Here is a 72089-nt window from a genome sequence, read left to right on the forward strand (position 1 = left end):
TTTTAGGATCCTCCAGGATCAATTAGCGTGCTTCGATGTTTGATGAATGGTTTGATATGGTAAAGCAAAATGCCAACAAATGCATTCATGGTGCTCTGATATTCAAGCGTCACATATTCCCCAAAGTAATGATAAAATATATTTTAAAAGTCTCACATACAGTACCTGTGCCGTCTTTTTTTTTTTTTGGCACCTTCACAATACCATCAGAATGTATGGTGGCGTATTGGCGCCACAAAGAAAAAAAAATAAGGACATTATTAAAATGTCTATTTTGTAAATAAAGTGGAAATTTCAGCTTTAAACTTGAAATGTCCTCTTTAGTCCCGTAGGTTACATTGTCATTAAAGTATACTGTCGTAAACGTCATCTTAAAACCGACCCAGTTTTTAAATCGCTACGCACTTCTGGGGCTTCCTCCTGACCCGACAGCAGCAGCAAGCACCATCACCACACAGAACACATTAAATTTATAATATTCCAGCTCTCTGCACATTTATAGAATTCTTAGATTTATACTTGATATCACTTTCATGATGAAATGCATTAAAATATGTACGTTACATTTTACAGATAAATCATTAACTTTGTTTAAATAATGAATACTGCTAATAGTTACACATATGAGGTGGCATAGTGGCAGAGCGGTAGCGCTGCTGTCTCGCAGGGAGTCACGTCCCTTGTGATCCCTGCCTGAAGTTTGTATGTTTTCCTGGTGGGGTTCCACAGTGTGCTCAGTTTTCTATCCAAAGACATGAAGGTTTGGGAATTTGGTGAAGCTACAATGATGCCAGTGTATGTGTGTGCTTGTGTTAACCTTGCGATAAGCTGATGCCCCGTCCAGAGATTTTGTTTCTGTCCTGCCCGATGCTGCTGGAATGGGCACATCTCTGAGTTGATGGAGGTAATCATTAAACATCCTTTTCAGAGATATTGTGGCAAGGTTTTGGGCACACGCATCGCATCACGTGAAGTATAAACCTGGCCTTAGGTGCCTTACTTTTCAGATGACGATCTTGACTAGGGCTTATTTTTGGGGTAGGGCTTATATTACAGAACAGCCTGAAAATCATGCTAGGGCTTATTTTCTGGGAAACACGGTATACATGCAGGTGCCTATGCCATCCATACATCAGTAAAGAGTGGCTGTGTTATCTCTGAGTATGAGCACCACATGTAGTAATGTTCTGAACTATGTGTAATCAAAGGAAAGTGCTCATGTGCAGAAAACAAAATAAACACATTTCATTAAAAGAATGAATAGTTACTAAGCTTTTTTCTGTCATTTACTTTGAGTTCTTGTTGCGCATTTGGTATTGTCATTTTGATATCTCTCTTTTAAAGTCATATGGACACTCACTGGAGTAAATAATTTGTTTAACCATGTGTTTTTCATTAAGGCCTTAAAACAACAGAACATGAAAATTACAGTTGTGTCAAATATGTTCCAGCTCATAAGAAATATCATAAAATATACATCAGCACAATACTCTCCATCCAGAAATAGTGCAAGCTTTTAAGATTTTATTAATTTTATAAAGCCATCCATCCCTTATCATAAACTTATCACTTCCATTCAGAGTCTTAGTGAGCTGAAGCCTGTCCCAGCAGTATTATTTTGAGCCTGGAAAAAAGTGGCATGCCACATGGGCAGGATTGGGAGATAAGAAGAGCTGTCAGCCATAGGCCAAGTCAAAAATCAGTGATATCAAAGAAAGTGTGTGTTTAAGCCAAAACAAAATCCAACATTGTAGCTGAACAGTAATGGGCTACCAAGATTTTTAACACAAGACTTTTAGGACTTTATCTAGAAACTTGGACAATCCAGAGGTTTCATATACTACTCTTTGTACTGATGATCCTAAACATCACAGTTAATACATGGATGTCATCCTTAGGTACCTCCTGACAATAAGGATTAATAAAAATAGTACATGCGAATAAGAATTATGTAGAAGGAGAAAAAAGTGCATTAGTAGCAATACTACTATATATTAGTAATAACAAAGTATTAAAATTTTACTTAGACCTGAAAGTGTATTATTAATTTTGAAAATCACATAATATTAGAAGTATTTACTTAACACTTGCAAGCTTTAGCAGTGAATTAATTTCTGATGCAAACCCTACCTTACTGGATTCTATTCCAGTCTGAAGATAGCAGTGTTATTGTTTTCTTGGTTTCTTCAGGTGTCTTAAATGTGTAGGTTTAGTCATTGTTTTAGAACTCTCAGTTTGGCAGGGTAAAGCAGGCGGTATCTAACGGCTACTTCTTCCAGCTTCTGTTTAATCTTGTGTCTTTGAGGCGTTCTTTTCAGAAACTGCTGCAAAAAAGCTTAGATTTATATACATCTGATTGTTCTCAGAAAGGATTTCTTTTTTTCTGTTTTGCATGGAATGAAAGCTTGTGGCACCAGCTTCCTCGGCAAGCGGTAAGCGTACTCATTTTTCCAGACTATCATTAATAGATTTTTAATAAAAAGTCAGAAGTAAATTTACTTTAAAATTAACAAATACCTTCTCTGAGTCATTTTTTTTTCTTTTTGATGTGTCTTCTGATTTCCACTCTTTTATTTTGAAAGGAGTCACATTCATAGGGCCAACATCCTATTACCCATTGAATCCATTATATGTCCAAGTTGTTCCAGACACTACTCCTAAAGTTAACTACACAAAATGATGTCCATGGAAAAACAGCAAAATGCAAAATATTCTTAGGCCTTTTAAATGACTGAATACATATGAATTAATTCCGAAATTAGTTTTAAGACCTCAAAAAACCCCAACAGTTAGTATCAACTAAAAAAACAATAGGAAAATGATCTTAAAAAAATAATAACAAATACAAATCACAACATATTAATTATAAGGCTGTATAAGATGACAGTCCAGTGTAAGGAAATCTTACATGTCTGAATGACAAATGGATAATACCATCCTATACAGATGGCAGGGCGCGACTCAGTGATTATTATGAAATACCCAATCAGTCAGCAAGTTCATGTTGAAAAGCTCCTTTGGCTACAAACCCGAGAGTGGACAGAACTTGCAAAGGAGCAGGCAGAGCACAATTACTCAAAGTCTGCCTTTGTAAAGCTGCCGCCAGTTCAGCACACTGCTCCAAGAGTATAGCTCTTGGAAATCTAAATCAACGTTGAAGCCAGCCATCATCATTTAGAATGGAAAAAAGAAAAGAAAATCTGAACACATTTCTCCAGTTTTGATGTCACTACACTGGTTACCTGTGTCATTCAGAATTGACTTTAAAATTCTGCTTATGGTTTATAAAGCCTTAAATAATCTCGCCCCATCTTATATATCGGAATGTCTGACACCTTATATTCCAAATCGTAACCTCAGATCCTCAAATGAGTGTCTCCTTAGAATTCCAAGAACAAAACTTAAAAGAAGTGGTGAAGCGGCCTTCTGCTGCTATGCACCTAAAATCTGGAATAGCCTGCCAATAGGAATTCGCCAGGCTGATACAGTAGAGCACTTTAAAACACTGCTGAAAACACATTACTTTAACATGGCCTTTTTATAACTTCATTTTAATCTTAATTTAACTTAATCCTGATACTCTATATGTTCAATTTCCTCAAAATAACTATTCATGGTGGCTCTAAAATCGGTACTGACCCCTACTCTCTTTTCTGTTTCTTTTTCCGGTTTCTTTGTGGTGGTGGCCTGCGCCACCTCCACCTACTCAAAGCTTCATGATGCACCAACAATGATGGACGGATTAAAAGGCAGAAGTCTATGTGACCATCATCATCATCATCAAGCCCTTCCGTGAGAATCCAAAATCCAAAGAGGACTGTTTCATTTATATTAGGTAGAATGCCCAGAGGGGACTGGGCGGTCTGATGGTCTGGAATCCCTACAGATTTTATTTTTTCTCCAGCCGTCTGGAGTTTTTTTGTTTTTCTGTCCCCTGGCCATTGAACCTTACTCTTATTCAATGTTAATTAATGTTGATTTATTTTGTTTTATAATTGTGTCTTTCATTTTTCTATTCTTTAATATGTAAAGCACTTTGAGCTACTGTTTGTATGAAAATGTGCTATATAAATAAATGTTGTTGTTGTTGTTGATGTCTTATAACAATGCAAAAGTAGCCATAGTAGTTGGAATAGTTTGCCCATTCCATGCACCATTATACTGTTACAGAATGATTACAATCAAGTGAATTAAATATGTAAAAGATATGCAATTAATTTCGGTAAATTTGATAAAACCCACATCATAAATGTTTAAAATAGAATCTAAAAAAGAAAAACAGACCACAGAAACAGTAGCACTGCTTTAATGCTGGGTGCCGCCAGTTTGCAAAACCAAGCAGAAGTGTGTGTATGCTAATTGGGGATGCTGCCATGAAAATGTGTGTGGCTTTATGCCCTGTTTAGTTTTTATAAATCTCGAAGTGAGCGTCAAAATGGGCAAACAAAACATTTTTTTGCATACACACAATATATACATGAGGCCCCAGCTCTGTCAGGCAACATGTTATTGGCTGGCATAAAAAGGGACAAGGGTGACTGTGCTGACATGTGACATACCCAGTAAATTGACATGGTTTGGCAATGAGATCAGCCACTTCAGTCTGTGAGTCTGACATAATCCAAGACTGGAAGTTACGTAATGTGACATTGTCTTAACTTGCATATCTATAGTATGTCGGAGGAAGCAAGTAGAAGCTGAAGAAAATTTCAAGCAGATAATGGGAGAATGTGCCAACTTAGATAGACAGTAAAGGGGCCTAAATCTGAATGCAGTTTCCCAGAGATAATGAGATAGTTATCTCCTAAACATTGTTTGGGGCAAAGCACAGACACATTCTGACTGTGAAAAAATAAGATTATGTACGTATCTGATAGCTCTGGCAATGCAGTTTTCTTTTAAAGCAACACCATTATTCTTCTTTCTAAAGCTTCAAGTCAGTCTCTGCATTGGTTAACTCTAGAAAATGCTTAATTCTTTGAGAAAAATCTGTATCAGTCTCAGTACCCACGTGTGCACCATTCCTAACAATTCCCCACTTGACGTCAGCTTTTCTCTTCTGGGTGGGCAGGAGAGTGAAACAGGAATATCATCAGCCCAAATGTCTAATAACTACATGGATTAAAAAATAAATATATGAAAAGGAATATTCACTATTCAAGGTAAACAATAAAACGGCAGTTAAAATTTATGACCTGCAACCCCCATAAACCAAAAACCAGCAGTCGCATAAAAGGGTGTCATGAAATTCTAGTGGGCTTTCTAGTGGAAACTTTCTGAGAATACATTTTCCGTTTCACAAAGCATATTTGTTATTATTTTTTGCAGGAAAAAATGTGAACCACCTGTAGAAGAAGCCCTGTGGGATTAAAATAACAAGCATGCAGTGCAGATGAATATCCTGGACTCCCCCAGCCATTTTTTGCCTGGTATTCAAAGTCTCTTCTACTAATTATTTGGAATTTGCGTATAATAAATGCCTTATGTTTCCAGCACTCGACCACAGATAGCTTTTGTATTCCATTTTGTGTGGCCTAATTTCCACAACAATAAAACTTTCAATCAAGCAAGGTAAACTTTTCAGTATTTTGTCTTTAGATTTTAAATATGTTATTCTTGCATAGCCAGGTTTAAAGTGTACATTTTCATCTCAGATGAAACACTTGTTTGACACTAAACTTTTTAAGCTGTGCAATGTGGCCATGCAGACCAAGTGAACTAGTTAAAAAAATAAGAATCTGTATAGGAGACGCATAACATGCTTTATGGAAGAGCTGCACTGACAAAGGTTCAGTGCCACTGAGGCTGTAATTCTCTGGTTTAGCATTATAACACACCAATATTGTAGCCTTCTCAAAAAAAGACAGATTTAAGCCAATCAGTGCTGTTTTACAACATCTGAAGATTACCTACATAAATGGCTCAAGTTACTAAGTTACTATAATACGTAAGTCCAGTTAAGTGAGCCTCACAGGTCACACAGAGAGATTGTATGAGGAATTGGGACATCTATATTTGTACTTTAAAGTTCCATTTGATGAGCTTCTAGTCACCACCACATATGGCAACATATTTATTGGTAAGACAGCAATATTAAAATAATTAGAGCTTATCTCAGAGTGAAGAAGGGTTTGCATTACACTGATCTATAGCTAGAGAAAACAATATTTGACTGGTGAAAATGAGCGTTTTAATTAACTGCCTGAATCATCAGGTAGAAGTGCAGTAGATATTACTTTAGCTTCTCAGTTATGCTCAAAATGATATTACAACAATACTGACCAAAGTTGAGGACTTGCACTAAACTAGCTGGAATAGCATATGTTATTCATTTAGCTTGCTCTATCGAAACCAGACCTTTCTAAATAAAGCAAGGGAATTATTATAATATAAGCAAGTATGGTAGCCTCTAGGCCTGGAAAGATGAATTTATTGATAATATTAATGCTTGAAGTAAACAAATGAATTCCAGTTTTATTGAGCAAATTTAAATATATTGAGTATTGTTCACTAAGGTGGGAATAATAGAGTGTGATATTATATACACTGTCATATGTCGCACACTTACTGCAGTGAAGCCACAATTAAAACTATTCTTGACCTCTAACCACATCAGCTCAGGTCAAAGATACTGTAGTGGTTTAACTGTTTTGTAAATGTTACTCCAATGCAGTAACTCATCAACCTTGAACTTAACAGTTTGTTTTGTTTACTTCAAAATAAAATATAGTGACATGTGAATGGGAGGGGCAGAGAAGGGCAATAAAAATGGGTGGGACTAGAAAATATATGAATAGTCATACCTTGACATGCAAAAGCCATACTAAGAGGTGTATTGAGAAGAGAAAGGCTGTGTCAGTTTGGAAATAAGGTTTCAGGCAAGTAGAAACAGCATGTGAGAGAGGTTGAGCAGATCAAGGGCAGACAGGGCCTAGTCACATTTATCTATTGATGTATTATTTCCTCAGCCTGGTAAATATATATAAAATCAATTAAATGGCTGCAAAAATAATGACTTACCAGCAGGATATTCCATTTGCTAAAAGAGACTACTAATCTCCGTTCATCCATTTATCCATAGTCTCATTATTTAGCAAAAAGAGTCACTTCTTGAAAAAAATATGCCATGTAAGCCCCTGCAAAGGTTTCTCACCCCCTTGTGGCAGCTATTAATTACATTGTTTTGGTTAGCATCATCATTAAACAAAATATGTCTTTCTTCCCCTGATCCAATAGATGAAAGAATCCCAGACTTTACCAAATGACCCTCAATGGTCATGTGAAGAGACAATTTCCCCTAGGGGATTAATAAAGTATAACAGAAAATATGTATTTTTTACTGTAACACATAAAAAGGTCACACATATAAGCAATTGTCAAATTTAATTCAACAAGATAGAAAAAAATATTTAATTAAACTCGTTAATATAGCTTCATAGAAGTAAATAAAGCACATTCATTGTGAATGACTGGAGTAAAATAAACCAGTGGAAAGAAACTACAACTAGAGTCAAGATTCTTTATTTGTCACATGCATAGTTATACAGGACAACACACAGTGTTGCTTATCAGATACTGTGCAAAGTTAGAAGAATATCAGTTAGATTAACAAAAAGTCATAGATTGAAAGATAACAGTATAATAGAACATAATAAATAAGTAAAATTAAGTGAATAAAGTAGAATTAAGTGTTATGGTGCAATAGTGCAATGATTATTGTGCAAAACCAAAGTTAGACAGGTGCATAGTGAAAAGACAGACCAATTCCAAAACAAGGTAAGGGTAGACGGCATAGTATAACTTACAGTCCAGTCTAAGTATGTGGAGGGTCATGGATGAGATGGCATGTACTGATTTAACAGACTTATGGCTTGAGGATAGAAGTTCCTTTTGAGTCTCTCTGTCCTGGCCAGGATGCTACAAAACCTTTTGCCTGATTTTAACAGATGAAACAGGCTATTGCTAGGATGAGAGGAGTCTTTGATAATCCTGAGAGCTCTGGTCCTGCATCTTCTGGTGTACAGTAAATGTCCTGCATAGATGGTAGAGCTGACCTGCAGCAGCGTTCCACTGCATTGATCACTCTCTGTAGGGCTTTACGGTCCTGAACACAGCAGTTTCTAAACCAGGATGGAATGTTCTGTGTCAGGATACTTTCCACAGCGCCAGAGTAGAAAGTCTTTAGAATCCCTGAAGAGACCCCAAACTTCCTAAGGTGTCTGAGATGGCAGAGTCTCCGCTTTGCCCTTTTGGTCTGAACTTGGATGTGTTCGGACCATGTCAGGTTCTCTGAGATGTGAACCCCCAGGTATTTAAAACTGTTCACCCTTTCCACTGGAGTCCCGTTAATGATGAGGGGCTTATAATCCTGGTACTGTCGCCTTCTGAAGTCTACCACCAGCTCCTTGGTTTTGCTGACGTTGAGCTGGAGGCAGTTTAAAAAAGTTAAAAAAAAGAATAAAAAGGAAGAAAATACCAAAAAATCAACTGAATTTGAACCAATCAGTCTAGCCACCCATTTTCAGATCTCATTTTATTTAGTACTGGTTGGCAGGGAACCACAGTGTTCTTTACTACTGGAAGGCCAACTTTCTGGCTTCACTCTGTCTTTGGTCAGAGGGTCAGACTGTCCCATCAGCTGTTGTGTCACCTGCTCTAGGGGAACATTGGATAATCATACCAAAGAAGAAGCAGGTGCTCAGAAAATCTGAAGCAATAGGAAAGGTAAGGTATGGAAGGAGTTTAAGTGAGCTAAAAGATTCATGATCAGTGCACTAGCACCAGAGCCACCAAAACCAAGACATTAAACCTAAATTATAGTTTAAAGAAAACACAGAAAGTCTTAACATTCACTAGGACAATTGCCCCTAACTCACACTAGTATTTGTCATTTGTTCTTTTGTTTTCAATCCAATATTTAGATAACAAAACTGCTTGATGTTACCATTTTAAATAGGAGATGACCAATGACATAATGTGAGATGTTACATCTGTGACTGGGACAATTTTTGAGTGTAAGGAAACCTTCTGCCATTGTTTGTGTTGGTACTATAAAAGACAAAGTGTCACAATGGCATGCCAGAGCTAGACAGAAATGCTTCATGGCTAGAGAGTCAACTGTATCCTTTCTTTCATTTCACTAAAAGCATTAAGTCTCTTTATTTTCAAAAAGAGTATGTCTGTGTCTAACTGTCTAGTTTTGTCCAGTAAGGAAACTTGAGCGTGTGGCAGTTGATGCTCATGCGGGTATACTGTATTTATATGGCTGGTTACTGTACATCAGCTATTAAATCTGTAAATTTTATTTTAGAAGGCAGATTTATAGTATTGTAACTGCATCATGTTTTTTGATAACTGTACAAGCCCAGAAAAATAATCGAGTCTGTATCCTAAATACAATCCGAATGTATGAATCAGCATATAGTAAGCCTGCCATACCAGGTAATATAATGAATGACGTATTTAAAAATTTATAGTACCCAGGACTGTGAAAATCTAAATAGTAATTTCAGTCCCCTTACTGTTAACGGACTCAAGCAAAAAAAAAAGCTGTAAAAAGCAGATTTCAACTATGCCCAGCTGGACTCAGTAAGAGAATGTAAAATTACTATGTTACAGACTAAAGCCAAAACTCACACCAATTTATAATAAAAACTCCAGAGATTGATACCAAACCAAAAACAATGAATAATACTTATAAAATCCTTTTTATTTGTAAAGTCCACACATAAAGTTGTAGCTCTAGTGGTTATAGTCCCATTTTAGTAATAATAAATTTAAAATCTAAAGTTAAAAAAATCACACTAGCTGCTAATTACTAACAGACATGAAAAGCAATCTGAGCGCAAGTATCAAAGATTACATTAGTTCAGCTTGGCCATAAGAACGAAGATTTTGGCTTCAAAGAACTTTTAACCACAAGTATGCAAGTGTTTTTGTAGCTGATTATACTTGTCATTAATTAAATTAATACATTTCAAGAGAAAAAAAACAGCAATACATTCAGTGTTAAATATCCGTTGCTTCTTATATTGCCTTATTAGATCGAACATGTATTTTTTCTCTAAATGAAAAACAAAAAAGTTACTCGTCCTGTATATTCACATTCTAGGCCATGTCAAAGCAGTCTCGATAAACAAGATGATTTATTTTTGTGGGCCGAGGCAGAAAGTGCTGTACCCAAATTGCTCTGGAAATAGCTTTTCTTTTTATTTCACCCGCCATTATTAAGTATTAATCCAATAATACCATATTAAGTAAGAAAACTGTTCAGTATCAACTACCACAATAAACATCTTCTATTGGAAATATGCAATAAGCAACATCCTGTTGAGCCAAATAGTACAGTTGTGGGCATGACATTCTGCTAATCTTCAACTGCTTCAGCCCTGCATCTCCTTCTTACTGCATGCACCATTCTCGATGTTTGAGGCTGTCAGAGTGAGGGCAACTACAATCATAATACAGAAATGTGATTGCATGTGTTGTGTGTCGTTCTTATTATTAACCTCCTTTATCAAATATGAGGATAAACCATATTTAATATTAAACCCTAATTTAACTTCACCAGAAACTTTCAGGCTAGGCTATGTTACCTTTTGTTTATTTGTTTGTTGACCATATAACTGTTTCAGTTAATCAAGAAAGTACTGGTGCTGAAGTGATTCCACATCAAGAGTCCCAATAATTTTGAAGGTGACTGTATCGCAAACTGTCTGTAAGCATAATCCAAGGCCTCCAAGATCCAGGAGGTTTGCTTTGAAATCCAGGAAATTCTCTGCTTTTTGCCTCATATTAGAACAAATTAAACAAGAAGAGGCCATTCAGCCTAACAAAGATCGCCAGTCCTATCCAGAGTACTAGGGTGTTGTACCATGTTAGCTATTATGGATGTAGTGAGAAGTCAAGCAAAATGACACCTGAGTCGCCTCAGAAGCTTGTATATTGTAATCTTTTTAGTTAGGCTATAAAATGGGTCATTTTGCTTGACTTCTCACTACCATCCTATCCACTTAATTCTTCTAAAATAATATCAAGTCGAGTTCTGAAGGTCCCTAAAGTCCTACTGTCTACCACGCTACTTGGTAGATTATTCTGTGCATCTGTGGTTCTCTGTGTATTGAAAAACATTGTAATATTTGTACGAAATTTACCCTTAACAAGTTTCCAGCTGTGTCCCCGTGTTCTTGATATGTATTGTTAACTCAACCTGCAGTCTAAGTGTATAGGTTTTACTTAAGAAATCCAAAATTTACCAGACACTTCACTTCTGTTTAAACTGATTCTTTTATTGTGTCTAAAATGAAGATTTTCCTTCTTTCAGACCCCAGCCCTGGAGGCCAGTATGTTTAGGGATAGCTGTGGTGAGGGTTCGTTGATGGTCAAAAATAGACCAGGGTAGAAAGTGAGAGAAATCAAAAAATAAGTAGGGATTAATTTTATATATATAATCTCAGTTCACAGGGCTTCTTGGCACAGTGATTGTTTAGATGTAAATGTTTTATAAAATACACGTAGATGTTATGGCACCAACATTTTCAGAGTGAGTTAATGGCTAAACATATCTCTTGTTTTATCATGTTAAATTTACAGTTCTGTTAAGAGAATTATTTAATATGGCCAGCCTGATTATTCACAGATTGTAATGGTAATATTGGGTAATAATTATTCCATACTTAATTTTATGTTGTTTGATAGACCTAAATGTGTCTGTAGCTTATTATTTCAGTAATGAGGTTTGCAACTTTACATATATGCTAAATTATTATGTCAATTTTCTCTAAATTTACATACACAATGTGAATGATGTGGTTTACATATTCTTGATAGAAAAATGGTTAAACTTGATCTGGTATGTGTGTCTGGTTTCTCATATTCACTGGAGGATATTCCCAATATTAAAAAAAAAAAAATTAAAAAGCGTTCTCCCAGTTATGCCATACTGTTTGTACTGTTTGTTTTTCTTATACAGTATGTTGAATTGGATATTATTTAAGATGTAGAAGATACCTTCTCTCTATATATAAAATCTTAAGCCTAAAAGTGCAATGATTTTATGTGATGTTTTTATGTCAAGTTTTTTGTCACGCTTTAAATCGGGTTAATTTTAAAACCTACATATATGTATATGTTTGGTATCAATCTTTTCAGAATTTATCGAACTTTAATGTGATGTTGCTATATGTTCAGATTCTTATTCTGTTTTTAAATTCAAAACTAAAAAATATCAAAAACTCATGTTCCACAAGACAAGAACTTATGCCAAGAGATTTAACCACGCCCAGGGATGGAAATAAAAGACAAAGTGTAGGACAGCTGCTGTACAGGGTTTTAAATGTTTGAAGTGCTGTGCGAAATGCAGATCATGTGGCACAGCAGCAGCAGCAAGCCAGCAGCTGATCCAGCAAAGAGGAGGTTAAAAAAAAACTATATTTGTTTCTCATTGTATCATTGTTTAAGAGGGGGTTTCAAAGGAGCAACCGCCTCTCCTTGGGATGCATTCAGCCCCCCTCTTCACAATGCTAGTGGTAGAGACTCGAAGTGACTATTGCACAGCGCAGGCCAGGGCGGTTGGCGAGCAAAGCAAGCAGGGCGCAAACCCCCTAATTTGCTATAATGTCCCAGGAAAGAACTTTTTATGTGAAAGCACATATCAAAATTTTGGTGGGTTAAAATCAAAATTATAATTTATAATTAATAAATTAATTATTTATAAATATAAATCTAAATTATAGTGAATTAAAGCACCTACAATCAAGGGAAAAAGTTTGGTTGTAACTGCTAGTTCCATAATACTGGGGACATGCTCTAAAATGACAATAGTTTCATAGTAACACAACCATGTTAATGAGAGCCTGCTATTGTTAATAAATAAAAGGTTAATTAATGCACTGGAGGGAACAATTCTGTAGTACTGTCTGAATCGTGGAGGAAGAAATGTATCTGTGGTGGATGTTTTATGAATTTGTAGTAATTTTTGGTCAAGGATCAATCAAGAATTTTATGGATACATGGGTGGATGGATAAAATGAAATAAGTGATAGTGCAAAATATATTACACTGAGGGAATTTTGCAAGATACAAGGTGAAAGAAATCTATAATCTACCCGGTACTTGGGGAAAATATATCTATTGCAGTCCCATAATGCTCTAGGAAAAGCGAAGAAACTCCAGATATTCTAGGCAACCACACTCAACACTTTCTTTCGTACTTTACTGTTTCATACAGTGCCAGCCAGTTTCTATAATGCTAGCAGAATTCATGGGTTTTGCGTTATATTCTGTAAAGAATAAACTTTCACTTAGCTCCATAAACTATATAGTAATTAAGTGAAGTATATAGCATTGCCTGAGATAACATTAGAAAGGTTGTGACAAACCGGGGTGCTCATTAGCAAACACCAAGCCCAGTATATGACTAGTACAGTTTATACTTCCAACAACAAAAGGTTTATTAGGGAAATTAAGGTACATAGCGGAATATAAAACAGAAGGGTGGCTCAGTGATACATAGAATAAAATGCATATCAAGAAAAATATTTTGACCTTCTGGGGTCTACCTAGGTACATTAACACCCTTACAGTTAACTTTATTATTGTTTGCCACTAACAGCAAATCTTTTTGTACCATGTTTCCTATTTTCTCGAAGCATCTGCAGTATCTCTGGCCTCAATGCCCGGCAAGCTCTTGTCTTCATCTTCCTACTGACTCCAAGCTAGCAGAGGATTTAAAAACCCTTTTAAGGTCCAACCCGGGAATATTTTCATTGTCGGGCTGGTATGTTTGCAAAGCACTTCCAGGGCAACTTGGCACCTACAAAATACGTACGGCTTCCACGCTGGAGCTCTCTCCAGTGGCCTTTATTTTTCCTTGTGCCTTTGATTGCTTTTTAAACTACAATACCCTGGCAATGTTGCGGGAGTTTGAAGGGCAGCAGCATTACTCAGCCGTTGTTATGTATCTTCCTGGAGGGCTGGAAACTTCCATAAACAAGTCCAATAGGTCTTGGTTTATTTTGGTGTTTTGTCCAGGAAGTGTCTGAAACCACATGAATGTCAAAGTCTTTGTACTGTTTCCTGCCAATTGGCTACCTTTTACGCAAAGCATGAAGCTAAGTTTTAGAAGAAATGGTAAATAGTTCCACAAAAACAATTGTACAGTATTTCCAAGAATTTAGATGAATATATCATAGTGGGTCATTAAAGAAGTTAAAGAAATATATTCTTGTAATAAAGATCATCAGTAAATTTCATAGCAGTAAGGTCATGATGTTTTATATTCTGGTACCTTCTGTTGAATTTCAGTGTTGTTTAGAATATAAAAGTAGTGTGTAACTGAAAATAAAGTTGAACATTGCAAAATTATTTATTTAAGTATAACTGAAAATTCACTGCATTGAGAGGAGTCAGATGAGGTGGCTCGGGCTTCAGGATGCCTCCTGGACATCTCCTTGGCGAGGTGTTCCGGGCATGTCCAACCGGGAGGAGGCCCCGGGGAAGACCCAGGACATGCTGGAGGGACTATGTCTCCTGGCTGGCCTGGGAACGCCACGGGATTCCCCTGGAAGAGCTAGAAGGTGTGGCTGGGAGAGGGAAGTCTGGGCATCTCTGCTCAAGCTGCTGCCCCAACGACCCAACCTCGGATAAGCAGAAGAGGATGGATAACTGAAAGTTAATGTTATGTTAAAAGGACTCTACATCATTAACTGAAGTTTACTAAATATGATGATCCTCCTATCCTTCGAGTTGTTACTTAAAAATACTTAAGTTATTTACTAAGACTTATTTCTTCTCTTTTCATTGGTATACCAAGGTATGCACATACAGTATGTGTGCCTGTTTTATGGATCACATTCTTCTTCTTCATATTCACGGTCACACAATGGCAAGATCTGGTCCCTACAGATGCCATTCTTATCAATTCAATGCCTTAGTATTAAGTGAATTGATCATATTACTATCAGTTAAATATTATGGGCCAGAACCTGTTAATTCACAAACAGAGACCCCTGAGCTAAAATGGCAAATATTGGAATAAAAAAGTTAAAGTGTGTATTTATTGACTGAGACTGTTTACTGCTTGAAAAACACAGATGTGCACATGGGTTTTAATGGACTTTGGTTTCCTTTCATGCTCTAAGCAGGCTGAGAGTTTATTTCAAAATCTTTCAGTCTTTAAGAAAGTAGTAGTTTTCATTGTGACCACGATAAAAATGAGTTTGTGATCTATTTTAGTAAGAAAAACCTGTGTTGGTTCCTGCCATGTGCCTGACATTTTTAGGATGAGCCATATGACCCAGGACTGGGTTAAGCTGGTTTAGAAAATAGATAGATGGATGTTTATTGGTGGATGGAATCATTTACAGTGTTTAAGTGCTACAGCATCACATGTGGATTATTATTATCTTGGCCTGGTCTTTGTGTGTGTGTACTTTAAATGTTCTCCCAATATCTTCTTGATTTTTTTTCTCAGTTTTTCCTCCCATATTTCGAAGATGTGCAGGTTACATTAACTGGTGGTCCGACATTAGCCATTTAAGATGTGCCATGCAAGAGAATTAAGTCCAATCCAGGACTGTTTCTGGCCTTTAGCAAAGTGTTAATAGGATGCACTCTGATATCCTGTTACTGAAAAATTGGATTTAGCAGATTCAGAGGATAAATTGTGATGTTGGTTTTGTTATTTTCTTGTCCAAGAGCTGACTTGATTCCTCAACGAACCACTGGTGGCAGGTTCAATCCAAGAGGAATTGAACAGTAAAATACACATTTAATGGCTTTTAATATTGGATTATAATGACAAGTTAACCCAAATATTGTAATTTGGATTAATTCATGAATCCAATGAAGTTGGTTTACAATTACCTCTTTTCCAGTTCAACAGATTTTTCTAATTGATTTTTTAATTATTTATGTAATCTTTGTGCTTTGTGGTTTATTATTTTACTTTTGTTTTGCTAATACTTTATATATTTCATATGTAACATTTTATTGTTTATCATTTACTATTCAGCTGGAATGCCATCTTTATTTTGAGAAGCATCCTACCATTATCAGCTTTGGTTGTCAGGATATGACAGTGGGCTGCTAAGGGTGCATACAGGTAAGGAAGTAAGTATGATGTCTGTGCAACAGTAATTAAGCCAGTTCATCAGCCTGATTAACCAAGTTCTTGAAAAAAGAGGTAGCAAAAGAATTGCCATGTCATATTGAAATACAGACAACAAATATTGCATGATTTTCAGTGCAATTTTTTGGGTGACGCTTTGGTTATAGTGCTTATATTCTTTGATCTTTTCTGAGGGTCCTCTGACCTTGTTTCTGTTTTGTGTTCTTTTTTCAGTTCTGTCACTGCTTCTCACCATCTGTCTTAGCAGTCCATACAGGTAATACAGTAGGTTTGGCTCTGTGATTGTACTGAATGCCCCAAAAAGCTTATAGACAGGGTTACCTAGAAAGAAGACAGCGATGTGTATACTCCTTTGAATATAATGTTCCTATAAATTGGGTCTCTGCTGAAAAATTCACTCAGAATGTTATCCCCTCCATTGTGAGAGGGCACTGCTATGATGCAAACTCTGGACCTTGTCATTAAATAGAAAGTTTATTGGTCAATTGGGAGAAAAGACACTCATGTCAGCCAGCTGCCAATATGGCCACTAGATGCAGAGGGGGCAACTTGCACAATAGTGAATTCTCTCTCAGCCTGGTAGTGTGCACACTTCCAATTACAGGAAGGTAAAGGATTAAAAAACCAAGAAGTGTTGGGATGTATAAGCTTCTTTCTTGAGAGAACTTAAGGATGTGAAGGGTAGGGAAAAAGTTAGAGCCCTTCTGGGTGATATAGGGCAGGTAAGGAACTTTAGCAGCAATCTGAGAGGACACTTTTTAGGGAACTAAAGGCTTGAGGATTAGGGTTCAAATGATATAAGACCTAATACTAATACTAAGCACAGTTAAGCAAATAGGTGCTTGCAAAGGTTTTCTTTAATACTCAATCTCTACAAACTGGCATATTCAGGGATTCTCAAATTGAAGTGTGATTTTCCCTGGTTGAACCCATTTCTCTCCTATACCCCTTTAGAGCAATTTTTCATTGTACTGGAAATATTAACTGTTCAGGTAAGGGCCATTTGACTTCTTAGTCTGAAGTCTTGTCAATGAAAAGAACTGCAGTGTATGCTGAGGAAGTTGGGACAATAAGCACGTCTATAATTTTATGTTTTTGCTGACTACCTGAAAATCTTAGAAAATTGACCCTGAGCCTTTTGATGATACCAATGTAAGAAGCATTTTCATGTCCTTTGAGACAGGTTAATGTAAAGGTTAATGTCAACATGCGCTACATCTTAAAAGTATATGCCATTGTCTAATTATTATAACCAGCAAACCGAGGGCTGTATTGTCCATACCTTGTCCTGTGGTCCCCTAAGGACTCAAGGGAATTTGAAAATCCCTCTATTGGTAATAAATGGGGATTGAAGCAAAGGTTTGGAAATAAAAAACAGTCCCAGTCAGCAATCATCAAAAATATCATTTAAAAAAGAAAAAGAGACAATTCTTTGATTTTTAACTTAAAAGGGCAAAATTAAAAACGCAAAAAAATTACTTTTTCCTTTTTTTCTTTCGCACATCAGAAAAGATAAATGCCCTTTATTTCGCAGTAAGTAACAACAATAACATTCATAAAACAACTGCTATATCAATGAAGCAAAGTTTGCAAAGCTTGTATTTTTACCTGAAAAATGAGTCTCAGTTTTTCTGCAGTCATGTCCGGTCCTTGTCCCAAAGTGTCACTGTTTTACTGTTCCGATAAACACTGTAATGGTCCATCCTCTGCTGATGCCAGTGTAACAAATGCATCTGTTTTGTTGTTTTTGAGCTATTACACTTTCAATATTTGAATCACAAATAAATCCAGAAAAATATGTGTAATTTAAAGTTTATGACTGCTATTTGTTACCATAGAATTAAAAAATACCTTATTTTCCCTCACTTTATTCTTTAATTAAAAATCAAAGTCTGAAAATTCCTTTCATTTTCGTTTTTTCGTTTTTGCTTCTAAAATGAAATTTCAAATACCAGAAAGTACACAGACCTAATTATTTAAAGTTTTCTGTCCAAAATTGAACTTTTACAAGCCATACAGTAAGAGTATTTACTTTGTTTTTGTGAAATGATTTTTTTCTTGGAGTAATTAAATACTGTTTGGTTTCTATAGAAGACTGTTAAAATTGTGTAATTGGAAAAGGCACACATCTTCTCTGAGAAAGTCTCTGTGCATCCCAAGAACAGTGCAGCAGGGGACTTCTGTCCAGAGGTGCAGAAAAAGGTGTCAACATAGGGCATTGCAAGCTGCATACTATTAATCACGCATCTACAGCAAAACATAAGCTAAATAGTTAAACAAAACACTTCAAAGTAGTCTTTATTTGGTAAGTGAACATAAAAATAATAAAACAGCTTAAACTCTGTGCTTTTATAATAATCCATCCACAAACCACTTCATTCCATTTGAGGTCACAAGGGAGCCAGTTAGTTTGTTATAAAATTTTATCTGTTTTAACAAAGCTTTAATTAAAACAGCAAGGGAGTTTTAAATATATATATATATATATATATATATATATATATATATATATATATATATATATATATATATATATATATATATATATATATATATATATATATATATATATATATATATATATATATATATATATATATATATATATATATATATATAAAAGAAGTACATGTTTAAAAAATAAAAAACACCAGTAAAGCAGTGACAGTGTCACAAAACAAAAGCAGTGTTACAAATTTAATTAAAAAGAGTGTTGTTCGAGACTGGAGACTGCAGTCTCCTGGGGAAGCAACTTGAGATTAAAAGATATCCAATGCCTGAACAGACTTATCAGAAAAGCCTGCTCCATCACAGAGCTAATGTAGAACACACTGGAAGCAGTTTTGGAAAACAGAATGCTAGCAAAATTGGATGCCATCACGTAAAATCCCTTCCATGGCCTCCAGGAGGCGCTCCCTTGGAGCACTTTAGCCATGGGCTAATTCTACCATGGTGTGCTAAGAAGTGCCTTTGGGAGACTTTTCTGCCCATTGCTTTCAAGCAATTCAGTGCTTCCAACCAAAATACTTTGTAAGTTTATTTTGAGATATCTGCACAATATTTATTTATTTATAGATTGATTGATTGACTGTAATATTAGTTCTGTAAGTATGTATCCTTGTTTTTCAGGTATACGCATCTGAATTTCATCATGGGAATAAAAAAGTTTCATCTATTCTAAATGTTTGCAGGGTCTACTGTACACAATCAAACAACAGTCACAATCAACAATTACATTCACAAGTTCTTCAATTTTGTAATGTTTCAAGGAGCTTTAAATTACATTCATATACCCTGCAGGCTTCTTTTATTCTAGCAAAATACCCACGCTTCGCAGCGGCGAAGTACTGCCTTAAAATTTTTAATAAGAAGAAAAGTAAACCTTTTTAAACTGAGGGAAAATATACCGATAATTATTTGTTAAGGATCTCTTTACATACCACATTGTCAGTTCGGCCCTCCGGTTGTAATTTGACCAAGCTGTGCGCTGAGCTTACTCTTGAGCATGCAACGTACAGTTGGCCATGTGAAAATCAATCTTGCCTCAAATCAATGCCAACCTTTTGTAGGGTCTGTCCCTGAAACTTATTAATTGTCATTGTGAAGCACAGCCTAACTGGAAATTGAAGGCGTTTGAAGTGAAATGGGAGATCAGAGGGTATAACGGAGATGCAAGGAATAAAAACTCTCTCCCCTGAGCCACTGCCAGTATAAATAGTTGCCTCAATTAGGTTCTTTTGCAGACACGTGATCTGAAGTCTCATGCCATTACAAAGTTTCGGTGGCTGTAAGTTTCACAGTAACATTATTGGTGCCCCAACCATCAAAATTAGATTATGCTCAGGAGTGCCTGGAGGATTCCGAGTGTGGAGAAACTCTACCGGATAGTGCACCGCGTCTTCCACTTCTACAACTGAATCCACAGACTGATATGTTTTCGATTGTGAAGGTAGTTCTTGAAGTAAAATATGGTTTATAGTCGTAGTCATGTCATTTCTTGCTGTCAGGATAGAAATGACACGTCGTTTTCGTGAATATTTTGCAGATTGGGGTAAACATTTTGAAGAAGGCTTTGTAAGGTATTCACGAGGAGACAGAGATTTGTAGGAATATTTATTTTACAATTTTCTTGAATGAAGGTGCCATCACCTATATTCATGAGAAGAGCAGAAAACTCCCTGGCTTTTTTGTCGCCTTTCAAATGAACCCTCATGTTCATGTGTTATTTTTAAGGTAGCAACATTGATTTATGGCCATAGGTATGAAGACTTCAGACATGCTTTAACTTCATCAGCGCAATGTTCCTCTGGGCACAACTCGTAGGGTTTGCCGGAAGTCTCCAGCCAGCAACACTGTCAAGCCTCCCATAAGTTTGTTGGTGTTTTGGATGTCTTGGAGAGTCCTGTCTAAAGCCTCAACACCTCCTCTGTGTGCCATAGTGCATTCATTCCAGACAAAAAGCTGACAATGTCGCAGCACTTCAGCCATGTTGCTCTGCTTTGATTTTCGCAAGGAGAAGGTTTATGAGGAATGTCTTAACAGTTCCTCCTGGAGCATCAAGGAAAAACACCGTGCCAGTGGCTGAGACAATGCTCCTCATGACTTGCTCATAAAATGTCTTTTGCTCACTATTTAGCAACAGCTTGTTATTTGTGACTATATTGGCCAATTGCGAGGTGTTGTAAGATGTCTCTTTCAAGTATTCGGGATTTGAAGTAACTTCTGCCAGTTCTCTGAAAGGTGAAGGCAAACTGTAATGATCAAGAGATTGACCTCCAATAGCAATCACGTAGTTTTCAAGCAACTGTAGACACTTGTTATAGATCAAATGTAACCACTGGTGGACTTCTGTTCCTATATGATCTCTTTCAGTCTGTCTCCTAACATCTTCTACTATGCTGTCTTTGTGTTTTTCCAATATGTTTAAGGGGTTTTCCATTTGGCAGAACACCAGCATGACAGCAAAGAGTTCACAGATCTTTTGAAGTGACCGAGACAGAGCAGTTTCCTGTAGAGTCTCGTCCCAGTTGATATCGTCCTGTACAAAACCAAGTGCCCTGCAGGCCGACTTATAGGTTGGATGTAGGACACCATCAACTGTTCTGAGAGATTCGAAAGATGTGGGACCTGTGATTTCGTTGAGCAGCAGTCGAAGATGGTAGCATTCAGAGTTATTCGGGTGCACAGTTAGTAATCAATTTTACAAACTGAATATGGGACATTACAAGTTAATCACCCCTAGTAAATTATGGTGTTGAAGAGTGGTGACATGTACCATGTTGGTTAGCACAGATTTCCCTGTGCTCTGTAATAACCTTATGACCCTAATCTATATGTCTTTATTGGTTTTGGAGGAAAATCCTAAGTACCTAGAAGAAAACTCACACAGACATGGAGGAAGGTATTAGCTCCACACAGACAAAGTATGGGAATGTATCCTATGACATAGGATCTGTTCTCTTATTTTACATTTAAAAAAATAACAATTAAAGCTTAACTTGCTTTTACGAATGTATTGAGTATCCAGTGCTTGAAGTATAATTGACTTCAACATCAAAGTTGGTAGCACTTTGATATATTGTTTAATTGGAAATGATTTTAAAATTTGATAAATTGATGTTTTAAATGTCTCATTATTTAATATTATAACTTATTAACTCTCACTTTAGCATTTTTTTAGTTTACTAAGTTTTGTATACACTTAAGAAAACAGATATGCTGTTGAAGACAAGGGGATGCACAGCTCCCCAAACACGGACAGACAAACACAAAAATGCAAAACACCACACTCTATTTATTTTCCTTCCCTTGAGAAACGCACTCCCTTGTTTCCCACCGATACAATATAGCCCAAATACAAGAGCACCCAAATCTTTTCCTTCTTCTCTCTCTTTCTCTTCTCTGCCGCCTCCACTGCTCTCCCAGCAAGCTTTGTACTCCACCTCCTGACTCAGGCTCCTTGAATGGAGTGAGGCGGCCTCCTTTATAGTACACCCGGAAGTGCTTCAGGTGCTTTGTGTTCCTCTTCCGGCAGCACTCCCAGGTGGGGGAAGTGCTGCATGGGCACCCGGAAATGCTCTAGGTACACCCCAATCCTCTTGTAACAGTACTCCCGGGTGTGGCGGAAGTGATGCAGACCAGGGGCCTCATGCATAAACGCTGCGTACGCACAGAAATGTTGCGTAAGAACGTTTCCACGTTCAGATCGTGATGTATAAAACTACACTTGGCGTAAAGCCACGCACTTTTCCACAGTACCTCATACCCTGTCGTACGCAAGTTCTCCACTCGATTTTGCAGACTGGCGGCACCCAGCGTCAAAGCAGTGCTACTGTTCCTGTGTGGTTACCCTTTATTTCTTAGAACCACATTTCTGACATGGCTTTATAAATACACTGAAACTAACCGTATATTTTTTATTAGTGTAATGCATCTGATTGTAGATTACCTGTAACAATATAATGGCCCATAGCCATAGTATTCCAAATACTATAATTGCTTTAGCTTTGTTACTCTCACTGCACCATCTTCTTCTTTTTCTTCTTTCAGCTGCTCCCTTTAAGGGTTGCCACAGCGGATCATCTTTTTTCATATTACTCTCACTGCACCACTCGGAGTATTTATATCACTGTATCTGAGTGGGAAATCACATCAGCAGCTAATTGGAAAGATAATTATCGGTATACAGCATCAGGCACACGCTGCCAAAGCCACAGCAAAACGTTTCAAAGCCTTTCTTGTACGGACCTCGCGGTTCAGAAACAGTTTCATCCCAAGAACTATAAATGCACTCAATCAATTGCTCCTTGTAGAACTGTTTGTACTTATAAGTACAATTACCCCACTGTAAACTTGCACTACCGTTATAATATTACAAAACCTGTGCCACTTTATAAAGCATGTATTTACATATGATGACGATATCATTTTTAAGATGAAATGCAGCAAAATATGTTGATTATATTATACAGATAAAACTTTAACTTCATTTAAGTAAATCTGCATTGTTAATAATTAAACATGTGAGGACACGTATTGTTTCTGCCTTGCGCGCTGTACATTTGCAGAGGCTGGCGCATGACCGAAAGGATAGACGGATAGAATAATTAAACACGTACTATGAAGATATTTCAATGTTCGTTAAAAGTTTTGAAGAATTGTCGTTGTAAGCTTACAGGTGGCTTAACGTCTATTACAGAGCTGATTGTGTGGAGATTGGGTATTTGGGGAAAGAAAAGTAAGGACAGGAATTGTAGGTTAGTACATTTGAAAGAGACAGTACTGCTACAATAAATTATTTCATCGAAGGTAGCGCAGCATCTTGTGTGAGACATGAGCAATCACTGCGCCATCATTTTCCCATGTTTAATAACATGCTTTCAATCCAATCATCATGAAAGTGATATCACATATACATCTCAGTATTTTAATTATTCAGAGAGCTGTAATATCACGAATGTAAAGGATTCTGTGTCCTGTTCAAGAAAGAGATAGAAAGGAAAAACGTAGTGATTCACACACATAGAGCACATTGAAGATCAAATACAAAACAAAGCATTTAATGTGCTACTTTAGTTACGATGGGATTTGAGAAACTAGTAAATTAAATGAATTTAAGATGAAGTTTATGATGTTTTACTTTAATGGCAAAATAAACTACGTGATTAAAGTGGAAATTTCGAGATTAAAGTTAACATTTCATGCTTTTTTCCCACTCTGTGCCTATTTTTTTTGTCTGTACCCTAATAAGCTCAGACGGTGGGCTACAACTGGCCTTTTCATGGCGACTTTGATATGTGACTTCTTTTTTATTTTGGCACTGTGTGAATTTGTGAACTTGAGCTTTCAAGTTTCTTCGACACGTTATGTTACTCGATCATCTTCCTTTTGTTGATTAGACCACTGTTTAAATCAACAAATAGTACGCCTTTGCCTCCACTTAGTATTCGCTGAAATTCTTATATATTCCCCCGTGCTTTTGCCATTGCCTTTTCACAGAACGCTGAGCTTAAGGGCTATTTATATTGATTTGCATATTCAAAGAGGCGTAATTATGGGAGGAATTTTGGCGGGACAGCACGCTCATGCACGAGCGTTACTTTTCACACTGATCGGGATTTATGTAGTGGAGGAACGTTGCAGTTGGCGAACACGGAAGTTGGAGTACGCACAGATTCCTGCATCTGGATTTTTCTGTGCGTAAGCACATTTTTGCTTTTGTGCTTATGTCATGTTATAGTGCGCATTCTACGCACGGCGTTATGCATAAGGCACCAGGGCTCTGGAACTGTCCAGACACCACCTGACGGAGGCCATGGGTCCCAACAGGCTTCAGCTTCCAAGCTCCCAGCCTGTGGCCCCAATGTAATCCAAGGGGGTTGCCCTCTTGTGTTCTGGGTGAGGCATTGCCATGAACATGTCCCCTCCCCCGGTTTTTCCATGACATGGCCTGGCCAGGCCAGGTAAGGTCTGCAGCTGTCCACCACAATGTCCATACCTTCCTTAGCAGGAAGCTGCCACCTGTAAGTCCTGTCACAATCTCTTTTTAGTATTGAAGACTGATCATTTATGTTAGGTAGAATGCCTAGAGGGGGCTGGGTGGTCTCATGGCCTGGAACCCCTGCAGATTTTATTTTTTCTCCAGCTGTCTGGAGATTTTTTTGTTTTTTCTGTCCTCCCTGGCCATCGGACCTTACTCTTATTCTATGTTAATTAGTGTTCTCTTATTTTAATTTTTACTTTGTCTTTTTTTCTCTTTCTTCGTCATGTGAAGCACTTTGAGCTACAATATTTATATGAAAATGTGCTATATAAATAAATGTTGTTGTTGTTATTATTATTGTATTAAATGCTGCTACCTTAATCAAAATGACTTACATGATCACGATATGCTATAATGCATTTACTGATATTTTTTTAAAGTTAGTGCAGAAGTGGGATAACTAAATTGATGCAGTAGCACAGTAAGGCATGGGCAAGATGTGGATGTAGTTTAATATCCATAGCCACTAAACAATTCTGCCTTCTGGATTCATGTCAACCCCTCATTATCATCCTGAATAGGGGTGTCACATGTCTGCTGTGCTGTCTGTGCTCTACCATACTGGTGATGCACAGTAATGCTTGCTATACCAACTCCTCTCAGAATTTTCCATTTCATCTCTTTGTGGTAATAACAGGGTCTTCTGCCTTCTCTTTGTTTCTTAGAGGTTCCTGAGCACACATTACTGCCATTGCCCCCTGTCCTAGCTTAGCAACCAATTGCTTGTATACTTTATAAGCAACAGTCAATAGAGCATACACTTAACTTCTGAAAAAAGAGATTGACAGAAAATGTTCATTTCACCTATCAACAGTATTTTTTTTCATCCTTTCTGTGCAAAGCCTGGTTGATATCCTTGTCCGCTATCGGCATTTGTTGGAGTGCTTAGCCAGAGAAACTTAACCCTTATCACACTTACATTAAGCCTTTTCCTTTATCCTCTGCAGCAGATGTGGTTTTCTTCACTCTTATTAACGGTGCACTGAAAGCTTTACTTATTAGTGATGTCCACCAACAAGCCCCATGACAAACAATTCTCATCTAAAACTGAGTTATTAAACAGCATTCAATCAAATTCCAGGAGAGACTCTTCAGATGATTAAAATAGAACTAATCCCAAAAATATATCTAGGGACCCATTGGAGCTTATCCTCAGAGTCTATTCAAATAACACCCCTGCCTTGTTATCCAACTTAACATTAAGTTTTGGTCAGTTAATATCACTCAGTCATTTTCTAACCCACTATATCTTAACACAGGGTCATGGGGGTCTGCTGGTGCCAATCCCAGCCTGCACAGGCACAAGGCAGGAACAAATCCCAGGCAGGGCACCAGCCCGCAGCAGGACACACACATACACACCCACACAGCAAGCACACACTAGGGAGAATTTAGGATCGCCAACGTACCTAACCTGCATGTCTTTGGACTGTGGGAGGAAACCTGAGCACCCGGAGGACACCCATGCAGACATGGGGAGAACATGGAAACTCCACGCAGGGAGGACCTGGGAAGCAAACCCAAGTCTCCTTACTGTGAGGCAGTAGCGCTACCACTGCACCACCCTGCCTCCCTGTCAGTTAATATCTTAATACTAAAACATATGACCTTAGATTAAATAACATGATTATAAAGAGGATCACTGATCTTTGTTCAGAGGGGCTTTAGTGTCATGAACACTTATAAATACTCTTGTGTTTATACATAATGTTTGTTATGTATATGTTATATGCAGGGCTAGAATAGAAATGCACTTCTTTTTTCAACATGTGCCAGTCATTTCAGTCATTACCCTCCAGATGTCTCATTCATTAATCATGTGAACAGTAAACTTGTTTAAGAAGATAGCATCATTTTGAGTCGCACAGTCACAGTTTCTAAGTCTGAATCCCTACTGGTGTGAATACACGTAGAGAGCAAAGTTTTTTTTTCTTCTTCAACACAAAACAAATAGTACAAACTCCAAATGCCTAGCAAACAGTTCAAGTTTTGTGATCTTTGGTCCAAATCCCCCACATTGACAAATATCTGAGCAGCAGAGAGGCAACCATTAATCACAAGCTATGTTTTCAAAAAATCAGTAATAAATGCAGAAGCAAGTTTGTACAGTATATCCAGCTAATATTAATCAACCTTCTATACAAATCCTAGCTTCATCCTTGTCAATGAAGTACATTTCAGGTACCAATAATAAACATCTACTGCAAAGGTTAACATGAAATGCAAATGGAAAGCAGTGCTTACTTGACGAGTCTTTAAGAAAGAAACAGCAGGCTCTGAAGATTTTTGTCAACAGAAATGTCTGTTAATTGTTTCAATGTTCTCTGAGTGAAAAAAATATTTGAGGATGGGTCAAATCAATAATTTGGCAGAACTGATGATTAACATTACTCTAAAGGAACTTTACTTTGAGATTTTTGGCTTGACCTTACTTTTTAAACATTCTTCTGCATCTATTTTTATATTATTGGCCCTGACTTGTTTCTGTTATCAAAAAAAAAAGATTTTGTTTAGCGCAAATGCTGCCTAACATCTGCTATTCAAATATTTATCAGTGATTCAGCTACTATATATTTTTTTCAGCTGGCTAAATTATGAAGCATCTGTTTTCTAAGTCAGGTTCTTTTTTTATCAAAAAGAATCTTTGGGCCTACATTTTGTCTAATTGAAAAACTGGTAACCTATGGATGTGGAATAATGCAGATTCTGAGGGGTTATGAAGATTTTAACTGCAAGATGCCCAACCAACAGGCAGCACACTATCAAAGAATGTTAACAAGATCAGTTTACACCAACGTACAAGTGACAGACACTCCATTCTTACAAAAAAGGAATAATTCTTAGGTTTTTAGTCTCTGTCAGTCAATAGAAACAAGTCCATATTATTACAATAAGATATAGCAGTAGTTAGTTAGACAACACCTTACTAGGTTAACACCACTATACTAACAACAAATCAATAAAGTCTTACTGTCGAACTACTGAAGTGTTAGCTTTTCCTTAAACAATTGCAGTTAATCGGGGGGGGTTTACACTTATGTAACATGCTGCAGCAGTGTTTTGGAAAAAAAACCTGCTTATATGTAGAGAGTAAATTTACAAACCTGGATAGATTCCCACAAATTTTATATACAGAAGGCAAAAAGAGGCTTTTCCTTTCTGTAAGTACTCAAGCCATTCAATATGATTTTTATGTTACATGTTTGCTACATTGCTTACTCTAAATTGTTTTATTAATGCTGTTTTTGTATTAAAAGATTTAAGTTAATAAATAATGAATTAATGAAAATGATCAATAGAATTGTTTTATACTTGAGACCTAAGAATCTGAACAGGTACAAAATCACTAAGGTCATTAGACATAGCAGCAAAAATTTGTGGTAAACTAGTGTTACAGACAAGCAGAACTGGAGTGTCTGTGGCAGCTTGTCTGTGTCATTACTAGAATGGCCGACCTTACTGTATCTGTTTGTTCTCAGATTTTGGAAAATCTCTTTCTATTACCTTTCCCTATTAGAACATCCTCTCCCTTGGGGCCATCACCACCAAGCTCAAATTGGCCTCTCACTGGAAAGTCCCTAATGCTTTCTCCTTTGAATCTGGGAATTCCTCTTTTCACAATCCGACCCTTGAAGCTGCCCATCCTTCTAGCCATATCATGGTCATCGGCATTCCATTCACCACATCAGAGGACATCGTGATGGTCTAGGAACCTGTGACAAGGGGAGCATCTTTTCTCCTGTAACCTCCTATCTTTCTCTTCTCATTTCTTTCTTTTGTTCTTGATAAATGGAAAGGTTTTCTTTGTCATATATTATTTTGAAACTAGTCACAAGTGTCCATTCTTGCTTATTTTGTTTTATCTAAATAATAAATTGATCACTGAGTAGCCTATTGTTTTTATTTTATGTTGTAGCCATTGTTGAATGCCCATCTCTGTTCTGTTAGCATAATGCCAAAGATGTTTTATTCAGCTTTTCCCCCCAAGTTGTTCGTACTCTGGACAGTGGCATGAGATTAATTCCTGACTTCAAACTGAAGAAAACAAAAAAACAACTGCGTTAACCAATTAAACCTCATGTCACTTGAACCTTGTTACAGAACCAGTTTGGTGACTCACTAACTCTAGCAGCGCTCACATTTTTTTCCTAACAACTAAATCTGTAGGAGTGGCATTCTTGATAGCAATCAAAACTCAAAGTTATCAAGCTAACAAAGAAAGAATGATAATATAATGATAGTAAAAATTCTATTAATTATAATGGACAACACTAAGGGTGCTAAGCCTGCTCACAATAGCTAAAAATAATAATACTACATTTTATTTATATAGCACCTTTCCCATGCTCAAGGTGCTTCACAAAGTTTCAGAAAGAAACAGTGGGTATATGTAACATTGGATACAGATGTTTCCTGAATAGAACATTAAAAGTGATAGATACAGGATATACAGTACAAAGGCTGGGCATTAAAAGAATAAAAGACAATAAACCAGAGTAAAATACTAAATTCAATCCTAAAAGAAAAGCCTGGCAAATAGCATCATTTGTGATATAACGCACAAACAAATTATACTGAGCATCTGAACAGAGAGGAAGACTGAAAGAGGAGGCAGAATGTCAGTTTAAGATAAAAGGCTTCCTAAACAGATGAGTTTTAATTTGTTTTTGAATGAATGAGTGGAGTCAGCTGATCTAATTAGTTTAGGGAGGTCATTCCAAAGTCTGGGTGCTATACAGCTACTGGCCCTGTCACCCATAGAGTAAAGGTTAGTATGGGGTACAACAAGAATGTCAGAATCAGAGGGCCTTAGTGGGTGAACAGGAGCAAAGTGATGCAGAAGGTCACTGATGTAGTCTGGTGCAAGGTTTTTTTAAAACTTTGTAGGTTAATAATAGAATTTTATATTCAGTTCTGTAAGACACAGGGAGCCAGAGAAGGCAAAGCAAGATGGGTGTTATGTGCTCGCTGTTGCTGGTCCCTGTTACGACTCTTGCAGCAGAGGTTTGAATCAACTGGAGTTGTGATATAACATCTGAAGCATCATCTGCCAGTAGAGAGTTACAGTAATCGATGCGGAATGCGATGAAAGCATGGACAATTTTCTCAGCATTAGAAAGGGAGAGGGATGAGTGAACACGGGATATTTTATGGAGATGAAAGTAGGAAAGATTCTTAATGTGGTTTATGTGGGCGGAACAAGAAAGGGAGAGATCAAAAATGACACCAAGGTTCCTTACATTAGAAGAAGGTCTGATGAGATCACCATCAAGAATGACTGAAAAGAAGCTCATTTTCTTAAGCTGCCAGTTTAATGCCAATTTGTAACGCAAAGCAAATTGAATTAACCTGACCCTTTCAGGGCATATTAAACTGTTTACTTATGTGTTAGTGGAAATATTTAGTGCAACTTGTAAACAAGAATTGCAAATATTTTGGATTTCATATACCATGATTTTACTTCTCCTCTACATATGTACACATATACTCCTTTTTAGTTTTTGTTTTCCCTAATTAAGTTAGAAATGCATCAATAATATATGACTGGGTATCATTTTTGGCTCCCACCTAAAGTTATTGTTACAGCTTTTATTTTCCTGCCTTACCTGCTTTTAACTGGTTTTGGATTAATTTGTTCATTGGCCATAAACCGTTTTAGGTTGACTACTACCCTCCCATTATCCTACAACCCAAAATATCAGGCTAACACATCTTTGGTACACTTTAACTAAACAATGTGAAACTATAATAAGTGCAGTGGCTTTAAGTTCTGTCCGGTCATATAACTAACAAATTACAGCAATCACCAAAAAAACAAAAAGTGAAGAAATTGCATTATATTAAAAAATAAAAGGGCAATGTGAGAACATTTAACTTTTTTATTATTTCTTGACATTCTTTAAAGAAAAGGCTATACATTCATTTGTCCTTTCACTATTTCTGATGAGAAGCTAAAATCTGGTACTCATTCATTTCCATTACTAGGGTATGTTTGTACTTTTTTCTAAAAAATTGCTTGCTTTAGGCACAGATTGTTACATGGGCAATCTTATTGTATGCTGATGTTTTATTTATTTATTAAATATGTAAAATGAACAATAACACTGGTAAAGTAGAAAAATAAACTGGGTACACTTATGGCTGTCTGCAAATCATTTGTTTTCTTTTCATGCATTACATTCACTTTTACTGAACATTCTTAAAGGACATTTTATGTGTATGGTTTTTTTATGCAATTACATGTATAGAACACCATGAATGAATACATACCAAAACAAATTAACAAAGACACTAAACAATAAACAGACACAGAAATAAACAAAATTGAATATATGCAGTGAATTATACATTGAAAACATATTTGGCTCAAACAATCACAGTGGAAACTCACTCAACCTGCCCAAACTTTATTGGCTTCGAGTACAAAATATTTTTTCTTTCTTTGAATTCAGTTTTTTTTTTTTCTTTTTCTTTTTTTTTTTACCAAGAAGCCTAAAATGCCCTTTGAAATGCACCATATTGAAAATATCTACATCTGGTTTGCTGATTTACTCTATATTCCCCATAAAAATAATAATAAAAAACCTTAGAGCCATTCCTACTTATTCAGTTGATCTGGAAGTAATGGTGGATGCTATTGTTTGGAGGGAAAAAAGAAAAATAAAAAAAGTTCACAAAAGTAATCCAAGATGTTTATAAATTGTGTCTAAATGGTTTGAATTTCAATTTCATGCTCTTTTTTTTTGCTGAAAAACATTTTTCATTTAGCTTGAATTTTGCAGATCTTAAAAAATACTTTGCTTTTGCTTCTAGTTGATGGGTAATATTATTATATAATACGTGGTGACATTACATTATGCTGATATAAAAAAATCAAATCAGTTATTAAAAAAAAAATTTGTTATTTGATGATAGACAATGCATGCACCTAGTTGATTGTGGAATAGTGTCAGCCGATTCTGAAAAAGCAGATTCTGCTCCACATGTTGGCTAATGGTTGCAGTTGGGTGGTCAGTACTACATTTTAACTCATCTCTCTTTTTAAAGATTGCAGTCAGGTTCTCTTCTCCTCGCCTGTGGTAATGCCTAAACATACAATCTGTCACTTGACGTAGCGATTTGGAGTTGTGTCTTCTCATGTCTCCACACTGACATCAGCAGGCTTCATGTCACATTTGCCAAGGTCACTGTATCTCAGTAGTGGTTGTCCTGACGCAAGCTTTCCATACAAAATGTCTTTAGGAAAGCGACCGTCATGCGCGTGGCAGACATAGCCCAGGCAAGGCACACGTCATGTGCACCGCAAATGAAACCTGTTGAGGTGGTGCTTTTGATTTTTGTATGTTGTCCCTGCCATAGAGAAGGGTACTCAGTATGCAAGCTCTGTACACTACCATGTTGGTGGTTGCGATAAGTTTGTTATTTTCCTGTACTCTCTTGGAAAGCTTGGCCATGGTAGCAGCAGCTTTCTCCTATTTTCTTGTTCATCTCTGTGTACTGCACAGGTTGTTGGAAACTGTTGGTCTGAGGTAGAGGAACTTAATTCATTTTTCAAAGTGTGGTCACCAATGCTGATGCCGTGGACTTCACTGACATCCTGGCCCATGATTTCTGTCATTTTCAGGCTGATGCAGAGGCTAAACTCTTGGCAACCATGTGCTACAGAACTGTCTAATCTCTGCAGACCAGGACCCTCATGCATAACGTCGTGCGTAGAATTTGCACTATAACATGTGTGGAGGACGAGAGGAGGGCTTGTGCCTCCTCCAGACCGCGAGGGGGTGTCCGTCCTAGTTCTGTTGGGGACCACGGGTGGAGAGCTTGGAAGCCCAGCCCTGTAGGGGCCCGTGGCCACCGCCAGGCGGCGCCCCGATGCCGGTGTATCCCGTGCGGTCGCCAGCCCGGCCGGGGCGCCTTGGAGGGGCGTGAGGAGGGCTTATGCCTCCTCCAGACCGCGAGGGGGCGTCCGTCCTGGTTCTGTTGGGGGCCACGGGTGGAGGGCTTAGAAGCCCAGCCCTGTATGCCGGTTTATTCCGTACGGTCCTCGGCTGCGGCTGGAGCCCGGCTGGGACGCCCTGGAGGATCAGAGGAGGGCGAGTGCCTCCTCCAGACAGAGTGGGGGCGTCCGTCCTGGTTAGGCAGGGGGCCTCTGGCATGGAAGCCCAGCCCTGTAGGGACCCGTGGCTACCGCCAGGCGGCGCCCCAGTGCCTAATTATCCCGGGAGCAGACTTTACGTGGTGCCCGCAGAGCTGCCAGGAAGACAGCCGACACTTCCGCCACGCTGGGGCGTGGCTAAAGAGGGAATGCCGAGAACACCTGGGGCTCATCCGGGAGCCTTATTTAAGGGGCCATCTCCCTCCAGTCATTGGTGGAAGTCGGGAGGAAGCGGACTGAGCTTGAGGAAGGACTGGAGGCGGCCAGGAGTAAAGAGGCACAGGACTGTGAGGCCTGGACTTGGGGAAATCGGTGCAAGAAGGCACTGGGGGTGCACGTGAGAAAACTGTAAATAATAGTGTATATAAATAAATGGTGTGTGGTGAAAATATGATGTCCGTCTGTCTGTGCTGGGGCCGGCGTTCACACATGACATAAGCACAAAAGCTGAAATGTGCTTACGCACAGAAAAATCCAGATGCATAAATCTGTGCATTCGCCCACTTCCACGTTCTTCTGCTCCATAAATCTTGATCAGCGTGAAAAGTAACGCACGTGCACCTGCCTTCTGTCCCACCTCGTCTCCTCCCAGAATTACACCTCTTTGAATATGCAAATCAATATAAATAACCCTTAAGCTCAGCGTTCTGTGAAAAGGCAACGGCAAAAGCAAGAGGGAAAATATAAGAATTTCAACGAATACCAAGCGGAGGCAAAGAAAAACATACTATTTGTTGGTTTAAACAGTGGTATAATGAACAAAAGGAAGTTGATCGAGTGACATAGTGTGTTGGAGAAACTCGAAAGCTCAAGTTCATAAAGTCACACAGTGCCCGACATAAAAAAGAAGATGTCACATATCAAAGTCGCCGTGAATAGGCGAGACATAGCCCACCATCTGAGTGTCATATGAAAGCTTATTAGGGTACAGAGAAAAAAAAAAGGCACACAGTAGGAAAAAAGCATGAAATGTTAACTTCAATCTCGAAATTTCCACTTTAATCACATAGTTTATTTTGTCATTAAAGTAGAACATCATAAACTTCATCTTAAAATCGTTTAATTTACTAGTTTCTCAAATCCCATCGTAATTAAAGTAGCAACTTAAATGCTTTGTTTTGTATTTGATCTTTTCCTCTATGTGTTTGAATCACTACGTGCTTCTGCTTTCTCTTTCTCCGACTGGACACAGAATCCATTACATTCTTGATATTACAGCTCTCTGAATAATTAAAATACTGAGATGTATACATAATATCTTTTTCATAATGATTGTAGTGAAAGCATGTTATTAAACAGGGGAACACGGTGCGTGATTGAGTGCGACCTTCAATGAAATTATTGTAGCAGTACTGTCTCTTTCAAATGTACTAATCTCCAATTCCTGTCCTTACTTTTCTTTCTCCAAATACCCTATCGCCACACAATCAGCTCTGTAATAGACATTAAGCCATCTGTAAGCTTACAACGATGATTCTTCAAAACTTTTAAGGAACATTGAAATATCTTTGTAGTACATGTTTAATTATGCTCTCCATCTATCCTTCCAGTGTCACGTCAGCCCCAGAAAGAATACAGCACAAGGTAGGATCAATCCGCGGAACCGTGTCCTCACATGTTTAATTATTAACAATACAGATTATTTAAATGAAGTTAAACTTTTATCTATATAATATAATCAACATATTTTGCTGTATTTCATCTTAAAAATGATATCGTCATCATATGTAAATGTGCGCTTTAAAAAGTGGCGCAGGTTGTACAGTACAGTATTATAACTCTAGTGCAGGTTTACAGTGAGGTGATTGTACTTATAAGTACAAACAGTTCTACAAGGAGCACTTGATGGACTGATTGCTTGTTTAAAGTTCTTGGGATGAAACTGTTTCTGAACCGCAAGGTCCGTACAGAAAAGGCTCTGAAGCATTTTGCCGTAGCTGAGGCAGCATGTGTTTGATGCTGTATACCGATAATTCTCTTTCCGATCAGCTGCTGCTGTGATTCCCCACTCAGATACAGTGATATAAATACTCCGAGTGGTGCAGTGAGAGTAATATGAAAAAAGATGATCCGCTGTGGCAACACCTAACGGGAGCAGCTGAAAGAAGAAAAAAAAGTTGCAGTGAGAGTAACAACGATAAAGTAGTTATGGTATTTGGATACTATGGCTATTCCCTGGACCATTATATTGTTACAGGTTAATTACAATCAGATGCATTACACTAATAAACAATATGCAGTTAGTTTCAGTGTATTTATAAAGCCGCATCAGGAAAATAAAGAGTAACCACACAGGAACAGTAGCACTGCTTTGATGCTGGGTGCCACCAGTCTGCAAAACCGAGCAGAGAACTTGTGTACGACAGGGTATGAGGTACCGTGGAAATGTGCATGGCTTTACGCCAAGTGTAGGTTTTATACATCGCAATTTGAACGTGAAAACGTTCTTACTCAACATTTCTGTGCGTACACTCTGTTTATGCATGAGGCCCCAGGCATGTGAGATGTCAAGGCAGCATCAACAGCAAAGAGTATCTCTCTAATCAGTATCTGATGTATTTTGGTCTTTGCCCTCAGGCGTGCATGGTTGAAATGCTTGATCTAGTGCAGGGGTGGCGAACTCCAGGCTTTCTAATCCTTTTCCTAATCAGTGACCAGTTTTCACTGCTAATTAACTTTTTCCCCATCACTTTAATAGCCCTGTTAAAAGAGTTCAGCCCTCTGAATTGATTCCTTTCTTCATTAAATGACAGCCAAGCAGAAATGAGATACAAGCTAAAAGATGACCAGCTAAACTGGGGCTTCAAACTCCAACCAATTTCACTCCAATCACTTTCTTAATGAGAAGCCAATTCTTTTCTAATCCAATTAAACCCATTATTTAATTCCATGGCTTGTCGTTGTTCTCATTCTGCCACAGCACACATTTCAAAAACTGTTGTTTTTCTGTTCTTTCTAATAGCACCATCAAAATGTTTTGGTCCATCATACTGCATTGTCCCCCTGCATGCCACTCAAAAAGTGGTGATGAGATTCAGCAGCTTCAGTGGGCCTTTTCTGCTGACCATGTTGAAATCCTTGGTCAGATCAATGAAGGCAATATAAAAGGGTTGCATCTATTCCTGGCTCTTCTCCTGTAGCTGCCTGAGTAAGGAGATCATGTCCATCATGGATCTCTTTGCCATGAAATGACACTGGGACTCTAGGTTGACACATTCTGCTAGTGCCTGCAGCCTCTTCAGAGCCACCTAGGTGAATGAATGCCTTGCCTATGATGCAGAGCAGGGGTATGCCACTGTAAGTATTGCAGTAGCTGCAGTATCCCTTATGTTTGTACAATGTAACAATGCATCTTACTTGTTTAAGCTCTCCTCCCAGCCTTGGTAGAGCAGCACATGAAGATGACTCAGTAACACTGAGTTCTCATACTGAATTACTTCTGCAAGACTGACGTCTCTGTCTGGCGCCTTTCTGTGAACAAGTGAGTTGATGGCTTGTTGAGTTCTAATTCTAATTCTTCCATGGCAACTTTGACAGGCCTACTCTACCAGAAGAAAAGAACAATCCTTTTTCTTTTGAATGCAGCCTGAAGCAAGCCTGGTCTCTTCAAGTGCTATTGTATCGATTTAGCAATTTATGACTTCTGTTTTCCTGCTGTTCTTGATCTGCAGTTTGTCATCTTAAAGGCCATGGCACACGGTCCTGACATTCCAAGTGGCCAGTCGCATGACTGGAGTTATCTTTGTTATCAGTGGTTTGCATGTTGTAAATTGCTATCTGCTGTTTGAATCACAACTATGCTTCATGCACCCTTTGAAGCAGGCAGACAGTAGAGAATCAGCATCCTACAGTCTGGGTGCTGCATGGATTTATGTGTGTGGTAGCTGAACAATGAGAGCAATTACCTTTCCCACCTGTAGTATGTACCTTGCACAAATCAGGTTGGACCTATAACTCGTAACTGCTGTCTCTAGTGTTGATTTTTCTGCTTTGCAACAGCATCTGAGTGTCCTCTCTGGGACACAGACCTGGGCAATTAGTATGGAGATCCTAGGTCGCCCAGACATCAAGAACTCACTCTTGGCCTTGCAAATGTTTCCCAAAAGGAGTGCAAAGCAGTATGGTTGACATAATACATCATTCAGCCGCCTTAGCAGCTCCACCCTAGATTTGTGTAGGGTTTACTCTACAATGGAATGCTTGACGAAGCTAATAAGCTCCATCTACCTGGGTTGGAAGACAGAGCTGTCCTTCTCCTAAACTGGCTGTCTGGCTGCCCACACAGATATACTACAAGACACCCAGTTGCAACACATAGCAGATTCTTTGATGAACGTGAAGGTTCCACTGTCGAAACATTGGTATAGCATAGGCCATATGCAAGGACTTTAGGGCAGTGCACAAGCAGTAATCACTACACCAGGAAAAGGAGACGCTATGAGAGACATGTTGCTTTTCCTTTCACTAAAAGACAAGTAAACAGGGGTTGTCACTTTTCCAGTCTATTTTAAATGTAAGATCAAATTGGTAATAAATAAGATTTACTTTTGGCATGATGTTGGGTAATTTGGGAAAAGTATGTTAAGGATAGAGCTGCCAGGCAAGAGGAAAAGGGGAAGGCCTAAGAGAAGGTTTATGAATGTGGTGAGAGAGGGCATGCAGTTGATGGGTGTAACAGAGCAAGATGCAGAAGACAGGACGATATGGAACAAGATGATCTGCTGTGGCAACCCCTAACAGAAGTAGCTGAAAGAAGAAGAAGACGACTTTTGGCACATCATCCCTAAGACTGAAACAAAACTGAAATGATCAATTAGTTTTTAGACGTGAACCAGACAAGAGGATGGGTTAGAATTTCAAATGCAAGAGAACACTGAAGCCACCAAAACCTGAATACTAAACAGAAACATCTTAAACAAAGATTACTATATTAGTAAATGTCTAACCATTATTATTTATTCCATTATTCTTTTGTCATTTATGCCTATCTATACTAATAAAAGGCAAAGCCGTCACTCACTCACTCTTCACTAATTCTCCAACTTCCCATGTAGGTAGAAGGCTGAAATTTGGCAGGCTTATTCCTTACAGCTTACTTACAAAAGTTAAGCAGGTTTCATTTCGAAATTCTACACGTAACGGTCATAACAGTCAACAACGTCCGCCATGTTGAACTTTCTTATTTATGGCCCCATCTTCACGAAATTTGGTAGGCGGCTTCCCTGCGCTAACCGAAACCAATGTACTTACTTATTTCGGTGGTATGATGCCACTGTCAGCTTCCATATTGAACTTTTCAACGGTCTTTGTTACTTATGGGCCCATCTTCAAGAAATTTGGTACACGGGTTCCCAACGCTAACTGAATCCTACTTACGTACATATATATGTCCATAGCCTGCAGCTCGGTCACCGTGTGAGGCGGCGTTGGGTCCCCCATCCCAACGCCTCCCGCTTGTTGGCTGCCTGCCTATATAAGGCTGTCCGTCGCTCCGGTCTCTACATTCCCTTCCTTGCTTCGCCACGGGATTCATGTCTCCCTGCCGATAACTACAGCCTTTTTATTTAATCCACGGCTTCTCCGCTGTTTTATTGTTCATTTATTACGATTATAGTTATTGTGTAGGTATTTTAGACTTACTTTACATTGTTCAGGTACCCATTTCCTTTATCATTCCAACCGTACCCCCATTAACATGTCTATCGAGGTGATCACCATCGATCAAAGAACTGTCACTTACCGAGTGGTTTTCATGCCCGGAGATGGCAGCTACCTTTTCAATTCTTTTTGTTACATATTGCACGGCCATATCAGGCTCACTCTTGATATCTGGAGGAACATTGTGTCTTATGTATTGAATGACTGGGACAGGTTCAAGGTGTGTACTGATGACGGTAAAGTTAAGCACTTTGAGCTACTTTTTGTATGAACATGTGCTATATAAATAAATGTTGTTCTTGTTGTTGTTGGTACAGGAGATAATTATACTACACAGGAGCACTATAAGAGTGAAATGCTTAAGCCCTTCACCTATGCATTTGCATGTGAGTAGATGGCTGCCACTGAATTGTTCGGTTGTCACTTTCAAGTGTACCGAAATGGCCAAATATTTTACACCTTTCGACAACCGCCGATGCCTCTTAAACATCTTAGATTGACAGGTGACGATTTCAGTAGTGGACACTTTGATGTTTATGAATGTTTAAACACTCAAAAGCTGGATGTGAAGTTATCGATGAAACCGGTTGTATACTTACAACGCTTGACAGATTCTGAATGTCTCTTCAACACAAGTCCTACAAATACTGTCGTAATTGAAACAAACCATGAAACTCAAACCGATTATGACAGCAGCAATCCAAGCTGTGAGATCTGAAACAAGATTACTGTTCACATGGCCAACTGTACATTGCATGCTCAAGAGTAAGCTCAGTACACAGCTTGTTCATGTTACAACCGGAGGGCCGAACTCACAATGTGGTATACAAAGAGATCCTTAATAAATAATTATTTGTATATTTTCCCTCAGTTTAAAAAGGTTTAATTTTTTTCTTAATAAAAATTTTAAGGCAGTACTTCGCCGCTGCGAAGCGTGGGTATTTTGCTAGTTAGATTAATAAAGAACAATAACTTAATTAGATTGATTAGCGAGTGGTGCAGTGGTAGTGCTGCTGCCTTGCAGTCAGGAGTCCCAGGTTTGCTTCCCGGGTCCTCCCTGCATGGAGTTTGCATGTTCTCCCCGTGTCTTCGTGGGTTTCCTCCCACTGTCCAAAGACATGCAGGTTAGGTGCTTTGACGATTCTAAATTGTCCCTGGTGTGTGTGTGTGTGTGCCCTGTGGTGGGTTGGCGCCCTGCCCAGGGTTTGATTCCTGCCTTGCATCCTGTATTGACTGGGATTGGCTCCAGCAGATCCCTGTGACCCTGTAGTTAGGATATAGCGGGTTGGATAATGGATGGATGGATGGATGGATTAATTAGCTTTAATTATAATTCAATTGATGTCCTTATTCTGGGAATCAATTGCAACAAACATCCTTACTAAGTGGTGGACTATTCAGTGTTTTGTAGAGATCATTTCCGACTCTGAGCTCAGTTGCAGCAGAAAACGAAAAAAAATGTGTGGAACAAAGCTGGAGTTCTGTTGTTCTCAGCGCTGTTGTTGTACTAATTAGTGCAAACTGAAGGAGGGCATTATGCATAAGAAATTTCAATTAAATCAATTATTTTCAATTAATTAGGAACATAAAGCTGCATTAGTATATAATTATAACTTTCTCTGTTTCATATTTATATATGTGCCAACAAATTAATTTATCTAAGAGCTGCATAAAAATACCCTGGTTGATAGTAGGTAGCAACTAATGTGAAGCTCAGTTGCAAACAGTTTGAAAAAAAAGGGAATCACAGCTATGGTCATGAAATGGAACACTCCCTTATAATTGACCCTTTTATTTGCTTTGTTTAATGAGATACAGCATGAACAAGCAAACACATTGTGATTACTAAATTGTTACAAAAGACACAAAACAATGACCGCTAAAGTTAACAATTTCATTTTAATGGATTTGGCAAACTAATGATCTGAAGTTACTTTAAGGAAAAAAATGTTATCTGACTTGCAAAAGCATTTTATTTTTACTAAATAATATTGATATTAAGCTATATTGTTAATAAATTTCACTGTTGTTTATATATTCATTTTAACAAAATTATGAATAAATGTACAGCTCTTAAACAGTTTTAGTTAAATATCACCATGATTTTCAAAGAGACTGATGCATATATTAGGTAAGCAGTTAGCATATTATTTTCTCTATGTTTGGGAGCCTCCTAATGCTACCCAGGGTTACTCTCAGTGACTAAATTGGTTAAACCATATGACTTGGAGGTTACAGTTCATTGCTACTTTTTTACACTGCTGTGCAACAGCTTTCATTATAATCGAGTTTAGGGTAGAGCACAAGTTTAGTTTAAAGCTGCATAAGTAACCCCGGTTGAGCTCCTCTTAGTGTGCTGCTTTGACCCAAGTAGTGGCCAGCTACTCCTCAGAAGATGTTGACCAGTGGTCACAACTTTGGCAATTCTACTTATGCTCCTCTGGGTTTTCTGAAGATACCATTCATCCTTCTCACACCACAAAGATTTGCAGCTAAGGAAATAGAATGAATGTTCCTGAGTATGTTAATGAATGATTTATTATTTATTTTGTGGAATACGTTTTTCAGCTGTTTTAATTTACTTTTTATTGGACAACGTTTCTAAATGTGGACTTTGGACTGATTTTATGAAATGTTAACATATTTTCACAATTAATCATTTTTGGCAACTACTCCTCTAGAATTTTTATTCTTCACTGTTTATTGGTCCTCATCCCATTATTAAACATTCATGTCTAGCTAAAACTAAAGGTTGAAAACAAGGGTTGACATTTTTCCAGTCTATTTTAATGAAAGATCAAATTGATTATAAATAAGATTTACTTTTGGCACATTACCACTGAGACTGGAAAAATCTGGATTCTTTTAGTAGTTTTTAGACTTGAACCATGGAATGGAAACCACCTTTAGAGAAGAGTCAAGGATGGACTTAAGAGGACAGGTTAGAATTGCCACTCAGTTGATAAGCTTTCCGTTCGGATTTGGCCGCAGCCCTGCTCTCTGGATAGTTATGAGTGTATTGTATTGTGGTCCCAAAGTACAAGTGTCAGAAAGAGGTTTAATGAGGTGGAGAGTGCAAACAGTCAGAGTGAGAGGGCTGGCACCATTATAAATGTGGCAATTATTCAGCATTGACAGCTTGTAGTTAAACGTGCTATTTGTTTTAAATTTTACCAAATTGCACATCTGAACCACTGAAGTATTGGAATATATAGGTTCAAAGTAAGGATTAGTGGATATAAATATTTTCATTTATAATGCTTTTGACAGCACACACTAGTAAAGGTAATAGAGGGTTAATTAAAGGGTGAACGGATAAACAGTTGAGAAGAAAAGACCTGGATTAAAAACTGGTAAGCAATTTTGGAATTGAGAGATGGTTTTTAGGCAGCTGATGAAAATCAATGAACGCATGAAATCAAAGTATATTTCGGTGCAATCAAAATTAGATGAACTGATGCTAAGTCGGTATAAAGAGATGCTACTGCTCAACTGCTTTCTACACAAAATAAGCAGTGTTTGTGTTCAGGCAGCTGTGAAGAGGCTGTTTAAAAGGTTCAGTAAAGGAAATTCGAAAAGCGATATGGAGGCAAAAGTTTAGAAATAGACGGTTTTGAGTTGCTCCATATTGGACAAGCTGAATGACTGCACTTGAGTCCACTCATTGCTGTTGCAGGGTTGAAAAGAAAATATTCTCATGATCTCGAGAGGTATCATCCTGAATATCCAATAAATCTGTATCTTTTTTGTATTTTAAGTTCTTAATATGTGTAAAGAAATTGCAGTTTTTAATAGCCCCTTGAGAATTTAAGCATAAGTACAGTAAAGTTCAAATATTAAAACACATAATTCACATTGCATACAAATTGTTTAGACTCAGTATAGTGTAAATTTATTTTTCACATTTGATCATGTAATAATTTAGAAAGAGCTTTTCTGTATTTGTTTCTGGAAAGAGTTTAAAAAAAAAAAAAAAAACACTTGCAATGTATTACTGAAGCTTTTTTTTTTCTTTTTTTCTTTTGGTTGGGAACAATCCTTTTGCTGTTATCTCACAGATCATATGACAAAATGAGATCAAATTATGGTTGCGAAACAGCATAATTTCTAAATGTCTTTTAATTGCCTAAATGCTTTAAACAGTGTGAATAATTGTTTTTTACAAAAACAAAATATTTGAAATGTTTATGGTTTGGGAATTGTGGCATATTTAAACACAATTTAAAATTAACATTATAAGCTTTTCTCTTTCAAGAATTGCTGATTTACTGGAAACAATAATCTTTCCCAATGCTTCAAATTATCCAGAAAAAATCATTTGTGTTTATAGACAATGCAAACCACTTCCTCATAATAATATACAAATATGTGCCTGTTAGTTAACTGACAGCTCTAAACAGACCTGGTAGGAGTGGGAGTTGGTATGTGCATGAATATGCTCTGCCCTCAACTGGCACCCCATCCAGGGTTAACTTCTGCTTTGCTGCCAATGCTGCTGGGATAGGATCCAGGCCCTGCTTTGGATAATGCAAGCACTGAAAATGAAATGAAAAATGAATGTTTATATAGAGTTTGATTAGAAGTCATTGTGCTAAGATATACTGGCAACACTTTACTTTAGGTGACCATTAAAAGGCAGCTACTTACAGTCAGAATCTTGTAAAAGTGTATTATAAGCTAAGATATACAACAATGAAAAATTAGGCCGAGGTATTTTGAAGGTCTTATAATTCTTAATAATAATGTGTTACTGTTCATAGAATAGTTAATAAAATGTAAAATAAAAAAGTGACTGACATTTTCTTTTGAGTTCTTGTAACATCCATATATCTATCCTCTCGATCTGCCTAATCCAGGGCTTTTAGAGCACCACAGTCCGTTACAACAGCACAAAGCACAAGATAGACACCAGCACAAGACAGGATGTCCCTTGAAACATTTGCATTAAGTGTCATGCAAAACGTAAAATTTGTCACTAGAAGACCCTAGGAATAAGAGGACATTTGCAGTTCTGAAGCTATGCATTTTGCAACTGTTTGGTGAGTATGTACTATTCTTTCCCATATGAAGGAATCCCCTTTCTTTAAAAGTAGAAGGTCATGATTTGCACACATTGTATGTGAAGGAAATCACGGTTGGATTGGCAACCTGACTGACATGGATGGTTGTACCTTTCCCTGGTGAGACACTACTACAGGGGCGCAGAATTATTAGGCAAGTTGTATTTTTGAGGATTAATTTTAATATGGAACAAACACAGTGCTATCAGTCAATCCAAAATGTTAATAAACCTGAAACCTGAATGTTTTTACAACGGAAATGTGAGTGTGAACATCATCAGGGGAATACATATGTGCACAATTATTAGGCAACTATTAGTGTGCAGATTTATTATGCAACTAAAGGAAAATGAAAATTTTCCCATCTCACTTGTTTATTTTCATCTGTTATAGTGAGAATAATAAACAAACACCTCAAAATTTACAAATAAACATCTCTGACATTTCAAAAAATCAATCAATCAATCAATGACCAATATAGCCACCCTTCTTTCCAATAACAGTCATAAGCCTTTCCATTCATGGAGTCTGTCAGTTTCTTGATCTGTTGACGATCAGCTTTTTGTGGAGCAGTGACTACAGCCTCCCAGACACTCTTCAGAGAGGTGTATTGTTTTCTCCCGTAAATCTAGCCTTTAAGAAGTGCCCACAAGTTCTCGATAGGGTTTAGGTCAGATGAGGAAGGGGGCCATGTCATTATTCCTTCATCTTTAAGGCCTTTACTGGCTGGCCACGCAGTGGAGAACCGATGCAAGTGATGGAGCATTGGCCTGCATAAAAATCATGGTCTTTTTCCTGTATCACTGTTTGAAGAAAGCGTCTTGAAAAACTGGCAGTAGGTTTGGGAGTTGATTTTGAGTTCATCTTCAATGCAAAAAGGTCCAACTAGCTCATCTTTAAAAATACCAGCTCATACCAGTACCCCACCTCCACGTTGGAGTGGAGCTCTGTGCCCATTACTGATCCACAGGTCCATCCATCTGGTCCATCAAGAGTCACTCTCATCTCATCGGTCCATAAAACCTTTGAAAAAATCTGTCTTCAGATATTTCTTGGCCCAGTTTTGACGTTTCAACTTATGTTTCTTGTTCAGTGGTGGTTGGGTTTCAGCCCTCCTTACCTTGGCCATGTCTTTGAGCACTGAACACCTTGTACTTCTGGGCACTCCAGGTAGGTTGCAGCTCTGGAATATGAAAGTACTGGAGGATAATGGGTTCCTGGTAGCTTCACGTTTGATTCTTCTCAAATCTTTGGCAGCTAATTTGCGTCTTTTGTTCTCAACACGTTTCTTGCGACCCTGTTGACTATTTGCAACAAAATGTTTGATGGTTCTGTGATCACACACCAATATCTTAGCAATTCAAAAGTGCTGCATCCCTCTGAAAGATTTTTACAATTTTTGACTTTTCAGAGTCAGTTAAATCTCTTTTTGGCCCATTTTGCCTGAGGAAAACTAGCTGCCTAATAATTCTGCACACCTTGATATAGGGTGTTGATCTCCTTAGGCCACCACCTCCCTCATTACACAAATACACATCACCTGGCGTGCTTAAATCCAATAAGCATTCAAGTTAATACAGCTTGGAGTTGGAATATACGCATTAAAAATGATGATATGGTCAAAATACTCACTTGCCTAATAATTGTGCACACAGTGTATAGTGGATGGACAGTGAAGGGTTTGGATTCCTGGGAATTGTAGTTGGAGCATCCATAAACTCATATGTCCATCCCGGGAGTGCTTGTAAGGTGATGTACTAGAAGTGTTTTGTGGTCCCATTTTCATAGAAACCTATCACCCTCAGCCAAAGGAGATAGAGTCAGGAGCAGAATGAGATAAAGCTTACCAAAAGTGGGGGTGGAAGAAGAAAGTAAGAGAAGAAAAGAAAAGGAAGTGAATTGGATTCAACTGAAATATATTGAGATAAAGAAGCCTGTTTAAAGAAAAGAAGAGTAAAAGACTTATTTGAACATGGGACTGTCTGGTGCAGTTCTGTTATTGGGTAGTCTGAAATGCCCTTTAGTGGCAGTAAAAAAACAAATTAAAGAACATCACTACGTAAAAGACCCTTCTCTTAATTCAATAACCAACCACCATATGACATGACTATAACAGAGAACTAGCCTAGAGTAACATAGAAACATTAGTGGTAATATTGCACTCACACAACTTATAAAGTAATACAGTATCATTTAAAATGTAATAAAAATAACTGAAACTGACCATAAATTGACTTATTAACATACAAAATCAATCGGTAATTTCTCTGCCGGTTCAATGTATTTTCTGTAGCATAAGTTAGTGCTGACCTTCTAGCAATTCCAAAGATAATGTAGGAAGTTGCAAGCATATTTTTAACATTCAAATAGATCCTCTAATTGGGGCTTTGTTATATGCACATTTGATCAGTTATAAAGGTTCTAAACAATATTTTATGCAATAATTTGATTAAAGTTCTGCATCAACAGGGTGCATAGTTGCCACTGCTTAATATAAGCTTTCAAAAAAATACAGTTAAGGACACTATATTTTTGTTTATTCTATCAGTTCCACAAATGTGATTATAGCAGCCTTAGCTTTATGAATTTGCTCCTTCAGAATAGCATATTTTTCAAAACCATACCAAGGTGCAGAACCCAAATCTCTGGCAATACTGGAGTGCAGATTTAGCCTGTACAGGTGAGTCTGATTGCATTCACATTTTAATCGATTTCCATTTAAATAAAGTCTAAAAAATTGCTGTTTTCTTTTAGTATAACACAGAGTGTTTGCTTCAATATTCTGTGGGTGTATATTTACTTATCACCAATATCTTATGCTAGGAATTTAGAAATAGGACATTACATTGGCAAACATCAGAAAAACCACATCAAGTGAAAATAATGTGAGAGAGTTGTCAGCTGGGCTTTGACATGAATCACATGCTGCTAGGCTGCTGTAAGTTCCAAATATCTCCTGCAAGAAATTTTTGTGCAGTCAACAATTATTATAATGACCCAAGCTAAGAACAACAACAACAACAACATTTATTTATATAGCACATTTTCATACAAACAGTAGCTCAAAGTGCTTTACATATTAAAGAATAGAAAAATGAAAGACATAATTATAAAAAATAAATCAACATTAACATCGAATAAGAGTAAGGTTCAATGGCCAGGGGACAGAAAAACAAAAAACTCCAGGCGGCTGGAGAAAAATAAAATCTGTAGGGATTCCAGACCATGATACCGCCCAGTCCCCTCTGGGCATTCTACCTAACATAAATGAAACAGTCCTCTTTGGATTTAGGGTTCTCACGGAAGGGCTTGATGATGATGATGGTCACGTAGACTTCTTCCTTTTAATCCGTCCATCATTGTTGGAGCATCATGAAGCTTTGAGTAGGTGGAGGTGGCGCAGGCCACCACCACAAAGAAACGGAAAAAGAAACAGAAAAGAGAGTAGGGGTCAGTACCGATTTTAGAGCCACCATGAATAGTTGTTATGATGAATTGAACATACAGAGTATCAGGATTAAGTTAAATTACGATTAAAATGAAGTTATAAAAGGCCATGTTAAAGTAATGTGTTTTCAGCAGTGTTTTAAAGTGCTCTACTGTATCAGCCTGGCGAATTCCTATTGGCAGGCTATTCCAGATTTTAGGTGCATAACAGCAGAAGGCCGCCTCACCACTTCTTTTAAGTTTTGTTCTTGGAATTCTAAGGAGACACTCATTTGAGGATCTGAGGTTACGATTTGGAATATAAGGTGTCAGACATTCCGATATATAAGATGGGGCGAGATTATTTAAGGCTTTATAAACCATAAGCAGAATTTTAAAGTCAATTCTGAATGACACAGGTAACCAGTGTAGTGACATCAAAACTGGAGTAATGTGTTCTGATTTTCTTTTCCTAGTTAGGATTCTAGCAGCTGCATTCTGCACTAGTTGCAAACGATTTATATCTTTTTTGGGTAGTCCTGAGAGGAGTGCGTTACAGTAATCTAGTCGACTGAAAACAAGCGCGTGAACTAATTTCTCAGCATCTTTCAGTGATACTTTTACTTATGTTTCTTAAGTGAAAAAATGCTGTCCTAATGATCTGATTAATATGTGATTTAAAATTCAGATTACAGTCAACAATCACCCCTAAGCTTTTTACCTCCGTCTTGACTTTTAATCCTAATGTATCCAGTTTATTTCTAATAGCCTCATTGTATCCATTATTGCTGATCACTAAAATTTCAGTTTTCTCTTTATTTAACTTGAGAAAATTACTATTCATCCATTCTGAGATACTAGTCAGACATTGTGTTAGTGAATCAATAGAATCGGGTCATCAGGTGCTATTGATAAGTACAGCTGTGTGTCATCAGCATAGCTGTGGTAGCTCACGTTGTGCCCTGAGATAATCTGACCTAACGGAAGCATGTAGATTGAGAATAACAGCGGACCCAGGATAGAGCCTTGTGGAACACCATATTGGATATCATGTGTCTTGAGTTGTAATTCCCACAACTAACAAAATATTTTCTCCCTGTCAGGTAGGATTCAAACCAATTTAAGACACTGCCAGAGAGGCCCACCCATTGACTAAGGCGATTTCTAAGAATGTTGTGATCAATGGTGTCAAATGCAGCACTCAGATCTAAGAGGATGAGAACAGATAAATGGCCTCTGTCTGCATTTACCCGCAAGTCATTTACTACTTTAACGAGTGCAGTTTCTGTGCTGTGATTTGTTCTAAAACCTGACTGAAATTTATCAAGAATAGCATGTTTATTTAGGTGGTCATTTAACTGCATAATGACTGCCTTCTCTAGAACTTTACTTAAGAAGGGCAGGTTAGAGATGGGTCTAAAATTTTCAAGAGCGAGGGTCAAGATTATGTTTCTTAAGTAGGGGTTTAACTACAGCAGTCTTAAGACAGTCTGGGAAGACCCCAGTATCTAGTGACGAATTTACTATGTCAAGAACATTATCAATTAGCACGCCTGATACTTCTTTGAAAAACCTTGTTGGTATCGGGTCAAGGACGAGGTGGAGGGTTTTAATTGAGATATTATTTTTGTAAATCAGGTAAATCTATCCTAGTGAAAGAGTTTAATTTGTTTATAACAGGATGTTGGGGTTTAGGGGATCCTTAGTGTTGGGGAGATATACTATGTTATTTCTAATATCATTAATTTTTGATTGAAGAATACAGCGACAGCCTCACAGGTTTCACTGGAAGCACTTAGGAGGCATTCCTTTGAGCTACCTGGGTTTAGTAGGTGATCAATTGTTGAAAATAAGACTCTAGGATTACTAGCATTGTTATTTATAATATTAGAGAAATAGCAGCGTCTCTCAAGACGGACAGTGTTATTGTATTCTGTTATTTTGACTTTTAATATTTCGTGGTGGATAGTAAGTTTACTCTTCCTCCATTGACGCTCAGCTCTACGGCATGTTCTCTTTAAATCAGACACTCTTTGGGTCTTCCATGGTATACCAATGCTAGAAGATTTTTTCACTGTCTTTTCAGGTGCAACTATGTCAACAGCAGCTCTCACTTTAGAATTAAATCTTTCCACCTTACTATTTACATTGTCCTCGCTATTATAGCTGGCACTATAAACGGACTGATTGCTTAAAATGTTTGTAAGTTTTAAAGCTGCTGCAATCAAAGAAGCGTTTTTAACAATATGCTTCTCATGAGTGTTTTTATCATTATTTCTATATTAAAAAGTAGAAGAAAATGGTCTGATAGACCAATATCAATGATCTGTTTTATATCAACTTTCAGTCCTTTAGTAATCACTAAGTCTAATGTATGACCTGCTTTATGTGTAGGCTGATTTATGAGTTGTCTCAAATCAAAAGAATCCAGGAGGTTCATAAATTCTTTTACTTTTAGATCACACTGATTATCTATATGAAAATTAAAGTCGCCAACTATTAGGAGTGTGTCATAATTAGTAATTAAAATTGACATTAAGTCAGAGAATTCCTCAAAAAATGATGCGTTATATTTAGGAGGTCTATACACGGATAGTATTAGAACTTGAGAATCTCCATGAATAACAACGGCGAGATACTCAAAGGACTTGAACTTACCAAAACTGACATCTTTACATTTTAATCGGCTCGAGTAAATGTTAGCCAATCCGCCCCCCCTTTTTCCCTGGCGGTTTGAATGAGTAAAACTGTAATCCGGGCGCAGATTCGATTAAAACTGCGCGCATCTGAATTCAGCCATGTTTCATTTAGTGCAATAAGATCTATTTTTTATCACTAATAAGATCGTTGATAAAAACGTTTTGTTAGTTAAAGCTCTGACATTTAATAGTGCCATATTTAATGTTTGGAGGTGCAGAGATGAGTACTATGTGCGTTATTGTTATTTGGAATAGGAACTAAATTATTATTATTAGCGCGCTCTGTGTATATTTTTGTTTAATCTGTGATCTGTTTTATAGTTTTAATACATTGTTCCTCTAAAATAGTGATTTTAATTAGATTATTGGAGTTTATGCCGTATTTCCTAGGTTTTCTACGTGCATTGAGATTGCTTATTACAGTATTAATGGTGTGAACTTTAACGGAAGACTCTATTAAACATTCATCATGTCCTGGCACAGCAGTATTATTTCGGAAGGGGTTAAGAGCAGAGATAGATAGTCAAGAAAACGAATTACCTTCGATATGTTTTCGGAGAGGACCCGGCGCGAAACTGTTCGGATGCAGGCCATCACGCTTGAAGAGACGCGCCTTTCCAAAAAGAGATTCCAAGAAGAAGGAATGGCCTGGTATACAGACACAGAAAGAAAGATAAAGGCCCTGCATGGTTAATGAAAGCATTTTCTTTGGTCTAGCTCAACCATACCAGCTCTCCTTGTTAATAGACCCACAAGGCACAGACTCAATTACTATTCTGTTTTTCCTTGTCCAGACTCCTTGAAAGGACATTGAAGATGAAATCCCCTGTGAACAGCCTCCAGAAAGTTATGTAAAGTTTTGTACTACCATGATGCCGATGTATGAGGAGATTTGCAGAAATTAGGTACACTCCCAGATGAAGAAGTTTTCCAACCCAGACAAAATCACATGAAGGGAAACCAATTAGCACCCTCATCTGTCAACCAGCAGCCCTTACAACAATTGGTGAAGCTACCCAAATGACGCAGTACTCCCAGGGTTGCTAGGATTTGCAGAGAGTTTAAGTAGGCATCATCTGCAGTTTTCCTCAATAGGTCAAAAAGCAATGAATAGGCAGGACCATGAATCATAAGCTCACAATTTGTAAGGGTTGACTTGTATAGGTAAATGTAATTGGCATGACATTTGAACAGCTTTAATTTTCTATATTTCTAAAGGCTTATGTGAAATACCATCACTACCAAAAGAAAATATTCAGATGCTTATATTTTCAGAATTTTCAGGAATATAAAATATTTTAATTGATGTTTTAGACAGTAGATCCATCCATATTATGGTTCATATATTTTTATAGGGGTCACTATTGCATTATTAGTTATGTTTAACTAAACCCACAAAGGTTTGTAATATCTTTTCAGTCTCTTCCATCTTTGCAGCTTATGTAATTTCTCAAAAAAATTAAGCAAGCTGATTATTAGTAGTTTGTCAGTAATTTATAAATGTATGAGAAAGTATAAAAATAACAATATAAACATCTATCCATTTTTTAACCTGTTTATCCATTCCTGGGTCTCCAGGAACATTGAGTATAAAGTTGGAATGAACCCTTCCAATACAAAAAATTACAAGAAATCTGTAACATATATTTAAAACATACATTAAGTGTTTATAAAATGATCCACATAAACAAATTTACTTCAGATGAAAGTTAGTCAAATAGTGAAATTTGCTGATTCTGATGCCTGTCACGCTAAAGCAGTTCTAGTAATATGAATATACAGCTTATGCGATCAGACACTTTTCATTGAAGTCAATTTAGTGGATTAGGAACTTTTCCATGATGTCATCTATCTAAATGCTGGAAGAAAAAGTGTACTGTTTCTTGGTTTACATTCCAGCAATCATCTTCAACAATTTAGTCCATAATAACAGATGATCATCTTTAGAAAAATATTTAAGGTCAAAAATTTTCACATTTATTCCTAACTTTCCCATGTTTACATAATGCAAGTAATTCTCTTCACTGTAAGCTAGACTCTACATGTACGGCACTGACAGCATTTATTGCAGGCTAAATTAAACAATTTAATGGTCATCTTGCCTTCTCTTAAATTGGCAATTCACACGCCCTGATGTAGAAGCTTTCATAATGTGAACTTTAAATTATTATCATAACTTTATAGTTTTTCTTCTTTGTACAGTACCACCAAACAAGATAACAAACATTTATTATTCCAGACACATTGTATTAATTAAGTGTGTGTAAATTTATGGTACACTACTCCTATTCAATTTTATTTCTTTGTAAAGTTTTTCAGGTAAAAACTTAAATTTACAATTAAACCAAGAGAATGGCAGACTCTAAAAGCAAGGGATTTTAAATAAACTGCTTAGTGAATGGAGGCATAACAGCGGTGCAGTGGTTAGCAAGTTAACCGCTCTAAGAGACTGGGTCACTGGCTCTATTCATTACACTGGTTCTCCCCATATCTGCATCATTTTATTCTCCCGTTATTCATTTTTTTTCCTTCCTTACCAGATAAACAGGCGTGTTAGGTTGACTGGGGTACATGAGTGTGTCTTTTAATGGACTGCTCTTTGACCCAGAACTGATTATCCCATGTAGGAACTACCGGAAACCCTAAACTGGATATATGTATGCATTGCAGTAGATTTAATATGATCAGGTTTGAAATGACTCAGTTCTTTAGACATTATTTTAAACAAAATGAGTAAAAAAAAAAAAAATCATGCACTTGCATTACAACCCGGTAAAGTAAAGCCTAGCCATTTTGCCTCATTAGTGCTTTTGTGTTGTTATTGAGAGAAAGGTTAAAAGTAAATTTAACAGCCTAGGAACTGTGTCACAATTCAAGAAGAGCAGATAGCAGAGAGTGTGTTTAAGTAAAAGAAAAAGTGAAAAACAAGACAAAAACAAAAAATCTTGGTGCGCATTTTAAATTGTAAACCACACACACTCTAGGCTCCCTTCACTCCTAATGTGAGACACTCTCCATGAAATCTTTTTTTCCTACCATTATCTTGGTACTGATCCAAACTCAACAAAGGCTGTTCAATGGTCCGATGGTAACATCACAGAAGAGGGACTGCACCCTGAGCAAAGCATTAGAAAGAGAGCATTTCTAAAAGTTTCAATGTTTTATCTTAGCAACAGCTTTGTATTTAAGGAAATAATTCTGCTCGAGATTTACTCATGAATTATACATGAGAAACTTAAGGCACTGGATGCATCCTTGCATTATGTGCAGATTGAGTGATATCTAAACATTTACAAGTAATGTGAGTGAATACCTGGTGATGAATTATTATGTGATTTATATTTGAAATTAGTTTAGAGCACTATACAGGGATCTTTTTTCACTTTAACACTAAAAATCCTGATGATTATTGTCAAACAGGTAAAATTAAATCCAATTCTAATTAAATTTTGCATAAAAATAAAATGTAAAAACTTCCACGTGAGTAAATACTTTTCGTCGGCATATTAGATTTCTTCTGCAATTTTCATGTAATTCTTTAGGCTGTTTTCAGATCTTATTTTGAAAAAGTTAACTTTATTGGTTACGGCACACAAGGGATGAGCACCAAGATGGATTCAAACAGGTACCACTACTCGGTGCTCATCTACATCAGTCTTGTTCACTATATATATATATATATACAGACAGGCGGACATGTTGTTCATCAAACCACCACACGTTTATTTACACAAATATATACAAATAAATGGTCACTCAGACCCAGTCCAAAGTAGTGCACCAACCCCAACACAGTCCTGGCCACTCAAATGCCTTTTTTCGCGGGCCGCCTCCACTCTCCTCTCTTGCCTCGTCCTGCTTCCACCCGACTCTAGCGCTGAATGAATGAAGACGGCCCCTTTTAAACAGTCCCCGGATGAGCCCCAGGTGTTCCCGGCATCCCTCCTCTGGCCACGCCCCAGCGTGGCGGAAGTGCCGGCTGTCCTCCCGGCAGCTCTCCGGGTGCCGTCCTAAATCTTCCCCCCAGCACTTCCTGGTGTGGCAGATGTGCTGGGGTAACAGGTCCCCAAGGCATTGGGGCCCCTACAGGGTGGAGCTTCCATGCCCTGTACCCGTGGCCCCCAGAGCAACCAGGAAGGCGGCCCCCACGTGATCCAGGGTGGGCTCTGACCCTCTTCCGGTCCCTCACGGCGTCCCAGCCGGGTTGTTGCCCCTGGCATCCCTGACAATATATATGTGCTTTACATAGAGAGTGTGGAGCTGGATGATGCAATGACAGCCATTTTGCACCAGTACATTCACCATGCATTAGTTAAGTGGTTAAGGGGTGAGAAAGATAACCAATTAGAGACACAGGGCCAGATGGCAAGGCTATGGGGGGCAATTTAGCCTGGATATCAGGATACAACCTACTCTTTGCAAAGGATGGCCAGGGATCTTTTATGACCACAGAGAGGACCTCAGTTTTATATCTCATCTGAATGATGCCTCCATTTTTACTGCACAGTGTCCCCACACAGACCACAAGGTAAGTGACCCCTACTGACATCACCACCACCTCTTCCAGCAGCAACCCAAGGTTTTCCCATTGCAAGTACATATTTGGCTCAAAAGTAAAAGCAATGGCCCATCTCCGTCTGCGCGGTGTGTTTGAACCCTGTGGTGAGACAATAGTCCCTGCACATGCTGAAATATTGATAAAGTACATGCAGCATCATTCCTTAAGCTTAAGGGTTATTGAGGTACTCAAGGACATCAGTGGAAATTAAGGGGAAGTGCATTTAAAACTGAAGCCAGGAAGCAATTCTTTACAGAAGGAGTTCTGGGACTCTGGAACAAACTACCGAAACATGCAGTTGATAAGGCAGAAACCTTGACAACCTTTAAGAAGAATCTGAATGAGATATTGGGAGAGCTTAGCTATTAGGAAAACAAACGGGCTTGAGGGACTGAATGGTCTCCTCTCGTATGACAGATTTCTTATGTTCTTATGTATTGGCCGGGCCTGAACATATTGGTGCATTACAGGTGTTCTGAAGTTCATGTACTTTATACAAGTGTATGGTATTGATATTTTATGTTAGATTTATTTTAATATATGATATTTTTCCCATATATAGCTACATGTGTGTATGTCATTCCTTGCAATATTGGACATAAATTGTAACTTCCTGACTTGAACACGAGTGCAGTTTGCTACAGCAAAGACATCTTTATACACAAATGCACTGTCCGAACTGATTAGAATTTTTAAATGAATATGGCACAAATAATATTTATTTCATATGGAATCTTCAGTTTTGAATGCAGTCAGAAAGTGCTTTTGACTTGCAGTCCAATTGTTTTCCATTTTCTACAGCTGGAACACTGGCATTTTAATGTCCTGCTCAATAGCACACAGTAAGTCAAGCTTGGGGATTAAATGTTCAACCATACGCTTTACCGTCCAAGTCTTTAGTCACCAGTGTACATTACCTGCCAAGTATGTTTATAGGCAAGGAAAGGAAAACAGAATCATAATGAAATCCATGTGAAACTACCCACAAAGTGTGACCTACCATGAAGAAACATACAAAACCCAAACTGTATAAGTTCACTATATTCATTTAAATTAAAATAAAAAAAATGTAAGCTGTTTATTTTTTTCTTTCCTGTTTTTAGTTGTTATAAGCATCAGAGCACATTCATCTGAAAAAAGTTAACCATTATTTTTATAAGAATTTTGGTAGCATAACTCCATTTTAACCTGTGACAGAATGAAATATTTCCAGAATGATGATGAAATCCGTATGTGTCTGAGAAATGTGTAATGCCTCATGAGGAAGCTTGAATTTTTTTCTTTTCTTGCAGCCAGCAACTTAAATATTTCAGTCATATACCATAACTTAAATTAACTTTATAGCTTTGATTTCAAGGTTGCACAGAAAAAACGGCCCTAAGAGTTGAAGGAGAAAGGTAACATTTATCAGATTCCCATGCATTGTTTTTGTTTTTTAAGGTTTGGTCAAAAATCTCCATATCTAGATGAAGCCTTTGCCAACTGTTCAGACACATGACATGCAGTGTAGTAAATGAGCGGTAACTCTATGAGATTGTCAAAACATTAAACAAGATCTGAAGGTTGTCACTTATCTTAGGTCACCAGATGTCAAAAAAGCTTTAATCTTGTAAAAAAAAGCAAACTTATTCAATCTTGTAACCCTAACACTAACTATATGAACTGAAGCATCTCTTTGTAAAAATGTATGAAGAGCTCCACCTATGGTATTCCAAAACGCCACAAAAAACACCAAAAATAAACAAAAAAAATTTGATTTATTCTTTAAAAAAAAGGAAAGATGAAAAGTGGAGGAACAAATTAGGAAATGAATGGTAGCTCAAAATAACCTGATGGGATTGAGTTAGTAGAGTGCTTTACCACAAATCCTTTTTTATTTTACTTCTCTCTCTCTCTCTTTCACTCTTTTTTCCCTCTCCAAATCACTAGCTCATCTATTTCCATGACAGACAGGTTCTAGCCAACTTACTCTCCAACTGTAGATCACGATAATCAGAAGGAAGGTCTTATATTACCTTCTTCCATTGAGGTCTAAACCAACAGGCCACACTGCTCTCCAGCTCCCTGATACACACACACTCTTTGTTATGCATCCATAGCAGCTTCCAGACTACCTGCCCTCCACATGTCCCCATGCGACCCTAAAAGGCTTGCATCACCTCTAACTTGGGTACCCTTAAAAGTCACTTCCAGGAGCCCTTGGCTTACCACTTTAGCCAGTGTGAGTTTCTCATTCCTTAATATGGCCCTTGGCAGGCTAACAAACATGTCTAGTGCCAGTACAAGGCCATAGGCAGTCCTTTACAATGTAATTGCAAAGACTATTAGTAATTAAATTAAAACAATTACACTTATTTTCATTGTTGTTTCCATGATTAGACTTTTATATGGAAATGACCAAGCACTGTCTTTCTAGAATGTTTTGAAGATTATTGTTAAAGGATCATTAGTAGAGTAGCATTAGGTGGAATTTTATAGTTGGCTTCCTATTGTCTGCCTTGCTAAGTGCAAACCATCTTATGGATGGTACTTCTTGAAGAACACTAAAGTGATCAACCAGTATGATATGCTAAATGAGCATCATTTACCATTGTAGTTGTTCACTGTTTTCAATTGCAGGTTTTATAACACCAGTGCACCTTAAAGAAGCATAAATTATAACTATTCACAATGTCTTAATTTCACTTTCACTTATTTTAGGAAAAAGTTTTTTTTTAGGAAATTTGTTACATATGTAGGCATACATTTAATCATGGACCATGAAAAGCAGTAAGCTTCTACAGTGATGGGGACTGCGGAAGGATTGGGGACTCTGCATTATTAGAATGGTATTCAATACTATTATACAGATTATGTAAAATATAACATCACAAATACATATGGGGGACCCAAAAATTCCCTCCCAGTCATTTGAAATACTCTACTTGAGACACAAAACATTTGTCCCAGCACTTCTACCATTCCTGAAAATATTTCCTGTACTATCTTTTGTTACCTTGTCTAGAGACTTGTGTGTTTTTTTCCTGGATTTCTTTAATGGTAGCAAATCTTTTTTTCTTCAGTCTTAATTTTAATTTTGAGAGCAAAAGAAGTCAAAGGGAGTGACATCTGGCAAATATGGTGGCAGTGAAGCAACAATCACATTGTTTTTTGTCAAGATTCTTTCTCATATATGTCTCAACACTTCAATGTATGATATTGCCTCTTTAGAAGAGTATTTTAAAGATAACTAAAAGGTAATTGCTTTATGTTTTATAATAAGTTTTTATTTTTTAACAAATCCTGGAATTTGTGTAAAAGGCAGAGACACGAGTTGCCACACAACACACCTTTTATTTATAGTGTGGAGCCCATCTACCTCACTCCGTAAAGGAATAAGCAGAGTCACAAGCACCAGAAACAGTCCTTTCCTTTTTTCTTCTCTCCTTTCTTTGTCACCTCCACTTCTCTTCCAGCAAGCTTTGTCCACCTCCCGACTCTGGCGAGTGAGGCAGCCCCATTTACAGGGCACTCGGAAGTGTTCCAGGTGCTCCCAAACCTTTTTCCGGCAGCACTTCCGGGTGTGGTGGAATTGCTGCAGCCCAGGGCTCAGGAACTGTCCAAGTGCATAATGGCGGTGGCCACGGGACTCAGCAGAGTTAAGCTTCTAATCTCCAAACCCGTGACCCCATTGTGAGCCAGGGGGGATGTCCTCTTGTGTTCCGGGAGATGTATTGCCCTGAATATGCCCTCTGCCCTGCTCCTTTCATCACCAGGGCGTCTTGGCTGGGCAAGGGCCTCAGCCGTCCACCACAAAAGCAATAAAATTATATCCACAGGTTACACAGTGCTTTCCCCTATAAGCGTCTCCAGTAGTACACATGCCATCATTTCATTGACTATATACCGAACATTAAAAGGTTGCCCCATGCTCTGTGCAACACTGGACAGCACTTTGAAACTTTGTAAAGCTTTAACTGACATGGCAAAGCAATGATAACTTTGTACTGCTATTCTTCAGCCAGTGTTTGTTCCCTTTTATTATTATTTTTCACGTTTTTAGTTTTTATGTAATTTTGCTAGTAATGTTTAATATACATTTTGTTTAACTGTTATGTATTGTGTATTTAAGCCTCAGAGCTACATTCCTTATGTTTTGTGAGTGGAACCTCAAGGGGCGAGGCCACCCATAGCATTACTTTAGCAGAGGCTGCCTTTCACCTTTATATTAAAGTGGAAGAGATGGATCTCTCAGAGCTTCATGGAGAGTTGTTAGATTGATCTTTTCAGTGAGTATTGTATTTTTCTTTTATGGTTATTGCAGATTTTTGTTTCTTTTATTTAGATTTTACCTTTAGTTTGCTGATCTTGACTTGTTTGCCTCTTTAGGCATAGCTTTTTGACTTTCCCTGTTTTATTTTCTTTCAGATATGCAATACATTTTTAATACACATAAGAGATTTTAATTTGTATTATCCTAAAAACCAAAGGTTTGTGGTTTCCCTTTCCCTTGAAGGTCATTTTTGTGCACTTTTGAATATTAAAGTTTTGTTTATTTACTTTTAAGTTCCATTTTTAGGGTTATGTAGGCCTTGAAGCATGCCAGGGGTCTTTGGGGTCAGGCTTGTTTTTGACGCCGACTAGTGAAATTCTGGTCAGGTTTAGTTTATTTTAAGCGTCCATTCACCCCTTTTAGTGATTGTTTGTGCTATGAATCAGAACCTGTACATTCTGTTTTCTTTTCAATAAATTATTACATTCTAAAACTGAGTCCTACATGTCATCTCTTTCCCCAAGAACCACAAGATATTGGGACTACAGCAAAGACACACACTCTTTGTTGAATTTGGCTTAGTTTAGTACTGGATCATCTACAAACTGTTCGAAGTCCCATCTCTCATGTTAATGAAAGTCTTTATTAGAGGCACTACTTTTGTAAAGTATCCTTGTTCCAAAAGAATTGCAAAAATATCAAAATGGTCCACATATTTCCTGTGAATGGCCAAACTCAGCCATTCCTAGTACCAAAATTTCACAACAGTAAGTTCTGATTGACTTCAGTGCTTTCTTATTTCCTCACATTAAGGGGCTGATTATGGAAAATGTGAAATTTTGTGAAGTCATGTCATTTTCTAACCCACTTAATTCAGACCAGGGTCACAGGAGCCTATTCCAGCTAGAATAGGGCACGAGGCAGAAACAAACCCTGGGCAGGGTGCAAGTCTATTGCTGGGCGAACACACACAGACCACACTTACAATTTAGCATCACCAATTCACCTAACTTGCATGTCTTTGGTCTGTGGGTGGAAACCCACACAGACATAAGGAGAACATGCAAACTCTGGACAGGGACGACCTGGGACACAAACCTTGGTTTCCTTACTGCACTTCTCAGATTTGGGAACTGCCATAGTTAATAGGGTGGAGTTGGAACTGAATATACATGGAATGAATAAGAATGGGCAGAAACTGTTCTTCCAAAAATGCCTCAACTGATTTAAAATAAAAACAGTTTTAATGACATCATCTTAGCACTCTCATACTTTTGGTCAGTGTCAGTCCTTTCTCACAAGTTTTATCACAATAAAATTACTCAAACAGGCAATTATACAATGTCACACAACAACCACTGTCCTCTTAATCTGTAGTTTCAGGCATTGCCTTGAAGCTTAATGTTAAGGATTATAGAGATTTAACACACTTAAGAACTCTTTTCTTTACAGTGCAGTTATCATTTTGAACTTTAAATCACACAATGATAGTAGGAGGGGTGCTGTGGTTTAATAAATCCAAAGTTACAAGATGCTTTAAGAATTCATTATTGCAGTAAGTGGAAATGTCAGGTATGATAAGATTTTGCTTTTGGTCATTGTTGATTCACATTTCTGTGTCTGTGGAATAATTTTATATGTTTATTACAGAGCACAAGTTCTCACTAGCAACAGTAAAGTAGAGCTTTACCAAATTGCCAGACAGATTAGTCCACCAACTATTGTCACCAAAGAACAAGAATTAACAGCTAAATCGGTCAAAACAACTCCAGTCTTGGAAAATGGGAGAGTGCAAAAGTGCTACCTAATTCAATACAGGCATGAGTCAACTGGTTGTCATGCCATGACAATTTTCTTTCACTGGCTTTTAGCCTATAGTCTTGTTTGAAAATATTTTGACTTCCATATCTTGTTAATAAACCAAACATGCACCTTTTGTGTCATCTTCTTTTTTACATCTTCTTGCTTCCTCCAGTCTTGCATCAGTTTCTTAGACACATTGAATTTTGTTGCAGCTGCGCAATTACCAATTTCTTTCGCCACTTCAATGACTTTTAATTTAAAACCAGCTTCTTCTGATCAAACTCTCCATCGTAAATAAGGGATGCTCTTACAATAAAGCTGTATGAGGGTGTGAGATACAAAAAACACAAATCAGTGTAAACATCGCTTCGGAATAGTTTGAATATTACCGTGTGGGCACGTATGCAGAATCTTCTTCTTCATTCGGCTGCTCCTGTTAGGGGTCGCCACAGCGGATCATCTTCTTCCATATCTTGTTCTGTTACACCCATTACCTGCATACATAGAAAAAAAGACAGTGTGCTCCATGGTTGCTCTCTCAGGTGGGCGTTAGCATATCATAATCTCTTGGACCAATAGCATGAGTTTTTTGCATTCGCCTTATACAACAGATATTATAAAATAATGGAAATTATACGGTAAAATCAAGCCCCAACTTAAATCTGAATAATTTTTACTTTCTTTTATGTTTCAGTTTTAGACTTCCCATTGCCAAAATTAATTAAGCTGCCAACATGCCCCTGTTTGAATTCTGCCTTTTATCTTCTGTGTCCTATGCAAGTGAGGGGAGTCTCTCATGGGTTTGTCTGTGTCTGAAAATGCGAGGAGAGTTTTGGGTGTGAAACCATCACTAACACTGTTTCCATTCCCTTTAGAATGGAGGAGAACACCCTGGAAGACTAGTGACATCATTTCCGCTTCTGATGTCATTAGCCTTGCCCTTTCTGCTTCTCGAACCATGAAATCCCAGAGTAAAGAAGAAGTCCTTGTTAATGTTGGGTCCAGCTTCAAAATCAAAAACAGATCTTCCCTAAACAAGCATCTCTAATGACTTAAGGAACATCCTGAATCTGCTTAAGCCAGGGTTATTTTTATTTCACTATTTTTCACAACTTGGACATTACACAGAGTATCCCCTGGAACCTCAAACCTTTTTCTTTGTTTATTTCTTCCTTTCACACTTCCTCTCTAATGACTTCCAAACACACTTCGTGAATTGTGAAAAATAAAGGGAGCATGTGGTATACACAACTTTTATTCTAAGAAAACTAATGTCATTGTGATTCTTCTCCTTTGAATTTTGGACAGCATTTCATGCTGGATATGGTGGAGTCACGATTACAGGCATGTTTTCACCAGCTTGGTCCTTTGATATAGATGAACCTGCATGTCAATGTCATACCATGCCTGATACTGATTGTAAATTTTGCATTTGTGTCAATCAAGTACCCATCTATCAGAATACTAAGTCAACTCAAAGATTGCTCATATGGCCTACTATAGTACTGTACATTATATAGCTTCACTACATAAAAGGTCAGATGGATAAAGCAGAACAAGATATGTAGTTGTCCGACACAGTGACGCCCCAGATAAATCCATATACCCATATCTTGTAGAGTCCACCCTGATGGATTAAATCTGTTCTGGGGCTAAGGGGAACACTGTGGTAAAGTGAGGTCCACAGTTGGTTGGCGTGTTTTAAATAAATAATTCCTGTAATCACGTCTTTGTGTGGTGGTGTGGTAGCGTGACAAGTGCGGTTCCCACGAACCTTGCTGGAGTGAATGACCCTGCAGTTAGTGCACAGGTGCAGGATCGCTTGTGACCCTAATTGATGCCGGGTACTGCTGATCACCTCAACTGTGCCATGTGTTTTAAAAAGGGAAGCACGAGTGTGAGAGAGCAGCAGAAAAATGGCAGATCAAAGGTCAAGAGGAAAACAGACTGGACAGTGACCAAGAAAGAGAAAATGAGATTAAATAGAAAAGGAAGACAGAGAAGCCGAAACACAGAGCGAGAGCACTCAAGTTTATGGATTGAGGCAGGGGGTCAGGAGTGAGCCTCAGGACTATGGAAGCCAGAGGCTATGAAAGGGCACTCCTACTGAGTGCTTTGATGGGAGAAGGAACGGCCTGACTGATGGCGTCTCCCTGCACGAGCTGAAGGTGAACGGCGGGAAAGGTGTTTGGGGCTCGTTGGGTTCACCTGCAGAAACTGAAGGAAGAGCAGCAAGGAAACAGAGCCCAGTGAAGAATGTTAACTGCATTTGTCAAAAGGGTCTCCTTGCACAACAAGGTCCAGATCGGATAAATGGAGAAGATGGCAGTTTTTAAGGGGAAGCATTGGGGCTCACTGTTTTTATGGACTGTCTCTGGGTTTTAACCTCATTGTTTTTAAAGGAATTTTTTTTAACTGTTTTTAACCTCCACCAGCACCTTTTATGTTTTATGAATTATTAAATAATGGAAAAGTTTGAAGCACTGCACTTTTGAAACACTGTTTGTATTTTGTTTTAATAAAAGCACTGTTCACCTTTTCACCATTCCCTTGCTTTGTGTATGTGGTGTCCTCATTTGCCTGCTCATTCCTGTCATGATTATTAACGGTGTCGAGTTTAAGAGGTTCCCAAAATGAGTGAGGGGGCATGGAGCCAACCCGCACCATCGCAAACACTACTCGCTTATAGCCGGATATACCTAATTTGTGACGGTAGTGTGACTAAATATCTGTCTGCATATAATTGCACTCTGCCATTGACTGGCATCACATTCAGAGTGGCCTTATGATTTGCTCCTATAATAGGAATAGAGGTTGCGCTATGTCTGGGAGCTAGTCCAGGATAGTTGTTGGTACCTTGTCTGGACAGGAAGCCAAGGAATCTGAAGTACAGCTAAAGATGGATTAGACTTTTATATGATTGCAGCCTGAATATGCAACCTTTCAGCAGAGGACTGTGGGGCTGCAGGGGGGAGACCTTAGAAGGCAGCCTTAATATTATGAGGGTCTGGCTGACAGTATGTGCTTCTGCATTATGTCGCAGCTTTAAAATGAACCTCCTTTCCTCAGTCAAGTGAGCTGGAAGAAAATAAGTAGCAAGGAGGAGAAGAAGAGAAGGCTAAGGGGAAGAGGGAAAACCAGAGAAGTGTGTTTGATGAAGCAGGAAAAAACTAAAAGCTTGTGTAAGTTTTCTGTGCCCATCTCCTTCCATTCACTCTTCAGCATTTCATCATTCAATAAACCCATTTTTTCTTGTAACGTAATCTGGCACACTTATGCTCAGAGTCAAGGTAGCTCATGAGCACCCCACTCTTGTCATTGCTTCCATTGCTATCGTAATATGATTTGGTTTATGGAAAACTTTGTGTGAGAAAGTCAATTTAAAAGAATTACTGGAGGGAGAGATGAATGAAAATGTAATACTGATGCACTGCATTTAAATTCTGTTAATTAAAAAAATAAAGTCAAACTCTGCCGATTTCTCTTTCAAACAAATTATCTGTTCCAATCTTGAGAACCAGAAAAGACATTTTGAAGAAAGATCAAAACAAGCGGATACAAAACTTTAATTATTAGTTTTACAATCAAATTCAGCATGGGACTCTCAATAATGGACCTATACTTGGAATTAATTATGGCTCCATTGAACCATGTTCAGCTCCTTCCCACAGATGAAAATTACATGTTAACTACATGTGGGCATTTTAGGGTTTTGCCCACTACATAATTAACATTCCCTGTGTGCTTTCAGACAATTATTCACAAACGTGGCAATTATTCTTTTCTTAATGTCTCTCGTGAAGCATGTTTCCACTTTACTTCAATGGGCTCAGTATAATGATTATTTTTATTGGAAACAGCCTCATTAGTATAGCACAACTATCACTAGTTTACTCATTCTAAAGCTGTTGATTTTTTTCACATTAACTAAAAACTTTTAAAAAGTATATATTTTCAATGATATATGCAAAATTAGAGTTTTCTCCATGTCTTTGCTTTAGTTACTTTTACGATCCATTGATGCATTCAACAAAAGCAACATGAAAGGAGGTTTAACCTCAAAAATAACAGATATACATTATTTTTGTACTTTATCAGTTTATATATTATATTGTCATTCAAATGTAAAGTTTATCAAATTAAGTATTACTTCTACTTCAAAATGGAAAAGGAGAAATTTTAAATTAAAGCATTTTAATAAAATCAAGAAATCCTGCATAATGTTTGAAAATCCAAACATTTGTGCCTGAGTTTATTTAAAGGCCTCCTCAGTACTTGTACACATAAAAGAGGAAGGAGATGTAATGTAGATTGACAAGTAAAACAGCAGCTTCATCCAGACACTTAACTTCCATTTCAATACCATGGTCCATATTACAGCTTTGCTAAAATTGCTGTTACAAGCCAGATTCATAGGATCATAATTATCTCAACCTTCACCCATGAACACAACCCCAGAGTACATGGACCCCTCAGTTTGGGGACAACTGCTCAACCTTTGCCGCCAAGAAACATACGACTTTTTTATAGGAGTGGACTATGACCTTGGATTTACAAAGTCTAATTATCATGCTAACTGAATTGTACTCAATGAACACTGAAGATCACATCCTGATGAGGCCAAGAGGACATCACCATGTGCAAATAGCAGAAACAAAACCCTTAGTTGCCATACTGGATATCATCAATACCTCTGGTGCTCCCTGATATCCTGTTTATGAAGTCACAATTGAAGTCTCCCAGTAGGGCTTCCGAGTCAGTAGGTGGTACCCCTTTGTGCAAGGAATTAAATGTCTCTAAACAGGCTGAATACTCTGAAGAGTTGTTCAGTGCTTACATGCAACACTTTCTTCTCTGCAACTCGAGGATGAGGTAAACTTGTCATCCACTGGAAAACAAGCTCCAATTGTAAGGCTCTCATCTAGAGGCCTATAAGTTCAAACAAGATGTAAAGTACTCCATTTTATTCAAAGCAGATGAGGTTGTTGTTTCTGCACATATTTAGAGAGTGGAGATAGAAAATGATTTAATGTGTAGTAATAATTTTTACAGTTTTAGTAAAATCAGAAACCCTATTCCCATTGTCTTATGACAGATGAGCAAGGATTTTTCTCAGTTGGGCACAATGTAACGTTTTTTTAACAACTTTTTCAAGTCTGGTTAGGCTGGAGAAAAAAAACAAAATCTTCAGGGGTTCCAAGGCCAAAAGACCACCCAACCTACACTGGTCATTTTACCTAACATAAATGTTCCTAAATCAGTCCTCATTATTTGTCATCTTTTACATAATAGGATTGGATGAATTTGGTCTCGTGGACAGATGAGACACCCTGCTTCATTCCAACATCACAAGGGGATGCATTGCGGCTCGATCAGGTGGTGGTGCAGAACCAGAAGAGACAGCGGAAAATAGTCGGGCTTAGTACAGATTGTGGATCCCTGAAGAATATGATAATTCTATGCTCATACAGTCTATTAGTAATACAACTTATATGTAGCTATGAAAAAACATATTAAATTAGATGGATTTTAGCAGTTTTTTAAAATGTTCCAAAGTTAGCCTGGTGAATTTCTATCGGAAAGTATTTCAGATTTCAGGTGCATAACAGCAAAACGCCTCCTCACCACTTCTTTTAAGCTTGGCTCTCGGAATTATAAGCAGACCTCCAATTAGAGATCTAAGGTTATGACTTGGAGTGTAGGGGAACAGGAATTCCAAAATATAGGATGAATTGAGATTATTTAAAGCTTTATAAACCATTAGTGGTATTTTAAAGTCAATTCTGAATGACACGGGTAACCAGTGTAACAACACTAAAACTAGTGAGATGTGCTCAGATTTTTTTTTTCTAGTTACGATTCGGTTTGTTACATTCTGTACTAACTGTAACTGATTGATGTCTTTCTTAGGTAGTCCTGTTAGAAGTGCATCATAGTAATCTAGTCGACTAAAAACACAAGTGCAAATTCATTTTTCAGTGTCTTGTAAAGTTGTGAGAGATCTAAGTATGTTCCTTAAGTGAAAAAATGCAGTCCTAGTAATCTGGTTAATATGCAATTTAAAGTTTAGGTCAGAGTCAATGATTACCCCTAAATTCTTTACCACCTCCTTGATTTTTAAACCTAAGGAATCAAGTTTATTTCTAATTCATGTTTTCCAATCACTAAGATTTCTACTTTTTCCTTATTTAGTTTAAGAAAGTTACTACTCATCCATTCAGAAGTACTGCTAGGATATTGAATAAGAGAGCCAAGAGCATCCAGGTCATCAGACACTAGAAATAATCTCTCTCTTAGACTGACTTCTTCATTTGTCATTTGATAACATCAGCGTAGTGTTATGCTTTACCACTTTGCCTTTCATTTATCTGCTTAAAATTTACTTCCACTGGAACAACTAATACAATGGAAAATAAAAAAGAAAACCTTTCAAGTGTCACATCACTCAACTGAGATTTGGATATTGGAATCATCTGAGTGATATGGTTTATTAGGTACATTAAATCTCACATATTATTGCATACTCTTACTAATATCAGGCAGTACTCCACATCTTTCATATTGAAAAGTGAAACATTTTACCGATGTCTTCTACAAGGCATGAAAAACATGAAGTACTGGACAGCATGTGGTAAACACAGCCTGGTAGTGGTTAGACATTTGCTATACTCTGTATGGTCATGAGGTGTACCACTGACTTTCGAACTTTGATCACAGACTCCAGTTATGGACTGTAAACCCAATAACACAACCATTCCTGACAGGCTTAACAACTTCTATGCTTATTTTACAAAGGCAATATGGATATACCTATTAATATGGAGTCATCCCATGATGAGCAGCCCACTACATTCACTACCTCCAACATCTGTGCTGCTCTGGGCAGGGTGAATGTGTGTAAGGCTGATGATGGTACCTTGTGCAGAGCAGCTGACAAGTGTCTTCACTCATAATTTCAATCTGTCCGTGGATCAGGCTGTTGTTCCAACTTGCTTCAAGGTGATGATCATTGTGCCAGTGAATAAGCAATCCATTGGAATGAGATTTATTGACCTCTGACCCATTTGCACTCACATCCACAATTATGAAGTGTTTCAAGAAGTTGGTTCCTCATTCATCTCAAAGCATGCTGGATCCCCATCTGTTTTGTATATCATTCCAAACCGCTCAACCAAAGATTCTATTTCTTTAGTACTTCACATCCGCCTGGATAGCACTTATGTGAGGATGCTGAACGTTGACGTTAATTCAGCATTTAATATTCTCATCTCCTCCAAGCTGGTCATAAAGCTTACTGAGCTTTGCTTTACCACCTCCCTCTGTAACTGGATTCTGGATATCATGACCAACAGACAACAATCTGCTAGGTTAGACAACTCCATATCCTCCATCCTGACCCTAAACTCTGGTGTCCCTTAGGGTTTTGTACTGAGGCATGTACACTACACCTTTTTCACTTATGACTGCGTCCTTATATATGGAATTAAGGCAAATCATTAAGCTCACCATTGACACCATTGTAGTCCTCATTGGTAATAATGATGAGTCAGTGTACAGAGCAGAGGTTCAGCACCTAACGACAGGTGTTCCAACACACCCTTATTTTCATCAAAAGGACTAAGTTTTGGCCTGTCTCCAATTTTAAAGTTCTGAGTGATCACATTTCCAAGGATCTTTCATAAAAAGATCACTTGTTAGCAGTCGTTCAAATTGTTAATACCATTGGCAGGTTATTTTGCTGATGACAAAATTAATAATTTTTATAAGTGTACTTTAAAATTTTTACCATTTATTTTGTATCCCAGCTTCATAGGAACTGTTTTTCTTTTTTCTGATCATCTAAGTGCAATGAAAATGCTTTATCATTAAGTGGATTCTTTCACTATGAAGAAAATAAATGCAACTGTCCAATAAATCTAATTTCTAGTTTTATTAGGACTATGATTCTTCTTTTATTTTCACTTCTTTGGAGTTGCTGGCTTAAGTTTTTAGTTTCTGTAAAGTAATTAATGACTCTATTCTTGCCATAGTTAAAAAACTCTTTTAAATAAAGTGTCTTTGGCTGTTTCCCAAATCTGTGATGTATTCAATCTTCTTTCTTAAATCCCTCCTTATGAAATTTAGTTTGCTCGTGTTGTCACTGCTCCCCATTTCCTATTTACTACTTTGGCTAAATCAATTTATTCTTCTTTAGTTAAGTTTTTAAATCGGGGAAAGTATTATTCTCTTTCTGAAATGTTTATTTATTTCAAATCATTTTTTTTTCTCTTTTCATTTTAACTAATCTGGCAAAGTAATTTTTTCTTTAGAGCATTTTAATTGATCTGATATAACTAACAATACTCAACGCCCAGCTTGACAGAGTTTCTTCATTCTTACGGTACATTTGGAGGTCAGCCAGGGTGCATGAATTCAACAGGGTCACTCAGGGAGACAGAAGGCCATTTTATGGCCAAGCTTTTGGTAAAGACATTCTTTTGGAACCTCAGTTTGTCATATTTTTTCTTTTGTTTAGTGACTAACCTTGCATAAATACTCCTTATGTTATATGATGTCCTAACCCCTAAGTTTTTGTTTTGACTTTAAAAAAACTTACGATGCACTTTCAAATTCCACATGTTAATTAATACTTGAGATATATCAGATTCAGTCTACCCTAGAAGCTTACACAGACTTTGTGTTTTTTGCCTTTGTTCTACACATTATAACAAAGTACCATTCAAGTTTAGAGTGGTCCAGATCTAATTATGCAATTTTCATTATGCTATAACTTATTATTAAGTTTATTACATAGAAAATCACCCGAAAAATCCCAAAAGACCATTGAGAAGTGTGCGAACTGACGACATGAAGAATCGTCTTCGCACTGAACTGGGATCGTCCCCACATAAATCAAAGTCATCCAGACGATCTAGATCTGCATTAGATCTAGACCACCCTGTAGACAGTTGATAGGTGTGCTTCTTCCATGTCTACTAAATGTGGTGCTTACTCAGTTTTGCACCTCAAAATACCACCAGTGAGCTTCCCCACTTTGTTCTCTAACTTTAGATGGACCCGCATGTCTGCTCCACTTTATCTCCTCAGTTTAAGCTCATCAACTTTTGTCCAAGGCTGAAATCTCTTCCTAAATTAAGGGTTGATCTTTAAAGTCTTTGGGCCATGAAGGCTGCTCCCTTTTGTTTGACAGTGTTGGATCAAGAGAAGTATCATTACAGCCAAGGTTTTTTCCCTGACTTGTATTTATTTGTTGGTTTATTGTTGTTCATGTTAATTTACATAAACATTTTTCATGTTTTAATGATATTTATGTGAAGTTTTGTATACTGTTTGTTATTTATATACTGTTTCTTTAATTATGCTGCCATTCCCTGTACTTTGTGGATGGTGCCACTGGAGACGGGGCCACTCTGACATCACTGATGCTGGGATATCCTTCTGGCTTTATCTTCTGAATCAAAAGTGACAACTAGCAGTGGTACATCGAATATGAGTAGAGGCTTTAAGTGTTTTTGTTTGATTGTTTTTTGTTGTTTTTTTTTATTTTTCTGCTTTCATTATTATATTACTACTTTTGAATTTTGACTTGGATGTGGTTACCGTGGATTGTCTTTGTAGACATGTTCGTTTTGTTCTGTTGAGCATTTTTGCTTTTTTAATTATTTTTGTCAATAAATGCTTAATGTATAAATATTCTGCATTTGGATTTATCTGTATAAGCCAGAGTTAGATTTTCCTCTCTCTTGTAAGGCATGTTTAATATCTTTTGGGACTCTTTTGCTATTTTGAACTTTATTTATCATTTATTAGTTTGGGATTTTATTTTCCTTTTAATTGTTTCTACACATTGCTTGGATCATGAAAATGTTCTGTCAACATAAATATCCAAATACTTTTCAGAGGCTAGTTCCTTTAGTTCAGTGTCTCACATCTTTTATAATTATATTTAATTACAGTTCGTTTTGCCCACATGTAGAACTTTGAGTTTTTCTACATTGAAAACGACTTTCAAAGTGTTTGCCTAGTTCTGAAGATTGTCTGATTCTTTTTGAATTGATTTTGCTGCCTCCTCAATGTTTGTCATTCCTCCAACTTTAGTATAATCTACGAATTTCATAAGTTTAATAACTATAGTGAAATCTCCAACAACAATGTTTATTTATATAGCACATTTTCATACAAATGATGTAGCTCAAAGTGATTTACAGGACAAAAAAGAGAAAAAAAAGACAAAATATAAAAATAAAATTAGGCAATGCTAATTAACAAAGAATAAAGTAAGGTCCGATGGCATACTACCTAACATAAATGATCTGAATCAGTCCTCATGGTTTTCACATGGAAGAATTTGATGATGGTGGTCATGTGGACCTCTGGCCTTCAATCCATCAATGTAGGGACAGCACGATGCTTTGATTGGGTGGTGGTGGCGCATATCACCACTACTGAAAACCAGAAAAATAACAGCAGATAAAGGAGGGGTTGATCCTCCCTTGGGATAAACTTCAGCTATTTTAACAATACATTTGTTTCTAACTTTTCTCTTCATGTAAGAAATTTACTTGAATAGAAAGACTTTTACTTTTTTAATTTATATGGCCATTGTTATTTTTCTATTCATGACATCATTGTCATTATGAAAATTATCCTGTTCTGGGTGTCAGTGCAGAGCCAATTATCTAATTTGGGTCTTCAGATTAAAAGGTTTAGGAACCTCTGCAGTATACTGTTGAATAAATCAATATTACTTTCCATTCAAGTAGCCAAACAAGCAAGACAGCCAAAAACATCCATAATGTATTTCTTTACTATTGACAGAAACGTTTTTAAAAAGTTGCATTATTTATTTCAGTATGGCAGCACTGAGAGTGAACAGAGCATTTCTTTGTGTAGTGTTTGGCTTGTTATGACTTTGCTTTTAAAGGTAAAAAACAGACTAGTGTGTATGCTGTCTATCAATCAAAACATTTTAAAAGACTAGTGTCATGTAAGTGATAAATACTTAATAAATTCTTAAAGCTGTGCATATTGCTTACGGATGCATACCTTGCTGGAACCACCGATTACATTCTGGATGCTGTTAACCTTAGTTTGAAAATCAGAATGAATGTACCAGGGAAGGAGAAAGAGAGTAAAACAAACTGGGCAGGATAACAGAACATAATGTTGAGAACTCAGCCAGTTATGTAGTGTATTAAAACAGAGTCTTGTTAGTGCAGAGAGGAGTTTCAGTTCTACACAGCAAAGAGAGGCTTTGGGCTTAATCCACCATACAGTTGTCCGTAAAGAGGTCTTTGCAGATTAAGGGAAACGGTGAATGGATACAAGGAATTTTGGTAGAGCTCTCTTTCAGCAGTGATTTGCCTATTGTAAGATGCCATGAACTTTTACTGGATTTTGTTGTATTGGTGACATCTCTAAGGGATCAAAGTCCTGGAAAGGTGGGAAAGATGACTAAACAGATTCTCACATCTTTAAAACAAAAAATGTACTACAGGTAAAATTCTGTAACATTCCGTTAATTTTCATTACAACGAAGTATTTTTATAGTCCCGACAGCTTCCCCATATGACACGTGTTTATAAAAACCTTGTTACCACGAAGTACATGCAGCAGATACTTTCATTATAACAAAGTGCACAAAAGACCTTGAAATATCTGAATGAATCATCCACAGAGCAGCTCGTTCTTTGGCCGTAGCTCAGTTGTGCACAACGATCCCCCAAACAGAAACACTGTATTTTTTATTCTTTCTTCAAACTTTCCTCGTACTGTATTTTTTTTTTTCCCCTTTATTGTTTTCTGTG

This window comes from Polypterus senegalus, chromosome 3 (genome assembly GCF_016835505.1).
Source record: "Polypterus senegalus isolate Bchr_013 chromosome 3, ASM1683550v1, whole genome shotgun sequence".
Classification (NCBI taxonomy): Eukaryota; Metazoa; Chordata; class Cladistia; order Polypteriformes; family Polypteridae; genus Polypterus; species Polypterus senegalus.